Source organism: Anser anser (assembly GCF_964211835.1).
Source record: "Anser anser genome assembly, chromosome: 1".
Taxonomy (NCBI): domain Eukaryota; kingdom Metazoa; phylum Chordata; class Aves; order Anseriformes; family Anatidae; genus Anser; species Anser anser.
In genome coordinates this window covers 180,588,968-180,661,056 of record NC_139720.1, presented here as the reverse complement: position 1 = coordinate 180,661,056, position 72,089 = coordinate 180,588,968, and the positions used below count along the sequence as shown (strand labels likewise).

At 41.3% G+C, this 72,089-nt stretch overlaps 1 protein-coding gene across 1 annotated transcript; it reads right to left on the bottom strand.

Annotated features, from left to right (window-relative positions):
• Nucleotides 1-24,586: 24,586 nt before the first annotated feature.
• Nucleotides 24,587-45,952, bottom strand: TNFSF11 (TNF superfamily member 11). The gene is made up of 5 exons (XM_083847882.1): nt 44,887-45,952; nt 38,800-38,967; nt 32,374-32,419; nt 32,194-32,292; nt 24,587-27,747 (listed from the first exon to the last, which is right to left on the bottom strand). The coding sequence occupies exons 1-5, from the start codon at nt 45,118-45,120 to the stop codon at nt 27,326-27,328; spliced, it is 969 nt and encodes a 322-aa protein (XP_083704008.1). The 5' UTR covers nt 45,121-45,952; the 3' UTR covers nt 24,587-27,325.
• Nucleotides 45,953-72,089: the final 26,137 nt, after the last annotated feature.

Sequence of the window (72,089 nt, the reverse complement as noted above, 5' to 3'; positions counted from 1 at the left end):
CAGCCATACAGTATGGCTTAGCTACACAGTCACTGATCTGTATTTTGACAGTTCAGATAAATATGACAAGGTGTTTTGCCTTCCATCTGAAGCATCTCATTTCTCATCTAATAAGCAATTTGCTGCCAAATTTTTAACTAGGACTCCATCAGAAGACATTCTCCTTTGTCAGCAAATCATGCAACATCTGCTCGGTAATATACTTTCCCCTGCTCCCTGATCCAGATCAACAAATGAAACAAATTTAAAAAAATAAAAATAAAGTCAATTTCCTGCCTACTCAGATAAATAAATATATGAAACCCTCCTTCAATCCTACTGCTCTGTCCCCCAGACGCATCGGTCCTTCCACTGCCATCTCCCTCTTGGGTATGGAGGTAAGCAGAGCTGCCCCTGACTGGTGTGTGGCCTGAGAGGAATTTTTTTTTTTCTTTTGCTTGGAAGAGCAAAGAGAGCTAAAGTAGGCTGGAGAAGGGTGTCTCTTGCTTCTGCTGGCACCCACCATCCCCAGAGGACAGCAGCCCACCCAGCTGTGATACCTCCCCCTGTGCCCTGAAGAGCTAGGCACATCGTTGTTCATATGACCCGCATAGGTCCCATCATGGGGAAAGAAGATGCCAAAAGTGCTCTTGCCCTCTTGTATGTGCTTGAAGCAGCTGGTCTAGCAGGGGGATTCAGGGATTCTGCAATAGTCTCATTTTGTCTTTGTAAAAAATGCTGTTGGGAATAAAACTATGGAAATTCCCGCACATGAGCCCTTGTTGGTATGTATGGAGAACACAGTGTATCCACAGATGGATTTACACATGTTAAAAAGATTCACAGCAGCTTCTAAAAATGTAATCCTTTCCTGTCTGTGACTGTGAGATCTCAGAGAGAAAAAGACTGCCTGGGCTATCAGGCCACCCTGCTATAAGAAGCAGCTATGCTTTAGTACTGACCAAAGGTCCATGGGAGTGAAAAGTTTACCAAGAGGAATCTCACATCTTAAGCTTTGCTGATTTATATTGCATGAAAAGTGTGGGTGTTTGGAGGAATCCTCTGGTCCCTTCTTGTCCCTGCCTGCAGAAATGGAGCACAGCTGTGCATCCATCTTAATTACAGCATTTGCCTTGCAGTGGTTTACATTTCCAGCGCTGTCTTCCCAAGACAAAGGTGATTGGCTTCTCTGTGCTCTTCTCTCTTCTATTTTCTTTCAAGAGTTGAGTCACTCCCTTACAAAGCCCATAGGCTAGATTTGTTACTAATGCCATTGCCCAAGTCCTACAGGTTCACCAAAACAGTGCAGATCCAGTTTTGGAAAACAGCTGTGACTCCTGGATGTCTCTATTTAAATTAACTTGAAAATCTTAAACATAACACCGAAAGAAGCTAATTCGTTTTATTTCTTCATCACTTTCCTTGTTGCTGCAATGTCCAATGTCACTTCCCTGTGACTTCAGTGTATTTTTATTGACCCTAGGAATTGGGCTGCTGGAGTCATATTCAGACAGCTTCCTTATACTTGCCTACTTGAGGTGTTGCAGACTTTTATCCCCTTGAGATGGCCCTTGGAAACAGGCAAGCATTACTCCCTTGTTTCAGATGTCACATTGCTTGTGATGCATGATTTGCATGTGCAGACATGTAGGTTCAGATCCTCAGTAATATGCAGGGGATTAGGGAGAATTAATTCCTACAGACCTTCAAAAAACTGAATTTCCACTCCTGAAAAGTGGTATTTGCAAGTGAATTCAACATTGCAAAATTATTGTTGTTAAGTCAGTCGTATTCGGTAAAAGCATTGACTTCAGTGGAAACACAGGTAGAGCCAGAAAATGCCCATTTGAAAACTGAACCCAAATACCCAAACAGTTATTGTTCACTCCCTCAGAGAATCTTGCCTTCCAACTTTGCCTGAAAAATAGGCTGAGACAGGGAAAAATATCTGAATTTCTTTTTATTACATCAATAATTTTCATTTGGGTATTTCTCTTCCCTAGCATCAATCCCAAACACTACTTAAAAGCAATCTACTCCTTGTCCTGATTTCAGAAAAAGCTGCTTTACTACTGTTTATATAGCAGTGAAATGAAGTTTATATCCCAACGCTATGAGTGTTTCTTTTATATCACACATGTACGTAGAACAAACTTCCTAGCGAACTGCCATTTCTAAAAGGTTCATTACTGAAATTTCACTCTCAAGTGTTGCTTACCCTCAAACTCACCAGGTCCATACCACTTGGGTAGCATTAATCAGCTACATAGACAGAGGCAAGATGGTTCCATTATTCGCTAAGATAACTAGTTCCTCAATTTCTGCTGACAAGGTTGTTTTTCAGCTACTCCAACCCAAAAAGCTGACAAGAGTTTATTAGGAACATAAAGACACAACGCTCAGGATTAGTCACTGCATCTATGCAAAATGTTAATTCTTTTTTATTTCTGTTCCTCTAGTCCTGGGAACATGGTAGATGGTGAAAATGCAGCTCCTATATTTTATACTGGATATAATAAAGTAGTAATGTCTTAATTTGTGCAGGATCAGTTTTCTCCCGCAGGTTGCATGTTGCAAACTAACAGAGCCCAACCAGCTTTTTGCCTAGGGAATACGTGCTTTGTACCAAATTTTCTGGCAGTTTTAAGATAGTCTCTATAATTAGTGGTCTAATTTTGTCATGCACAAATGGTTTTACCCACCCAAGTAGGAACACAAAACTCATATTTGTGAACTCAAATTGGCTGAATGTGTGTCCTCAAACAAATGCACTGTGAGTCTGCTGCACACGTAATATTAAGTATGGCAGGAGCTGAAACTACAGTCAACAAACTAATAGGAAACACTGGGACATTACTTTGGGGCAAAACAGGTGAGGCAAGGAAACAGACCAGAAGGAAAACTTTGACTTTCCTAAGCTGGCTCCCACTCAGATCCCCTGAATTTGAGCAAGTTCTCCCTAGAGATTTGGGAGCAGTCAGAAGATTTTGCAAAGTCAATGCATTGTCCTGTAAGGCTGTTAACATTTGGTGTCATGATCTCAACATTATCTGAGCCTAGTAGGATCTAGGATGCTGTCACTGGACCTTCAGGAGCACCTTGAGGCCATACATGAAGGAAGTCTATAAAGCCCTTTGAACCAGAGACTCTACAAAGCAACAGACAGAAGAGACTACTGATAATTCCATTCATGATCACCAAATATACTCACACCCTGCAAGTTCAGGACTGGCATTTATAGTCTTTCATAATGTGTCAGCATTGGGACAGGCTGCTCAGGGAAGTGGAGTCCCCATCCCTGGAGGTATTTTAGAGACGTGCAGATATGACACTGAGGGACATGGTTTGGTGATGGGGTTTGGTAGGTCTGATTGATGGTTGGACTTAATGATCTTGTTGGTACTTTCCAAAGCAGATGTTTCTATCATCCCATAATTCTACGATTCTATGCTTCTAGCAATATTCCATAGTGAAGCATTGTGCAGTAGGAACAATTAATCTTATTCACCTACTGAATGTGGGGGGTTGTACACCATTTTGAGTAAATATCTTGGTTTATTCTTGACTACATCCCTTAATGCTATTTTCTATATATACATAAGTAGAAGTTGTAATAAAAGCAATTACTGTTATCATAACTAATAGCATATTTCTTAAATTGAGGCTATTTTGAGTTGTAGGAACACATAAAGCTTGAAACAGGTGGAATTTACTTTAAAAATCACAAAACAAAACAAATTAGTCTTCTTTCTTAAAAAGGTTACTTCTGAGCTAAAAGCATTGTCAAGCTTCACTCAGAGCAAATTTCTATGGATGAGTTATAAATCTCTAAATAATTATGTTTTTAATGAAAACAAGGCTAACTCAGTGTGAAGTGTGGCAGAGCAAATTGTGTCACTATAACTTAATGGAAAACTACAGAATATTGAAAATCTTTTCTGATCATTGCTTAATTTATCAAAATCGTATCATTTACAGCATGCTCTAAATGAGGCAAAAGCATTTTCAAGGGTGTTACAGAGATAATTATAAAAAGTGCCAAGCAGCCAAGTAATGAGTAGGTAGAAGATTAACTCATGAGAGGAGAAAGTATTATTAGGCTCACTGTAAATCTGGGATTTCAGTGGTTGTATCAGTTTTACGCATGGGAGATGGAGGGGAGAAGTGAGGATGGAGGTGGCTAGGTGGAGAGAGGGATACAGAACATGGCTTTGTGATGGGTGGGTGAGTAATGTAATCTGCATTATTTTCTTCCTGGGTCATGGTACAATTAATGTGTTTATAGGCATTTTTCATTGGAAGCTTGATAGGCAATTAAGCAAATGAACAGCTAAAAAAAAAGGGTCCCCAAATGAAGGAAAGGTTAACAAATTAGCTCTGAAGTAAATAGCACTCATCATTTGTGCAGTATTTTACATTTTCAAGGCATTGTACAAACATTGGCTAATGAAGTGTGGGGTTTCTCTGTTCTCTCTGGAGTTCATAGGAATTAAGGCATCTACAAACGAGCAGAAACAGGCCCAAAAGGAAGTAGTGCATCTACTAAAGATATCAGAGGAGGGTATACCATGCAATAGTTGACTCCTAAATAGATACATGGAAGATACAAACGTAAAACAGCCATTAATGGTGCAGTGTGGAGCTGCTAGAGGGCCCCAGTTAGCTGGGGTATTACCTGGTGCATTAATGTGCATCCATGCTCCCTCTCAGCCAGGCATAGCACTGGGCTGGCACCATCTCTTGCCCTGTCAGCCACGTCTCCGTGCCTCTGTGCTGCACTTCAGCGCACACGAAAGGTGTGCCCGGAGCATCGCACAGTGCACAGAGAGGATTACAGACCAAGGAATCGCATCCGACAGGAGTTCACACAGGCTGCAGGGAGAGCCCATACCCACTGTGCTGACAGCATTGCTCTTCGTTTCTTGAAACTCTACCACCACCCTGTCAAGAATGGCAGATTCATGGAGTGAAAATTACTCTAAAGCCTAAGGCTGATGGAATTCTCTTGCTAAGGGAACAGCCATGTTCCTGGGTGTTAATTTTATGTTAGAAAGTCTTAAAAATAGTAAACCATTGTGGGAACAGGGAAAGAAACACTTGCTCGTGAATGCCCTTATCATAAGACGATTTTGCAAGGGTTCCCTCCAGTCTCACAAACCTTTTTGTTTCAGCTGTAAAATGATCCAGTTTTCATCCTCCATTTTTCCTCCCAACAAAGAACCTCCCATAGTAGCCTGGATTGTGGGAGAAGAACGTGTACCCCCTTTTCAGCCTTGGACTCTAGAAATTTGATTTTACCACCTTGGTGAATATTCCAGCCACCAACTATTTTACAGAAGGTGGGTGTCTTCTCTTTCTTCTGAACAAAATCAGCTTTGATGGCTCAGCATCCTGTGAGTTCAATAAATGAAAATTTAGCAGAGGTTTTACTCTGCTTCAAACTGAGACCAATGCCCCATGAATTCATGCCCAGCATTAATTAGGTGTGCTAAGAACAAACCTACTAAACCTGACTGCTCATGCTTTTAGGTAGAGAGATGTCTTATGGATCCCACAGGGACATCAGACTAGTCTTACACTGATCTGAGATGGTAGCAGCCCTGAAAATGGACTTTAGCAGGACTTTTATGGCCAGGCAAAAATGCATACACTTAATTCTGCGGAGGGGTTGGGTACATTCCTTGTGCCTTTGTTCCACCTAGGTAGTATCTGAGGTATCCAAGTGCCTATTCAGATCTGAACACTAGTGTTAGAGACTATATTAAAAGCACATGAACAGGAGCTCTACACAGGCTGGATGGTCAAACTCCAAGTCCTTGGCAGCAAATACATTCTGAGCCATAAAGGCTGGATCACAGAAAGAGATGTCGAGAAGATACAAGTCATTCTGTAACTGCGTAGTGGCTGCTGTTGCAAAGCACACATTTTCAAGTGTTTCCAGGACTACAGAAATCTTGCAGCTGGTTCTGAGTCATTCTGAGCACCAGAAAAGGTGATGAACATTATAGGAAATGATCTCCAGTTACTTCTAAATATTATTTTGGAATGGAAACTTCTGTGAGCTATTTGCTCCAGGAGGTATTTTGTGCTTATTAGGCTCATTTCTGTTCTATTTTTACAGAAATGTGCTGCCTACTCCTGCCCAGGACTTTGCAATGACAGACACAGCTGCATCCCATGAAGACCATCCAAAGTATCATCTAAAGGAAGCCAGTAAACAAAACAACTAATGCTCACCCTGCAGATGTTGAAGATAGTGTCTCATGCTGGCACACAGCGGGGTTCTTGCTCCTTATACCACTGAGTATTCATCAAAGCTCTCACAAGTCAGAGACTACGTCACCTAGGAGGATCAGCCCCAGCTATGATCGACTGAGCCAGCAGATCCGATCAGCAGCGTCACCACCATTCTGCTGGCTGCTGTCACTTTTCCTGTCTGTGTCCATGTTTGCAAAAGGATGATGATCTGTTCCTGGGGTGCTTTGTTGTCTCAGCTGTTCGGCTGAGAGACAAGACAATATGAACACAAGAGTTCTTTCTGGTGTTGGGGAAGGCTCTCCGATTAAGCAGCTGAGACACACAGCTGGGACTACCCGCTAATAATTAAATGCACTGAAGGTACACTACACCAATCTTGCAAATTTTCAGAGAAAATTTTCCTACCACTGACTTCTATTCTATTGCAGCTTAGTATCTCAAAGGAAATGGTAGAAGCTTCCTGACTTTAGGCATTTAAGCCTCAATTGCTGAATAAAACGTAACAAAATAGACTGCAGTGAGCAGCTTTTCTTTGGCAAGAAGACAGCCTCATCATAAGGGCTTGCCCTCTCGTGCGTCTGTGATTTCTGACAGATTACAGTTAGCCAAGTAATTAAGGTAAAGAAAGCAGCTTAAATTGGGAACCTAAAATTGTGAGAAAGGAGAATGATTATAAACACTGCAGACTATATTAAGGGATTATAGCAAAAATAGAAAAAAAAATGATTCAGGAGGATTAAAGTGTTAAATATTAGTTAAATAGCTAAGAGTGAGAGAGAACAGTCTAATGCCTCTATTTTTTTTCTTTTTTTCTTTGTAATCCAGATTTAGCAGCAATTTTCAGATGTCTGATGCCCTGGTGTGTGAAAATTGGATGCATTTTCATGAGATTAATTTCCCCAGCAGGGTTGGGGTCTGAGGAGGGAGCTCTGCCATTTTTTACCACCAGACAGCTACTAGGACATTGGTGGAAGTCTTGATGCAGGTCTTATGTCTTGCTCTTCCCTTGGCTGAGAAAGAATGGTTGCAGGAGGAAATGGTTATGCTATCTGGCTTGAGCTCAGCAGCACTGAGTACCACTATTTACTTTGAGGGGGCAGATGTAGCACGAAACAATGAATCCTTTCAGTATCTGGTATCAACAGAAAAGAAAAAAAAAAAATAGCCATGAAAGAAAGAAACAGAGACGACTTGTGTGCAAGCGCAGCATAGATTTAACAGAGGGCACCCTATATGCCTCTGTGGTGTGGTAACCTGAAAAAAAAAAAAAAAGAAAAAAAAAAAGAGTTGGATATCATCAGAAAGCAATTTAGGACCACAGCTGATTTACAAGGTGAGTCACTGAAGCACATACTCTAAAAGAAGGCAATGACCAGTAAAAATTGACAGCATGTGGCAAACCACACACCAGCCCTGCCTCAACTTCATCCGCTGGCCATGCTCCCCTGTCCAGCCTATGTACCAAACCTATCCCAGGGCAAACCAACACTCCTCTCTGGTTTGGCAATGTCTTAGACAAGATTTTAGCATAGATTCAGCTAATATATATCAAGCTGTTTGCACTCTGTGCCTTTATCAGCTGAGTGAGGAAAAGAGACCAAGCTGAGATTCTGTGTTTAAATGTAATTTAGTCTGTCAAGCAAGAGCGCTCCTCAGCTGGGGGTATTTAAACAGGAATCAAAGCGCTTGTTGTGAAACAGCAAGGTCAAAAACTTCCCCCCACCAATGTTCACCCCCTTTCTCCAGCCCTGCTAAAGGCCGAGTGGCAATAACTGAGCCTTGGGGAAGAGAAGGTGGCAGCTGGGAGGGCAGAGGGTGCCCTGCTGCAGGGGTGGGGGCAGACAGATGCCAGCTCCTAGGGCGTGCTTCTTGTTTTTCCTCAGCTGCTACCCATCACCAGTGTGCCTGGCTGCCCGTGCAGGTACATAACTCCAAAATCAGCGACCCCCAGTGGTTTTCCTCACGTTGAGCACCCAGGTTTGCTGCCCCTCGGGAGGGAGATTTACCCCCCTTTGCAGGCATGGGGACGGGAGCAGTGCCAGAGCAGCCGCCAACTCTGCACATCCTGCTCACAGCAACCTAGCTACATTACCCCTTAAACAAAAATAATTCCAAGAAACACAGCTTCTTAAACTGTGGTGATACGGCTGATTTTAAAATGCCACCACACACTTGCTCAGGTCTGCTCTCTGTGGCTGAAGTTTTCGGTACCATCTTTCACTTCCCGTTAGTACTGATTCTTGTGGCTCCAGCTCCGTGTATTACTTTGAAAATTTGCCCGTATGTATCTTCCAAGATCTATCAGCTCGGTTTACTGACACAATCAAATGTTTACTGCTTTCAGCACTGCAGAGCCAATATAGCTGAACAGCAAGTTATATCTACTTCTTGCAGCATCATCAAAAATGCCAGCTAAATTTTGATTTCTGATGCTTTATTATTGCCAATGAAAATGTACAGAGCCAAAAAAGAAAAAATAAAAAGATTTCATTTCCAGATACCCATCTGATTCTTGAAACTGTCATTTTAACAAACAAATCCTACTCCACAACTAAAAAAAAAGCCCACATTTCTTTTTTCCCCAAACAGTAAACAAGCATCTAAGAGCAAGAATAAATTGGATAAGGAACAACCAATAGGCCACTTACTGCTTTAACTCCATGTTGGACTAAATTCTCAGAAAAAAAATGTCAGTATTACAAGCACAAAATTTGGTGTTTCGGGGCTCACTGAGTTATGTGCTGTCAAAGCATGTTCACAGGTCACTAGAGACGGGAGCTAAAAGCCTGGGACTTGAGTGTATAGGAGACATTTCTTCTCAGAAAGAGCAGTCAGGCACTGGGACGGGTTGCACAGGGAGGTGGTGGAGTCACCGTCCCTGGGTGTGTTCAAGGAAAGGTTGGACGTGGTGCTTAGGGACATGGTGTATTGGGTGACATTGATAGCAGGGTGATGGTTGGACCAGATGATCTTGGAGGTGTTTTCCAACCTTAACGATTCTATGATCACCCTGCTTTTCATCAGGCCGGTTGTTTCCCACTCTTTGCCTGGTGGTGAGGACCCTTCTCTGGGAAGGACAGCCTTGCACTTATTCCTGCTGAGTTGGAGCTAGAAGGAAGTTTAGCAGAAAAATTGTAATCCCCATTTGCCTTCTCTCACAGCTGCTAACAGGTACTCACAGTCGGGAGAAAGCTGTTTTTTAAGAGTCACCTCTCTCTGTTGCATGCCTGGCTGGTTGGCTTCTTCATTCTCTCCACCTCCACGCACAGCCTAATGGTCACCACATGCTGAAAAACAAGACCCTTCCCCACAAAGGGATCTTCAAGGCACAACCCAGCCCTGTGATCACACGCTGCTTCCATAGGTGATATGTTTTAAACACCATGGTGGCTTACTCCTGAGCGTTAGAGCTTACTTTCAGATCCACATCTGGAGGTCCCATGTCTGGGTAAGGCTCTGGCGAGGGATAGCAGCAATGGATTTTGTCCCTCCCATCAGAACCCCACTGGTCAGTACCCTCCAAGTCCGTGCGGCAGCCACAAGTAACATAATGTAGAGATAGATAGGGAAAATGTGGAGTCAAAAGCCACCATAGCCATCTGTTGCGTACTCTTATACCTGAATTTTGTTATCTTGGAAATGGCTGGATGTCACTGGTGGGTGAAGCGATTCCTGTGTTCAGACTGCGAAGAGCTTTAATTTAATAAAATAAGACATTATGGTCATTGTTGTTGTCGTTGTTATTGTTGTCATTATTATTGCTTGTCTGGCACACCTTCCCATTTTAAAGGCCTGTAGAAACCTGACAGCTGATATGAGGATTAATGTTGTCATTTGCTATGGTTACCAGCAAACCTTTCATTAAATTCATTGCTGCAAGGTAAACTCTATTTCCACATTCTCACTAGTTCTGTGGCTGCAGCAAGCAGTTAAGTAGGACTTGGGATTTGGCTGTTCAAACAGAAATGTAGGCAACTGATTCATTGCAATTTTGCTGTCATGCTATTTGGAGTATTTTCTTTTTTCAGCACATCATATTAATGCACAAGCAGGGATGTTTGTGCTAACTCTCAGGGACCCTCAAGCCAGAACCCTGGTCCTGATCCATCTCTTGTCAATAATTCCTTCTGATTTTAAGGAATTTAAGCACATTCTTCAATGACCAGATATTAAATGAAATGTATGTGATTGAATCATCTAAGGTGAAAATAAAAGGGATGGAAATAAAAGGGCAACTACAATGCAGTTATAATATTAAGCAGTGTCAATATGCTCATTTCCACTAAAATATTGCACGTTAAAGGTTACAGAAAAGGCCATGCTGCAGCAATGGTTTGATTTGTGCCTCTTTTCTCTGTATGGTACATAAGTCCTGTCTTAATTTTGTCAGACAATATGCCAGCCTAGAAGAGGGTATGCAATTAAGAATGAAAAAGGCACAAATAAACAGTGCCATCTTTTGGGCACCGCTTAAACTCCACATTTATTAAATTCCAGAAACATGTAATGTGTGAATGCTATATAGGAATGCACATACATACTTAACTGTGTGACAAGTGACTTTAGGGTATTACCTTCACTGTCTCTTAAGAGGTACTCATAGGGCCTCAAATCCTGAATGTGTCCGTCCAGGGCTCTGCAGATGGCCACTTTTCCACTGTGGCAACCCAGGCTCCTGTAGCATGGGGTGCAGAGCGATGCCTGTTCCTGAGACTGCCTGTGGCACCTCCCTGGTTGCATGTAAGTCCTGTGAAGAAGTAGGTGACGAGTATCACTTGATATTTTTTGTGTTTTGAACCCACGGAATATGAGAATAATCGAGTGTTTTCATAGCTGTATGGACAGAAGAGCAGCTCTGTTTTAGCAGCATGAATTCCAGATGGATTACATGTAATATCACACTGTTAACCTCAGGAACAGGTTTGCCAGCCAAAGCTGGGTGAGTAACTGTCCCCCTGACAATAGACAGTGGACAGTTACAGTGTACTGTAACAATGGACTAAGCAGTTCTTGAAGCATCTGGTAGCAAACTGGCCAGGAAGAGGCCGTTTAAGAAGATAAGGCACCAATAGATCTGCTTCCATGTAAAAGCAAAACAGTAATTTGTACCTGACTTAGGTAGTGTGTACATCCCTCTCTAATCCAGCTTTGATAAGGGTTGTGTTTAGTCCTGAATAACATAACCTTTCAAAGACTTAATATTCAGTGATTCTGCATAACCTGAGTACAGTATGAAGATCAGAAGGCAGAGAGAGCCTTGGCCCTCCCTTATGTCACTGCCAGGAGACATGGCACTAAACCCTACAGTGATGTACAGGCACTGGTATGCACCAGAGTCCTGTCCCAGGTTCCACCAGGGTAAGTGTAGACAGTAAAGCAGAATATTCAGAGATAGAAGTCTTACACCTGAAAGAGTAAATTATGTGGTTAGGAGCTGAAAAAATACTGACAGGTAGACAAAGTAGAGAAAAACAAAATAAATTATTCTGAAAGATGATTAGACTCCTAAATCTTGAGAAATCAGTCAGGGTTGGGCTATCTCTGACCTTCAGCTGTACAACATCCCATGTTGCTCTTTGTCTGCTGTCTCTGCACTCTCCCTTCTATCTTTTTCTTGTACAGCTCTGTGATGGAAATGCGGTTGTAACTCTGTTACATTTCCAGATAAAGGCACTATTCCATAACATCTCTCTCAGGAAGACAAATACGGAAATAAATATGTTTGGAAAAAGAGAATTATACTATAAAGCCATAAGTTGGTCCAAAACTAACAAGGGTCCCTATGGTTTTGACCAGATTCATGCTGCAATTCTTTATCTGAGCTGTGATCTGAGTGATGCATCGCTTCAAGTTGTGGAGAACACCTTAGCTTTCTCCATCTAACACTGTTCTGCTCTGGATTTTTCTTTTTACAGTCCCTCAAAGCTGAATTTGTTAATGTTTTCCCAAGAACACAGAGAAATTTTAAGTCTGATGTGCTGTCTTTATTTCTGTAAATTGGTATGCTCTGTTCATTTATTCAGAAGACTTTGGCAGAAGTAGCCGCAGGCCAGTTGTATGTGGCACACACTGCACATTGAGGAGAGATCAGCATACAGATATGCCTACTCTGCTTACCAAGCATATCATTTGCTGCTTTGCAAACAGTGAAAGGCTTGATTAAATTCAGGTTCTGTGTGTTTGCCAACCTGGCTTGAGGTCATAGTCAGTGGAATCAAAATCTCATTAGAACTGAAGTGTACACTCAAGAATAAATCATTATCTTTTTTTTTCATCTGCAGACTCTTCACGTCTTACATGCATTGTTTCTGTGTGCAGTATTTTATTTGAATTGGTTCTCCATATTAGAGGCTGTATCCAGTTGCTTTCTGGTGACAAGAAGACATTGTTTGACATTGTATTGTTCAGATGTATTCTGAAGTTTTTCTCTTCTATATTGTTGTTATGCTGAAGGCACAGGATTAGCAAAGGGGGTTGCCACAAGAGAAGGGAGTAGGTGACATCCCTGATCTCAGGCCCTTGTTCTCAAGGGGGTTTTACCCACCCCATAATCTGCTGGAAGAGCAGCATGGTGGGACTCAGGCAAGCCAAGAGATTTCTGGGGTGTGTTGAGGACAATTTTTTACACAGTTGCTGGACAGGCCTACTGAGGAGGTGCTCTGCCAATTCAGCTACCCCAGGCAATGAAGAACTGATCAAGGATGTGATGGCTGATGGCAGCCTTGGTGACCACGATATGGTAGATCTTAAGATCCTGAGGGAAGTGAGGAAAGGAACTACTCCTGAATTTCAGGAGAGTAAACTTCAACTTTTTCAAGGCAGTGGAAGGCAGGATCCCATGGGAGGCTGCCCAGAAGAGAAGGTTGAGCAACCAGCACATTGTGCAAGAATAGTCCACTCCCACATGCAAGGGAGTGTACATGGCATAGGTAGGAGCAGGAGGAGGAGGAGGAGGAGGAGGAGGAGTGGAGGAGGAGGAGGAAGAGCAGGGGGAGGAGAAGGAGGAGGAGGCCTGTCCAGTTGAATAGTAAAATCCTGACTGAAATGCCAAATGGGTTTGTACTGAAGGAGGGGGCAGAGACAGAAGGGCATATAAAGACATTGCCAGAGCACACTGGAGGGAAGTGTAATTGGAAATGGTGATGGATGTGAAAAGCAAAATGGAGCAAACCAGCTTGGACAGTCACGACTCTCCAGAATTCTACATCTTTGAGAGATTCAGCCCAAATGGAGTTGTTGCTTCAGTTGATTATGTCAACCTTGCACCAATAACACAAAGATAGCTGGAATTATTTTAGTGGGAAAACAACTCTGTTGTCACAAAAAGGCAATTTTCTACAAGAAAATTTTCATTTTTTTTCAAAATCCTTTTGATTTTCTGTCAAGCAAATTGAGCAGACAGCAGCCCAGCTGCTGACTTGGAAAGCTCTTTCAGCTGTGTTTCATAGTGGCAAAAAGTCAAATTCACCAAAAGCCTGCCAACAGGGAAGCTGAAGGCCACGTGCAGCCTCTTTGGCTTTCAGCCTGCTTATCTCCCTTGGTTATGAGTGTCCAGCAGGAAAGGGGAACTCCTCAGCCCTCTGCCTTGCTGGATCCTGCTCAGCACATCTCCAAAGAGCAGGATGGGAGGAGAAGGTGGGCAACCCTGACTACTGCTGCTGGAGCTGTGGGGACCAAACCCTCGCACCCTCCTACAGCCAAGCCCAGTGGGAACCACCAACTGATTTCACCTGGTACCCCCACCAAGAGCCTTCAGGTGACCAGCCATAAACCTTCCTACTGAGGTTGCTTTTGTTCTTGGCATCGCTTTTACAGTTTTCACCACTACTTAACATGTTTTGTGTGTGTGTTCTGTGTTTTGTTGTTGTTTGTTTTATATTATTTTGTTTTGTTGTTGTTGTTTTGTTTTGTTTTGATTTGATTTAATGTACAAGCTTTTATTCTAAGGAACCACCACTCCCCAGGCCAAAATGACCACGTGTTGCTTCTACCGAGTCCATCAAGCGTACCTACATTGCTACCTAAAAGGGGTCTATGGGCAAGTACGAGGCCAAGCCCACAGATGGATTCCTGGCCATCCTGCTGAGAGCTATGCCTGGTGCAGAGTAGGAAGCAGCTGCAGCAGCACAATCCAGGGAGTTTCTTTCCACGTTTCCCACCTCCTCTTTTACAGTGGGTTTGGTACCACCTAAGGCATCTGCTGTCTCTATTGACCATTTGAAGAGACTGGATGGATACTTAGATTTTCAGGCCTCATTTAGATGACTGAAGCTGAGGTGGTTTCAATACTAAGCTGGCATCTTGTAACACTCTTCACTCTGATATGTGTTAAATTGCACCTCATTTTATAGGGACAGCCCGGGGCCTCTTCAGTCTCATCCACACCTCCTCTTACATCTTCTGGTCTTGTTTATGCCCTTACACAGGATTCAAACAAAGTTTCAGAAATCTAAGCCTCATGAGGCTGGCACTTGAAAGGCCAAGGACTGTTTTTCCCTGCTGATGGAAGTCCATTTTTTCTAACCAGTTAATGGTAGCATTTTTCTGACATCTATAGTGTTTAAGCATTTATTAAGAGATGTCTTTTATCAGACAGCTCAAGAACCTTCTTTGACCCTTTGTACTGTTGTGGTTCCAGCGAACCAGAAGGAACATTTAGTTCAGAAGTGAAATTTTTCATTTGTGAGTATATATCTGGAAAATGTGTAAAGGAAGACATATATATGTATGTATATTTCATCATAAACCTACTCCTTAATTTACATTAATACCTGTGGTTTTTTCATCTCTTATCTGAAAGCCGAAAGTGATATTTTTGAGAAATAACGCACAGATAATGACGTGGATATCTACTCGGAGAATTAAAATGTATAACAGTTCATCACAATTCAGCTGATTTAAGGACTGGAAGGCAGATGATGAATTGTAGCATGCTCTGAGGTTATACCAGATAACAACACCATTTGAAATTTTACCAGATAACCCGTTTCCTGCTTCAGATTTTTATTATGTATTTCAAAAGAAGAGGAAATTCCGGGTAGTGCAGCTGCCTTGCTGTGTTATACAGCTCCAACCTGCCAATGGCTGATTTCTAGTGCAGTTTAGCCCTGTTTATGTTGGCTCAGAGCAAGATAAGCAGCATAGGTCCTGGTTAATGCAGGTACTTCCTTTGGTTCAGCAACTGTGGCCAGCTCAGATACTGCAAATATCTCATAATCTACCCCTTGCTTGATGAGAAGCAGCTACAAATGCACTAAGCAAGGAAAGGTCCCTAAATCTGGGCCCTTTATAGCACAGCAAGTTTGTGGAATATTGTGTGCTTTGAGGTGGGGAAGAGATCAGTAGGAAACATGAGTCTGTGGGGATCTTGGAGGTGTTCAGAACCTGTACCCAAAATGAATGTTAGTGGGGGCAAGTAGGACACATGGCAGATGCAAAACAAGTCATTGAGGCAAAGACCGTGTCAGTGCCAAATGGACACACGGCTTCTGCAGGATGGGAAAGGGGTTGCTGTGGGACAGGCGAGCTAAGAACCTTGTGGGAAAGGGCCAGAGAATGGAGGGGAGGATGAACTGAGCCGAGCAGAGGTGAAACAATGGGGCAGCAGAGATGCTGCAAGGAGCAGGATGTAAGCAAACAGGCTGTCAGAGCAGAGAAAGAAAATGAAGGCAGCTGAAGTCCCTGGTGTGCTTTCTCAAGCCTGCCCATCACAGGGTTGCCCAGGACCCTGAACGGAGGCAGGAGGTCTGTTGCCATGCCAGTCAGAGGGGATTTCAAGTCAGGAGGGGGAAGCCCACACCAGGTCAAGAGGGAAGGTACCACTTCAGGAAAACTTGTCCCTGTTTCCTCCCTCCCCATCAGCCATCCCGGTGTTGTTTGTCCTCCCTTACAGACAGCACTCTGCATGCCTCTCTTTTCACAGAGCAGGCAGGCAGATTTGGTGGAGAAAAGTTTAGTCTAGGTTTTTCTGAGCCAGTGAAGGAATTCTGAGTGTTCAACTCTCAGCAAAATTAGCAGCTAAACCCTTGAGTTCAGCTTCAAAAATCTCAGCTAGATTATTCATTGCCAGTGATATTCTGTATTTGGATACATTTGGCCAGGTGTCTTATTTATGATCCTAAGGAATTAATGTCCCAATTATTGTTTACTATGACACCGAGGCAGGACACAATGGGAATGTTAAGAAGAACCCGCAGATAACAATCCTTTCTTGCACAGAAATCTGTGCTCACAGGAATTAGCACAGAGGTGTCATAGTGCCAGAAGTAGTAGTTTTGGTCAATTGATTCCATGGATGTGTTGGGCATCTCAGGCTACTTTTCTCATTTGTAAGTCCAAAGAACATTCTGAGTATTCTAGTTTTTGAAGTATAGTTTTCAAGAGCTACCTACTTCTGTTGGTATTGAGAGGGTTATTTGGACTGAGATGATTTGTTGATGATTTTAGAAAATAATGTTCTAAGTTTCTTCTTGGACCTCTGAAAACCCAAGTGACTTCCAAGTTTGCAGAGCAAACCTCCCCCATATTTACGCAATTTATAGGAATGGACCCAGAAAAGTTCGTTTCCAATGTTCCTGCTCACAAAACTTTAAATGACTCAGTAGCAGCTTAAGCCACAAGCAGCATCAATGTTTGCACCATCAATTATTTTGAAAGGGAAATACATTTCCATTTTCATGAGGCGGAGGAAGATAAAGTAATGTTTTATGAACTTCCTCTTATGTGTCAAGCTGGTTCAGTTGATTTTTTGGATAGCACTTAATCATGTTGGGGCTTTTCCAGGAAATGATAATTTACCAGCTTTTGAAACCCGTACTCCCCCTCTTCACCAGTCAGAAAGTATGACCTAGTTTAAGCTAGAGCTCGAAGATGTGACCTAGTTTTACAGGTAGCCTGCACCCATTGTGCTCAGCGCAGCATTGTAAAATTTGGAAATCGCTTCATGAAAAGTGAGCTGGACTGTCACTTTGAATCATTACTCCTTTTTGTCTGGACCCTGAAAAGTTAACAGTATCACCTAATTTAGAAAGCCCAGGACAAAATATATATATATATAATCTTATATATATATAAAAGATATATATATATAAATATATATATATATATAAATATATATATATATCTTTAGGAGCACTCAATCTCCTAGATTCAAGTCCTCATCAATACTTTGCAGCCTAGCCCCAGTGAATTAAAAAATAAATAAATAAATAAAGGCCTGAGGGCTCTTCTGTAAAGCCCTGCAAACGGTAGTCGAAAGGAACGATGGGGAGAGCACAGCTGCCTTTTTTTCCTTCTCACGCAAACAGTGGACAGTTACAGAGGAAAATGGTCCTTGCTTGTCTGTTCTCCTACTTCATGACACTCCTAAGCATTGAGTAAATGCAATGTGTTAGAAAGAGCCTGGACTTGTGCGTGGATTTGGTATTACAGTAATTACAACAGGCTTATAACCTCTGGAGCACAGAGCACCAGCATGCTTTCTTTCCATGTCTCTACCCAAATTCAGCAGGATTTTCTCCAGTCAGTCTGGTTCTGACTATGGTCAAAATCAGAAAAATTTGCATCCCTAAAAGCAAAGACAGACTGTGATTGTCCTTCTGCATAGAAATGTTCTGCTGGGTTTTCTGGGTACAGTTTTCTTCTCAAATGCTTTGATTCTAGTGAAGTACGTGCCAGTGCTAGCAAAGGTATCAAACCCTTAATGAATATGTCCTGTAGCAATGGCCATTTGCAGAGATCTCCATGGGATCACTTACTAACTTTCCAAACATTTCAGTACATTAAATAAGGTTCTGCCTTAAACAGTGCAAATAACAGAGAGCACTGTTTGTCGTCACACCCAAACTGACGAACAAGTAAAGAAATAGAGTTGGATCAGAAAGGTTTTTATTGCTTAACCAAGGAAACAAATAAAATGGAGGTTTCTCTATGTGGAAAGGTGTACGTGATCACGTCCATGGCTTTGCAGCCAGGCATCTAATGAATGGCTCACTTCTATGGCAGAAGACACACCAAGTGTGCATCACTGAAATAAAGGAGTGATGCAGAACTTGAGCCTTCAGAGGCAAGTGCTGAGTTAATTTTCCTCTTAACAAAAAATAATTGACCTACAAATGTGACTGCTGGGGGGATTCGTGGTGATGGTTGTACATCATCTCTTTTGCACACAAGTAGGAACAGGTTAGGTGAACAGGGTGTTGCAAGGGTTACTTGCATCACTTAAATCTAGGTCACATGAAGAAATGCAAAGAAAACTTCTGAGTTTACCGATACATTTTTAGCAAGTACCACATTTCCGAGTACGCGGGAGTCAAGATAATATGTGAAGTATCAGAATTTCGTTCAGCCTGGCCTTTTCTCACTTTAAAATTAGTGCTGTGGTAAACTTTTGGCTAAAGGTTATGTTATGTGAAACAAACACGTAGGAAGGGCTTTGGTGGAGCCCGAACCCGGCTGCCTGTTTCCATCGCTTGAAGCAGCACAATGCTCACTGTCACCTTTGGTCCTATTTTACTCTCTGTGAGACTCCGGCTGGTGTGTGCTAGGCTTGATGTTCAATCCAAACTACTGACTCCAAACAAAAGACCACGATGAAAGATAGTTCATTGGTAACCATTGGGCAACATCAGCTATAATTACTTCGAGGGGAGGAGCTGGTATTAAACCCATGGTACATTCTTGGTGTGGGTCCTTATTTTAGTGGCTCTTATAGTCTGTTATTTTTTCCTCCCTCTAATGGCCAAGAGGGAGAGGAGATCCTGCCCTGGCAGCGGGAACTTGCTCCAGCAGACTCTTTGGTAACTGGCCCGTTCCCATTGTTGATTCAGACTGTCTCGTGTTGGGAGCAAACCCACATTCATATACTTTTTCTTTTTTTTTCCTTCTCTGTAAGAACTTAAATTACTTCTCATTGAATGTGTCTCCAGCCCATAACAGTCATAAAGGCCATCTGTGTTCCTGGGCATTTGGCTTGCAAGTGGAGGGCAGCAGATGCCGACTGGAGCTTCCTCTGCTCTCTGCCTTTCATTTTCTCAAGTGTCATTGATACCTGGGCAAAACTGACAAAATAAAAAAAAAAAAAAGCCCCCCTACCCTTAAAACAGAATTTCTGCTTGGGTCATATTTTACAAAGATTGCGCAAGCACATATGATAATGCAACGTGAAATCCACTGGAAAGTCAGCTGTGTCGCATCTCTGGTCCCTCTAAGTTAGGATGGAGCAACCATGTGCTCCTGGTCCTGGCCTGGTCCTGGCTGCCAGTCAGGGATGCTGACAAGAGACGCATCATTTGCGACATTCGGAAAGCAAATACAGCATCACCTATCCATTTGTTGTTGATATTGCCAAAGTCATTTGGAACCATCCTTTTAACACAGGCACAGAAATACCAAAAAGAGTTATAAACTTCCTTTGTGGCAGATCTCCCACGAGGAACAAAGACAAAATATGTCACCACTGAGCAAACACTGCAGGGCAATATTATTCCCAATTACACGTAGGCTATATATACTGTACTTGAAATAGATCTAGCTAGCAAACCTTTAGTAGAAGAAACATCACTTGCATCGTTGCTTTGTGTAAAAGAAGTTTACACTGCACAGTGACAAACACCAGTATACACTGAAAGAGCCACCTCCTAAAAAAGGCTTAAAAAGAAATTGTCTTATAAAAAACTATTTATAATACTAATCTTATTGCTGTCAGCAGGAAAATGTCCTCTGATTTCAAAGTGAGAAGCTAAGCCCTTTCTTACCAGTACAATATTAACCGAGATTAATAAAACTGAATGAATTGTAACAAGCAATTTATGTATTTGGGGGAAAATTTTCGCATTCAGCAAGTCTCACAGCACAGCTGGGCCAATAGAGTTCTCAATTATCTTTTTTTATTGAGCTGCTTTGTTTCACAACCTCACACATCAGCAAAATTCTGCAAATGTACAGATGGCATATTCCAGAGAACAAGAGCAAACTTGAGGAAATTTGTTTGGTTGTTTTCAAATAAATCATGGGAGCATTTCTACTTGGCTTGTATATTTGAAAAAAAAAATAAATAAAAAAAAAATGTAAATTTCAACCAAACTGGAAAAATAAAAATAGCAAGATAGCAAAGCAGAAACAGAATAAAGTGCTACTAATCCATAGGCAGCAAAACACTGGATTGCAATCCAAGGCATTCAATAGTAATTTAGTACGTTACTTTTTATGTTTATAATAAGGCTAATTAGGTTTAAATAACGTGACCTTTTCTTATTCGTAGTGTTGTGATAGAACTGTTAGAGTTGAGATAGAAAGTTTACCTAAGTAGTAATTCAAAAATGCATTAATAGGTGACAATAGATGGTAAATCAGACAGCTGTTCCAGGGATTAGTAAACAAATTAAAAAGGTTTTCTGCTGCCAGATTACTCCCAAATTTAGCTTCTCTATCAAGAGTGATGAATTGAAAGAAGAAGGCAGAAGCTCAGGCCTGGACCTCCATTGCCCACCCAGGTTTATTTCAGCTCTCTCTCCAGCTTTGTTTTCACCTGCTCGGAGGAGCTCTCACCATCGAGCCCCAGGGCACGCAGCACGTACTCTCAATTTCATGTGATAAAAACATAACTTAGTGGGCTGCAGTACTGCCCTCGCATTATTTCAAGTAGTTTCAACTCAGAAACAGAAAAAAGGAGCCTTATGGGACACCTTATAGGGTCTAGAAAAAGACGTGGTAGTATCTTCTGCTTGAGAGAGAGGCAGGCCTAAGCCACAAGGCTGTTTGCCACTCAGTGCCTCCTAACTCCAGCCCTCTTCCAGTTAGCAGGACAGAAATAACCTAACTATCCAATTTCAGTTGTTTTTCCACAGCAAAGATTTGGAGCAGTGATGGATGATAAAGCATTAAACGAGAACGACCTTGTTTTAAGTTGTATTCTTGCATGTGATATTGCACAGCAGAGAAATTTAGTGACAGTGATGTAGCAAAATGCTACAGGCAACCAGGGAGCTGATCAAACTTCTGTATAACCCAGAAAGCAGATTATTTGGGAGTTTATACAAAAAAAAAATAATCTACAAATGGCTGATAACTGGTCTTATTAGTTATAAGTTCTCCAAAGGCAAAATAAGTACAGAAAGATTATACCATTTGCTGCACATTGGTTCTTTTGGACATCAGCAAGGTGCAGAGCCTACGCTGGAGTCAGAGCAGGAACATGAATCTGTACCAGGCCAGCATAAGCCAGGGCCCAGGAAAAAAAACCTGCTCTACTGCATGCATTCATAGTCAACATCTGGAGTGGACTGATTTTATCTGTGTCCATGGAAAGCTGAGATTCTAGGGTCCTTTTTATTTTTTTTTTTGTGACATGGTTAAAAAGATTAAAATAAATAAAATAAAATAAAATAAAATAAAATAAAATAAAATAAAATAAAATAAAATAAAATAAAATAAATAAAATAATCATTCCAAGCACTGTACTCAACCAGACCAATAAATATTAAAGATTTAATTAAAATCTTTCAAACTGATAGGATATGAGGTTAACACATCGTGAAGACAAGAGTATCTGAACTTTCCAAATAATCACCTTCTATGCAGGCTCTGTTTGGTTCTCTAGGGCTCCAAGATCCATCACTTGGTGGAAAGGTGATGGGGGAAGGAGATGTTGTGTGTGAATCCTTCCCTCATGGAGCAGGTGTCCCCCAGGCTGCACCCCAGGCAGCCTTACTCACACCTGGTAGTACAGACTTAGGGGTTAAGGGAACTTGGTACCTACAGGATGAGACAGCAGCTATAAATATGTAAGAGCACCTAAAATGTGAGCCCAGCTGCCAAAAGAGGATTCTGGCATCCTCTGCTCAATGAGCAACCAGGGACCTCTCACATGGCAAATGAATCGAGAACCAGAAGGTTAGAAAAATGAAAGGAATCCATCATTTTGTGACTTGCAGCATGTAAGGAGCGGAAAGTAATTGGTGTTCGTGCTTGTCTTCTGTCGTAGCCAAACATAAATGGATTGGAGTTCGGCGATGCGCAGTCTGGGGAAAAGCAATGTGTCTCACAAGAGCGCAGACGGTAGAAGGCACGTGGCTCAAATGCTGAACAAATGGTGTGCAAATATGCCCTGCCTGCGCTTAGTAAAATGGATTGCGAACAGAGAGCAGTAAATCAAGGATACCCAGCCCCTCACCTCCACCCCCGCCTGAATACTTCCTTGGAAACACAGCTAGAAACACCAGCAGGTCCACACTTAAAGCTAAAGCTGGAGGGAAAAAAAAAAAAAGCATACAAAGAATAAAGGAAGAAAAATAGAAAAAAAAATAAAAGTAACATCCCATGTTGCCCAGAAACTTGTGAAATCTGATTCAAACAACCTCAAGCTGACACAGATTTCTGAGCTTTTCATGACCACGCTGTGCTTCAGAGCTAGTCATGAATGATTACATTAAGCAAAGGTAGGGGCTTTACAGGATCAGATCCCAGTAAGTTTAAAAAAAAATAACAAACAGTCAGCAAAGTCCACAGGCTGAGATCCTAGATACCAGCAACCAGGAAATATTGGACAAGAAAATGTTAGGGAGAAGGAGAAAGAACAAGAAATCATCTGCATGTGCCTGCGGATATGTGTGAGAACACTTCCTGGTCAAGACCTGAGTTTTCTCGAATCACTGCAGCAAAATGCTGCATGTGGTCACGTTCATGAAGTTTTGCTGGAGACTAATTTTGTAATGGCAAAATTATAAGCACGTGGTAATTGTTTGGAGCCCTCCAAGGCAGATACATCAGAGTGCAGTATGGACTGCTCTGTGTCCAATCTGTTGGCTCCTTATTCCCCAAGTACTTTCCTTTGCTCATATGCGGCTCAGCCTTTGCATCAGTGCCTCATAAACCCTGTTGACAAACATCATGCTTGTCTGCTATCTGAAGGCAAAGCCACCTGAAAGTGGGTGAGAAAGGAGGATGTCTAGCTCTAACCCACGGCTGTTGCTACCACCAGGAAAAAGAGCTGTAAGTCTGTGAGAGGGGGGTGAGCAGGAGACACTGGCAGCTGGAAGGAGCCGGAGAAAAGGAAGTGGGATAGACAGAAAAAGAAACACTCACTGGCTGGAGAGAGCTTGGGAAGGCGGGGGGGAGGAGTACCCAGGTGCCAAAATATGCAATTGTAACCCCATGTATGAAAATCTACTTTTTTAGCAAGAACACAGAAAAAATATACGAATGCTTACATACATGCAAATACACAAAATTCCAAATAAACTATTTCCAAGTCAGATTTTTCTAACTTCAGATTTCAGCAAATAATCAACCTTTATACACAAACCAAAATTGTCTTTTGGAGATTATAAACTGTCACATTTACCTTTCTTAGCCAAGAAAACATTACCCTTTTCTCAAGTTAGCTCTCTTCATTGATTTATGAGTCTACTCCGGTCATTAACTGCATCCCAATGAAGCAATTATTATAAAGGAAGCAGACAAAAGAACTGACACTTCTGGAGAAGACTTGGTTTAAGAAGGTCAGTGCTAGAGAGGTGGCTTTACGTTATCATCTCGGCATATATGCCCAGGCTGCCTTAAGTGACCCTACCGAAGCTTTCCAAACCAGGGCTGCTGTGGTACAAAAAGCTAAATCAAGCTGTCCTAATAGCAGTACATAGAATTTCCTGCTTCCTTTTAAATGCATGTAGGAGTGAGAAGGGAGAAGGACCAAGCAAGACAAGGCAGAGCAGGACCTCCGTATTCTCTTACTGTTTTGTAGAGAGTACAGCCAGAGCAAGACCCCTAATTATAACACCCAGAGTAGTCTATGTAGCCCCATTAGGACTACTTCATCACATCCTTCCTCCCTGGTTCATGACATAGCTTGTCAATTTGCACCCAGATGACGCTTAGTCCAAAAATAATTAAATATATAAAAATGATTTAGGTCCCAAAGTCATCATACAACGGAAATTTAAAGCCAATTATTGCATTGTAAAATTCAGGTGCCTGCTGCATTGGTAACGAGGACAGATGTGTTACAGAGCTGAGCCTCAGAAGCTTTCTTCTAACCTCTGGTGATGTAAGATGCACAGGGTAACCCACAAGTGAACCCACAGGGGCTCAAGACATACCACAGCTACCATGAACTCATCTACAGCAGACAGCTCACAGTCAGCATCATTCAGATGACATTTAGTCTTGATGGTTCCACTCCTTTGTGTAATACTGTAAGCAGTCAGAACATTTGATAAGCATTAACTCAACTTCCAATTCATTTGAAAACCCTGAGGAGCTAGAGATGGGCACTTAACCCCCAGATAACAAGACACACACAGTGGATGTTTTTCTCCCAGCCTATCAATGGACACCTATCCAGTCCAGGAAAAAAAAAAAAAAAAAAACAAGATTCATAGAATGGCTCAGGTTTGAAGGGACCTTAAAGATTATCAAACTCCAACCCCCCTGCCACAGGCAGGGATGCCACCCACTAGATCAGGTTGGCCAAGGCCCCATGCTGCCTGGCCTCAAACACCTCCAGGGATGGGGCATCCACAGCTTCTCCAGGCACCCTGTTCCAGCACCTCACCATGCTCTGAGAGAAGAATTTCCTCCTAAGGTCTAGTCTAAGTCTACCCTCTTTCCTCTTTTAGTTTAAGACTGTTCCCCCTTGTCCTATTGTTATCTACCTGAGTCCTTCTCCATCCTTTTATTAGACCCCTTTAAATATGTATTCTTGTAGTACAACATCTAGTTCTTGAGATGTTGAAGGAAGAGACCCAGATTCTGAAATGTTGAAAGAAGAGACACAGAATCTGGTATGTTGATGAAATGTTGAAAGAAGAGACCCAGATTGCTCAGTAATTTCTGATTTTGAACTGAAAACTAGTCCGTGTGACACAAAATGGAGATCCCCACTTCCAGCTAAATTTACAACACCTAATACTAACTACGCTGCTTGAAAGTGGTGGATGCACGTGCCAAAGTCTGGAGCCAAATCAAGACTCCTTAAAATTCAGTTCCATTCTCATGACAGTTGATTCATGCCTCAGTTTTCTTGAGCTATAACTTACGCACCCACTTGAGCTATAATATACCCACCCTGCGTATTTTGAAATATGAACAGTGTTTGAAGCAGCACAAGAAATACAGGGACACAGGAAAATAAAGAAACCACAAAGGTATTTTTTCTTAGAAATATATTTTGTAAGAAAACAATATTAACATTAAAAAGAAATGTTTATTATACAGTATAAAATAATTGCTTGAATTCAACTCAGTTTACTATAACAAAAGTCTGAGGATTTGTATGAAGCTTCATTTCTTACACATTTGAGCATTCTGCCTTCTGATTCCTACTGCATTAAAGAGGTTTTTTCCCCACATCACCCTTAGAGCACCCAAACATCCCTAAAACCTCCGTGATCCCCACCCTAAAGTTGTTCCTTGCCCAGATGTGCTCTAAACATCACCTACAATATTTGCAGCTCCCTCCCATGTTCCCCATACCCACCCTCAGATTCCTTCCACCTACCTTTTCGGCCAAGCAACTATAGAAGAGACAACACGTGTAGCGGCTAACTAGGAGTTTCCCAATATTAATTCGTTGGCTAATATGAACAGTGGCCAGCCACTGATTAATAATGGAAAATGGCTGAGTTGTTCTCAGCTGTCAGTTCTCATAAAACCTGTAAGAATCTCTCTCAATACTGCTATTCACCTGCCAGATCTGGCAGGAAGGTGCAGAGTTCTAGAAGCTAGAAGGGGAGAAAAGGACAGGCAATGCAATGACAAAAGCTTCGTTTTCTCAGGAAACTAGGCTAAAAAAGTCATTGCTCTATTGCAGAATTTACAACTCGTGGAATTCATTGTAGGAAAATATGCCTGTTCAATAACTATAAATACCCCCAATACATCTCTGTGGCTTATTATGTTGTTTTTTTTCCTTTCTCCCCTTCAGGTAATACCAGCTTTGTAACATTAATTACCCTCCAGGTTTGAAAGGCACCCAGTGACCAGCATTCTGGTGTAATTATTCATGACTTTGGTGTGAATTTCCCTCCTCCCCCAAGTAATACTGACAAGTTTAACAGAAATCTATTAAGTTAAAAAGTACAAAGGTATATATTACATTTGCTAATTGCAAACAACCTCTTTTAGCTGCAATTTTTCCCATTGGGATTAAAAAGTGCACTAGTTTAACATGTCTGTACATTAAAAACAGTTTAAAACATTAAATATACAAACAGCAAGAGAATTTAAATATTTTGTATCAAATACTATAGGACAATATAATTTACATTTTTTTACACAAAACATTACACCTAAAATATAACTTTAGATATTACAGAATATAAAAATACATACTTTTTGTCTAAAAAATGTCTTTGCAGGTTCTGGCACAATTTAATACTTTAAAGGCACTCCATATTTTGGCAATCTCTATTTGCAATTAGCTGTGCAACAATAATAATGACCTGTAATTAACCTTTTAGAACTGTAAGGCCAGATCTCCCTTCTTCCTAGAAATAGCCCTTTTTAATCAGGTAAAAATGTGATTTCAACTGTTTAGGTGTTCCACAACTCATTTCTGCCACGGCTTGAGCTTTCCAACCCTAGTCCAGCAAAGCATGAACATGCTTAACTAAGCACGTGAAAAGCCACATCAAATGCAATGGAATTAGTTATACATTCACTATCTTTGCTGTCTCAGGGTCAGAATGCTCAGCCCCAAGCATGATTAAGCCCCAAATGCAATCTGGGAGCCAAATTCTGTCCTGCCCTACGTTTGTGCCAAACAGTCAGGCCAGAATATGGAAATAATTCAGTAATACCAATTGCTCTGATTTCAACTATACCAATGTAGAAGTCATAACGACTCTACTGAAGCCAGTGGAGACGTACGAAGTAAAACTGGTGTAAGACTGAATCAGAACCACAAAATTTTATCCTTGATGCATTTATGGAACTCTTGCCAGAGTCAGCACAGGGCAAAACATGTCTTTAGAGCTATATGCCTTATACAGATGCAACTGGGATGCAAAAAATTTTCAGTTCTGTCTTCAGGTTGTTTCTGGACCACTAACCCCTTCCTTCCCCCCCCGCTCAATTTCAGCGCACTAAATATTCAGTCTAAATCCCTTACTTTAAATGCCCCAAAGTAAGTTGCTTCTTGTGATGAATCCAGTAGCAATGGGTTAGATACCTGGATACTTATCATTTCACCAGATTTTAATTTAAAAAACCCTCCTACATTTACAGAATAAAAATGGAATTCTGAATTCCCTGACCAGTATTTGGTGCTTCCTCCCTTCATCAACACATCAGAGCGCCTTATTTTAAGGTTTGTCTTAGTCATATACACCATCAGCTGAAGCCCTCTTTTAGTCAGGTTTCCTGAAGTTTCATGATGTCTAAAACAGATGTTGGCATAAAGGTAGTAAAATCCATCTTGATTAACAATTAGTTTCCCATCATTAAACGTCATATTTGATAAGTTTGCCTGGCCTTTGTCATGATGCCAGGATGTAAGGTTCACTTTACGAGTTCCTGAAGAGAGGGGAGGAAAAAAATAATTATTTCATTTATAAGCATTTCACAAAACACAACATTTAAAAAACAATACCCAGATTTTTAAAATCAATAGCAAGTACCTTCACATAGGCTAAAGTGAAGTTTAAAGCTTCAGGATATTAAACAGTTATGATAAAAGACATAAGAAATTTCCTTTTTCATCATGTGCTGCCCTCCCACAGAATGTCTGCTGGAACATGGTACAAAACACTTGTTTGGCCAATAGTTTGATGGCACTCAGTCACATAACAAGCTCTATACAGTAACTGCATTCCACCTAAAACTTTATTCAGGTAACAAACAATTGGGAGAATTTGAAATGAAAAATTGCTAACAGAAAAAAAAAAAAGGCAAATCTTGCTATGAGTTAACCTGTGTTTGCAAAGAATAACTAAACAGCATCTGAAAAGAACTGATATTTCCTCAGATAGAAAGTTTATGAAACCTTCGTGTAGTTTATGCTCTTGTGACTGCAGCAGTACAAAGACAAACACATTCTTATTTGAGAACACACCAAAAAAAAGGAAGAAAGTCAATACAATCCTGTATCTTTAGTACTACATAAAGTATCTATACTTTAGATAACAGTCACAGAAGAACCAGACAAGACCCACAGGCAGAGAAAACAGCAGCCTCCTGAGAAAGTCACACTGGTCCCTACCCTTCTAAGACGCACCATGGCACAGAAGAGCCACTACAACCTACCATTTATTCAGCACAATACACAGGGCAGAGCACAAGAGATGAAAGTTGGCCAACTTGTCCTCCTAACCACTAGCAACTCCCACACAAACCCAGCTCTGTTTGCTCCCTCAGAGGCACCCACAGTAGCAGGCCTGCACAGGTGCCAGAAGACCTTGGACTCTCAGTGCATCTACAGGCCTGCGTGGAATATTCAGTACCTTATCCTCTCCCCACACCAAACTAAAAACAATCTACTCCCACCACGCCCAGCGCTCACAAACATGCTGGGGAACAGCCCCAAGCACCTCTGATTAAAGCTGCCTCCTGGATTTGTTCGTGTTGAAGTGAGGGAAGGTAAGTAGGACAGGAACAGGGGAAATTGAGAGCTATGAGTCTTCCCCAGCTGCAAAGGGCAACTTTTGCATGTGAGAGGAATACTCTAATGGTAGTCCAGAACAAAAATAAAAATCTTCTGGCATTCTTCCACAGAGACTTGAGCAAAGCACAGGTTATCAAAAGCAGACCTTAAATAGCTGCTGTCTTATGGCTCCAGTGTAGCTAAGTAGAAATTACACAAGCCACCTTGTACAGCAAAGCCTTCTTCTGTGCAGTACCTCCAAAAAACTCTGAAAGCCATCAACGAATTGGAAGTCACACTAAGATCTTAAGTCTCTTATCCTGGAATAACTCATCTGCAAGAGAATGCTGAAATACCAGAGAACATCTCTGAAGCTGAAGAACAGCAGAAGTTGTAGGACTTCTTGTACACAGTGTTAAGTCCACCAGAAACACCACCCTGGGAAGCTATGCTACCTTCAAAATGAGGAGGATAGGTGAGAAATTAGAGCCAATATCACTGCTTGGACTGACAAAGGACAGAGGCACAGAAATATTAGGCAGAAATGTATACATATGACCAAGCAGAAAGGCTTGCTGACATACTGTGACTGACTGGTGGCCCACCAGGGCGATGCTAGGCAGGATTTATTTACCTGTAAAGTAAATTCTTTAGTTGCTAGCCTCAAAAATCAAGAGGCAATTTTGAAGAAATCCTAAGTGAAAATATATGATTCTTTGCTGAAGGGGGAAGATGGAAAATTGGTGCCACAGTGACTTGTAATTGTGATACTGAGAGCAGGTACAGGTGAAGCTTGTTCACACAGTTTGGTGTTGAGAGCAATATGTACCATTCATTCATGGTCAAGTGGAGGGACAAGCCAAGAGCTGATGGAGAATGATCCTATCTAAAGATCTAATTAGACCTGTTTTGAGCAGGGGATTAGCCTAGACGACTTCTGGAAGTGCCTTTCAACCTAGATTATAATGCTATGACTTCATTAACCAAGGCAGCCGGACGTTTTGCCACAATTCAGAGGTTTAGACAAGGCATGTCAGAGCCAGGAGCACAGCACAAATGCACGTTGGTGGAAATTTTGTCATGCAACGCTTAATGGAAGGAGTAAACAGGATCTCAGTACTGCAGATGGCAATACACCCAATTGATCAATATGCAGAAACACAGGCAGAGGAAAAAAAATGGAGCATCTAAGTGCCAACTCAGTTGTCCATATATGAAACTCCAAAAACATAATCCAAATTATAAGACAGTCGGAAGTGCTGTAATACAGTATCTTTTGAGACAAAAATTTATAATTGAGCCCTGGAAGAAATAACACAGAGTAAGCCCTGTTGACAGAAGGAAGAAAAGTCAGAGATAATGACTAAGGTAATCTTCCAAATATGGTAACAAGCAGAAAAAAAAAAAAAGGTAATTCTCAGTCTTTCTGGTAACTCAATACAAATCAAAACAACGTTTTAAATGTTTGCAGGCATGGACTAAGACTAACGCAACTGAGTTCCAACAGAATTAGTAGGAAAGAAGATGATGGAAAGATAAAGTAAACCAATATTTATTACTCATTTGCACTATAGTAGCTTTCAGGTATAAATAAAGCCTGAGGAAAGGGCCAAAGTTCTGCCCGCTCTGAAAAACCACTTCTGGAGGCAAAGGGCAGCTAAGCTGAACCTGTAGCTGTAAATAGCTCAAAAATACTAGTGTTTCTTTAGGTACTAGCTAAAGGTACCAATTCACATTCCAAATGATATATTTAACATCTGCATTTATTTCTGTTTGTGCTCTTCTCCTTTAAACTGTGACTAATTTCTATAATCAATTTATAAACCAAAATTCACTATTTTCATTTAAAACCTAGGTAGTGTTTGAAGTGAGCTCTGGTAAAAAGCAAACAGCAAGCATCCAGCTTTAACCTAATGCAACAAATCTAAACCACTATGGCTTCTGCAGCTAAATGATGGGTGGGACGCCAAGATGTAGGAGGGGTTATTTTTCCCCCTCCCTGTCACTCCACAACTGCAGAAGTCCATTTGAGGCATGGTATTATTGTGAACGAGGTGAAAGTGTTCAATGCCTATTCATGATAGGTGTTCCCTTGCAAATTACTTGAACAAAATAAAATCCTGTTTGATAATGATAGACTGACTTTTTTTTCCCTGACATTGCTTATTTTGGGTCAGAGTGATGACAGTAGGGAATTTAAAATACTAAGAACCAATCTGCCCAGACTCATGGATAGCAAAGAGCTATTTAGAAGGATTTCAGACATGTAGAGTAAAGAAACACTGCAAGAAAATAGAAATTTGCAGTCAGAGAAAACAGGAAGAACTCCTGGTGATCCGCAAGCAAATTTTTCATCCTTTATGCCTGTCACTGATCTCTATGCCACCCAGTCAAGTGGGTAGAGCCACACGCCAGTGATAAGATAGTAGAGCACCTCACAATCAGTAGGTTCAGGGTTCTAGCTACCCAAAAGGATGCAGTCCCTTAATGCCACAATGCTCAAAATAACAGCAGAAGCTGTCCTCATGATTAATGTCCCAGTAATTCTCTTCCAAAGAAGGCATAAGCTATTTGCCAGATCTGGAGGGAATAAGCCCAACTCATTGCATTGGTAAGAGGTTGATCTCCTCAAAAGGAGAAACAAAAGTTTGTTACTACAAGGACTGTATTTCTGAGAGTTCCTACAAGACTGTAATGATCAAAAAAAAAGCAATGTTTCTGTTGCCATTACCCACAAATGTGCTAATTCACTCCCTAGAAAATTAATACAGCGATGCACATCAGTAAAAAAAAAAAGTATCAAGTATTAGTCCTGGTAAAAATACATTTTTTACCTAGTAACATCTAGATAGACAGCAAAAAAAAAGTCCCATGGGTGAATTTCTCAAAGTGTGACAGACTCCAGTTCCGTAGATGTAAATGACCATGTATATAACTAGAAAATTCAATCTTCCAAAGACAAAGTGCTAAGACAAGCTTACTGATACTGCATCCTCTACTGTTGACCTATGTCAAAAGAGAAAATCTGACTCAAAGAAAAGGTTGTCAGAAGGCGTCTGAACTAGTAAGAAAGCCTGTAGAAGTTCTGATTGCCATTTTACAAGTTGCTTAAAGCTCTTTGTTTATAAAGCTCAACATTTGGACAATGCCAATGCAGTTGGAGGGGGAAAGAATACTACCCTCTGGCAAGAATCTAACCCCTCATGTGCAGATGACTTATCTCTAAACAGAACAGGCTGGCAAAAATCTCAGATTTCAGGCCTGAGAGAATTCCCCTTTGGTTTAGTTATATAAAGCAGAAAAGTAATGCATACAGCTTAAGTAATGAGTTAAGCACATTCATAGTAGCATTAGAAGAATCCACTTAAAACGGAACTTACCTGATGGAATATTCTTATCATCAATAATGAGATGGGCAAAAGGCTGCTTCTCAGGTTTATTTCTTTTGTACAGGTCCATTCCTAACGCCTCCATTGCCGCTGAAGATAAAAGAACTCCATTATCTCAGAAAAAAAATTTAATAGAACTAAAATATTTCTTATTCATAAGTCAGCATCTACCTTTTTCTGGTCTTGGTGTTTCTCTCCCCAGGATACGCTGGACTTCCTAAAATGAGAAAAAGACACTGCTTTGATATTGCCTTGCTTGCGTCTGTATCACAGATCATTTGCACAATTACAACACAGTATCTTCTCTGTATACATGCATACGTTGGGGTGGTTCTACCTACAGTATAGCCAGATGCCTGGAATACATATCCTGATATTTACAGGATGTATAATGTGAACACACAGTTTAAATGCCATATCAAATTACTTCCTTTGTCCAATACTTCTGATAAAGGTGGATAGGAACACTAGCCTGTGTGATCACTGCACCGTTTATCGAAGTAGTGATTACAGACATTTACAATCATTTCTACTTACTGCACTTGGAACGTTTCTAAGTATAATGGAACAATGACTGCTAAAAATGCATCACATAAAACCATGAAGTTTATGAATTGACTTGGGGTCAAAAGGTAACGAAGGAGGCAGTTCTACATAGACACCAGTATGTAATAACACTAACTGTGGAAAATTAAGCCCCACATTTCCTTTATGATGAGCTAAATTAAAACCTCCACCCCTAATGCTTTACCACTAACAGGAGAGGTTGCAAGACTATAAGGCTTTGCAACCAAGCCTCCCTCATATCGAGGTATGCAGACACTGAAGGATTAAGCATTTTCCACATCTGTACTGGTCCAAATTAAACAGGTGCCAGAGTTTGGAAGTACATGTTCTCCAAAACTGCAGACTGCAGATTAATTTTAATATGAGCAAAGCTCATGTTACCCCAAACCAAGAACAGTGCAAATAAACAACAGGTACCACAAAGCTTTGTTTTTAAACAATCCTCTCTTGTTTTCTTCTTATGAAGATGTATAAACAGCAGTTTTCAAAAGTCCAAGCAACATGTTGTCGTTACAAGCCTGGACAGTCTTTATAGAATTAGGTTCACTCCTCAGTTCTGCTCCCGGTTCCACACCATGACTCTCCTCATCTGTTTCCTAAAAAAAACAAGGATAACAACTCCTTCCTCCTGAGATTACCTCACACTATGGAACTATCAAGATGTTTAGTAGAAGGAAACATTTTGCTGCAGATAGCAAGTTGTATTCTTATCTTTGAAATGTAAGTGGGATCCTGTGTTTTCTCTTTACATTTCACATACTGCTGCTTGTCTAATTAAACGCCATGTATATAAAACCGACCTCAGATTTGGCCAGATCAGCAAAGTTCCACCATGTTCTCTATCACTGCAGTGTTTTAGAACTTGAAATCTTGCTTTGAAAACACTTAGCTCCTCTTTTATGTAATTCTGCAGCCACAGTGAAATCTGTAACACCTTCTCTCTCTTTCTCCTTTCAGTAGGTGTCTAAATGTTAAACCAAAATGAAAAGCCACAGCAGCATGGAAGTTGTTGTATGACTATCAAAGCATGATAGTTCAGCAGAGATATGCTGATTGTGTAGATATGAATCATTACGATGCTTTCTGCTGTAGAGACGAGAAGAAAAGCAGAAGAATCGCAACTTCAGAAGAAGCAAAACCCATGTCCACCTCCCCCCCATTTACATTCACTTCCCCTCTCTGATCTTCATTTTCATGCTGCTAGAACTGATGCTGAAGTAAGAAGCTCAGTTCTAGGAGCTGCACATCAGCCTCTAGCCACACCTGATCTATAACTTCATCAGAAGTACTAAGAAGAAAAATTGCAAGTATTTGGTACTGCCAAAGGTGGTAAAAGCATCTGAAGAGAACAGGACATCGAGGTAAAGGAGACTGGAAGATGGACTAGATTCTCAGATGTCACTGCATTACAACTGCTCCCAAACCTTTCCCTAGAAAGGGAAGACTCCTTTTTCTTTTTTCCTTTCTTAATTGAAATCTTTTAGGTTTGGAGTCTTTTTTAGGATCCTTTCTTTCTGGGGAATGCTTGCCTAGAGAGGCTACTGGACATACCCAAAAAGATATTTACATTTTAATCTTCTATTATCCAAAACAGTACTAAAAAAAAAAAAAAGACAAGCTTGATAAGTCCCTGAACTGGCCGATTGCTATCCTCCTTATAATCTGTTTTTTTCATTAGTAGCCTAGAGTTCTGCTTCTCTAGGTTTCCAAAGATGCTCTGACTTGAGCAGCTGGTTACCTCGCTTTTTGAGCTCTAGTAGTCTGACTCAGCATATCTTCCATGAAGAAAGGCTGTGGTCCTCGTGAGATGCATTCTGAGCCACTTTCTTTCTAACTGATGGTGGTGCTATTCATCTACATCACTACTGGGTGAGCAAAACAGCTACCCAGGAAGATCTGGGTCCACTTGTCTCAATGATCTTGAACCTACCACTCCCCTGCTTCCTAGGAGCACCTTGGTCACCAAGCTGTAGCCTGGACTTGACAGGAGCAATTTGGTGCTCCTCTTGAAGCTAGGCTACTATGTCATGAAGATTGCAAGCACCATTACAACAAAAAGGGAGATAAGAGTGAGCTCAACACTAATACACTTAGAAGAACTGCAGTCTGGCTCATGCTGAATCTTCTATGTGCTCATCACAAAGGCTATCCTGTGGCCAGAAAACAGAAATCCTCCACCAGCTGAGTTCCCAAACAATGGACTAGTGTCAAATTTTTACTAGACACTGACCAGCCCCCCAAAAATTTAAGTCTTGCTGCTCCATTGCCCATACTTCCAGGAAAAAACTGGGAGAAATACATGAACTAGTCCTTAGAGAACAGGTATGGAGCTGTGGATTTCCTCTTGAAGGATATGTACTCCAAAACATTTCTTTTTATTTTCCACTTCATCTGTTTCTACAGTTCCAAGACACTGATACACAACCTACCTTAGAAGAACACTACCGCTAAGAATGCAGAAACAGATCAACAGAACCTGTCACTAAGACACAGCCACAGAAGCATGAGAACTGCTGACAAACATTGCCAGTGACTTCTCTTAAGATTTGCAGCCACAAAACCAAGTGAGCTCCCAAGCTGTTGAGTTATTTTTAGAAAAAAACTGTACACAAAAAGTTACACCACACTGTTAGTTTTAAAATAAGCTGCTTCTGTACATCTTCGTGTCATTTGCTCACTGCACACTGTGTCAACTCTACTGGCCTGTTCCCATATTCTAAACTTTTCCATACAGTCACTGTTCAAAAAAACAAGCAGCCAGTCAGAAAAATGAATGTCTTCCTTCCTCCAAAAAAATAAAATAAGAGGCCATGGGGAAGCTGCAAAACTTCCAAATTTTAAAAGCTAAAACCATGCTTTAAGTGGCTAGAATGTGGGGAAATGCTCTTTCCTCATCCACAGCAGGCTTCGGGTTTTAACCCTTAGACAACTATCACACCTATTACTACATTAGCATGTCATCAGCATCCTTAAAACACAAGTCCTGCCCTTCAAGTTACGTCTGATGTTGAGTACACACAAACAAGGTTACATAGGAACATGTAACATCTGTGAATGTTTTTTCCTCCTCTTTGTTTTTACAGTATCTCATTGTCTCCTTTGAGTAGCTACAAGTAGCCTTTTAAAACCAGGCAAGAGACCCACCCTCAGGACATTCATGTACTGCTTCAATCATGACCCTAAGGCTCCCTTACACAAATGTTTCTACTACTACCCCCACGGTGCTTTAAGGCCAGTTGATATCAAGAAGTAGTATCTGATTATCTTGCCGGAAATTCAGCAGTTTGAAGAATGCTAATCAGGAAGGAAGCGAAATAGAAAGTGCATAAACCAATATTCTTCAGAAGGTTGAGATGAGCACTGCAACCTCTTATTCAAATGAGTAGTCTATTGCCTGCAGGAAAAAAAAAGGGCATGTAAAGTTGTAGTGTGGAAACTGAAATTTTAACAGCTTACAACAGTCACCCATGAAACCTTCACTTTGTCCATAACCACATGCACTTAAAATGTCTGCTAAGTATATAGATCTCTTTATAAGTGCTGCCCTGGAGGTCTAGCTACAAAGTGTGTTGTTGCTGTGTAGGAGACTAGTTTACGCCTGAACTCCCCAAGCTGCTAGAAGCTGGGAGTATTGCCAAGAAAGATACTTATGAATTGACCAAGATATGTTTGTATTCCTTTCTACTTCAGACTCATAACAGACTTCATAAGAACTGTGGTTAGTGCATCTGGGCTGCCAGAGGGTTTTTAGGGTTACATGCAAAAAAATTAAGCAAACAGACAGACTAGGAAAGTATATTATTTGTCTGCTTTAAAGTTTATTTGCAATAGTATTGAAAATGTGTTTTCTACTGAGTAAGCTGCTACCTAAGCAGTATTTTTATTCCAGAATATGTTGAGGAGGTCACCATTAGATTTTTTTTTTTAATTTTATTTTTATTTTTAAGTCAGGAGACAAACATTTCCACACCTGACCTTACAGCACTACTACACTGGTTTTCAGAAGAGCACTTGCAATGTCAGTCCCTGCTTTAGATTTAAACACTGGTCTACAGGTGTGCAAAGAAAACAGATGAGAACTAACACAGTAAGCTAAAAGCTGTAACCAGACTATAAAACTTAACAAAAAAAAGGTTGTCTGTTTTCATTTCCTGAATAGCTTGAATTGCTAAAGACAAACAACTGAAAAAACTGAGAACTTCAACTGTATTTTAAAGTGTTCCATTTCAGTCACCTAATGCACTGTCAGTGCAAATACGGATACCAGCTCTTGAAACACACACACACACTTCAGGAAACTGAATAAAGCAGAGAAAATAGGAAACATCTTTCCAGTCACATGAACTGCATTCCCACACAAGGGCCTAGTCCAATTGTAGATAAGATTCAGATGCATCTCTGCCTTTTGGTACGGCAGAACCAATGAAGGGCTCAGCTCACACAGCTTAAGGCAAGCTTAATTTGCCTTAACACCGTTTCTTTCATTTCCATGATATGAATAGAAAAGATGCAAATGTACCCTAAGCAAACATTTACCTATTTTTCTGTGTCATCAACGTATGATGACAAAGCACCCAGAACACTGACCCTGCTGCTTAATATGTTCTGTTGCATTCAAAAATTTTGGAGTCTGATTACTTTGGCAGGGAAAGCATCATTGTTCTCAAACTAACGGTCATCAACCAAAAAAAAATTATCCTACTCACTACTTATCTTGGCCACTGCCTTTGCAGCATTTAACCTCTATGCTGAATGGCAGAATATGCAGCCTCCGCTAAAGTTAATGCTTTTGTTGAGTAACCAGCAGCAAACAACCAAAATGCAGAACTTCCCATTCACTTACTGTAACAAGCTCCTTCCTCTGTCAAGGGTGCTGCATGAAAGAGCACTCTAGTACCAGCATGCAGAACACACAAGTAGAAGTAGTGTCAGCCTAAAGAAAATGCTGGAAGAAAGAACTAGTCCTATTGAGTTAACCCATTTTCCTAAGTTTTTGAAGGAGGTGGCAAGTAAAGAAAACTAGGCTCCCAGCTTTAAGCTTTGTTCTGAAAAAGATCCATCACCAAGAGTACTCTATTAAAAATGAACATCAGCACAATTAATGCACTGTATAGTTAAGTCAAGTACAAGTCACTCCGTAAAGTGTATTTGAGTTCAGCTCAAATCTAATGGAGTATCCTTTATGAAAAAACTGACAGTCATATGCAGATGTGAAGAGATAATGGACTTCAAAAGCCAGGAAAACCAAATACCATAGCACACGTTCAATAGCCCATAATTAGTACTGAACACTATCAGGAACATGCAAAGAGATCAAACACAGTAACTGGTAAGGGACAATTGTGACATATATTCAGCTTGCCTAGGTTTCTTCATTAGGGCTAATTTAGGTGTCTGCTTTTGTTATTTGAGTTTGGAAAAAAGCTGTCATTCTCAACTGCTGGGCAAAGAACACCTACTTATCATGATGGCAAAGCAGATCTTCCACCACTGTGGCAAAATGAGCAAAAAAATGATACTATCCTTCATTCTGGGTAATCAAAACTACTGTACTGCAGAAAGAGTAAGAAACAAGAACAGATGAGAACAAATACTATGCCTTCTATCTTTCACACAGCATTTTGCTTGTCAATGACCTTGCCTTGGAGAATCCTGTCAGAAAGTCAAGAAGATCAGTTTGGAAAAAAAGAAGTGGAGCTGTCCTTCCACATCCAAAGTGTTGGCAAACCTGTACAAGTATTAGGATAGATGACTGCCATCCGACCCACCCAAATGTCAGAACTGCCTATCAACTAACTGCAGTTAGTTTTCTGTGTGACTTCAAGCCTCCCTTTAACAAAACTAAAAAATGTATTTGAATGCAGAATTGGTTAACCACTACCAAGGTTCATAAGCATATGCAGTAGGATCTCAGATCCAACACCATATTTTTCAAACACCAAAAAAATACTTTCTAGAACTTACCTCTGAACAAAGATATTGGAAAAATTACTAAGTTAAACAAAAATAAGAGAAACCACTGCTACTTACCTTTTGCACAGCTCTTTGGAGAGCCTGTTTCATCCTTCTACATGATTCCGGCATTAACTTCATATCTTGATTTTCAAATGGTGTATCTTGCAAACCTATACTTTCTGGAGATCTGAAAAGCATTCTGACACAGTGTGCATCTTCTTTTGAAATTCTACTAGGGTCCATCTGAAACAAAAATATAAGCACAGCCACAGTTTTAAGAGTCTGTCCAACACACAAGAACATTTAAATCAGGGCAAATTTTCAACTGTCTAAAAGTTTGGCAACTAGCTAAGTTTATCATCTAAATTTTTATTCTAAACAATGAAAAAAATGTTCTCCTCACGAACGTTTACTTCGGCCAACAAGCACATAAGATAGGAGAATAAATGTGTCTTCTGGAGTTGCCTAGTTTGTTAGCTTAGACTGAATATTGACTTTCAAAAGTTAAAGATTAGTTAAAGATTAATCCCGCCTTTACTGTAAAAATCAATAAACCTGAATTCCATTTTTAGATGCAATATCACAACTATTTTAGCAGGCAACATACGCAGCCATCCTACCTATTAAAAATATGGATTGCAAGATGACACACAAGTGTCAAGAGCAGCAATTTGGGGAATGCATGTACGACATCCAGCACATCCTTTTCAAGGGGAGAAACAGAAGCAACAAAAAACAGCTATCACAAAGTATGTTGCAGGCAAGACGCATTGCTTCATGAAACAGTCACCAGGTAAGATCATTCAAATTCAGAAAGACCAAGGGACAATAAAACTGTACTACAAAACACCTCCTCTTTATTGGACAAAGTCTAGTAAATCCAAAATATCTGCAAGATATTTTTAGCAATTAATCTCTCCGATTGAATCAAATATAATTTTTAATTGTAAGCAGAGAATGCTCCTAAATTCTACCAATCTTAATTCTAAGATGACTTAGAAGGATATTGCAAGAATCAAGATCGTGCCTCAGCAGAATTCAATTGCACAAGCATTCAAATAATTTCACTCTTTAACCCCCCTCCATACACCTCACACTCAACAGATATTAACCGCTTTCTTTTATATACAGCCTGAGACTCACAGCAATTGATCTCAACATGTATTTACACTGCTTTTACATCAGAAGGGTTTCTGCACTCAAAACTTTCTTTAAGTTCTCTAACTGCATTAGCTGGTCTAATATGAACATTTACTTCTACTGTTTTCCATAAACACCAAAGCACCAATTTGTATCTGAGAATTACATAATATAACACGTTACGAATAATCATGATGAGGAAATACCAATCCATTACAGATAATACCAAACTAGTGGTCATTTTCCTTTAAAATAGCATTGAACAAAATGTCAAAGGAGGTTTTGCAGAATACGCAACAGCCAAACTGAATCAAATTTATGTAAATTGTACACACGAGCATGAATTCAATCCCCTAACCCCAAAAAAGAACCAAACTAACTGAAGAACATAAGGTTAGGATCACAGAGGTAAGCTCAAGCCTACAGCAGGCAGCCAGCCATCCAACAGCACACACTGGAAGAAAACATTTGATGCACGGACGGCCATGTCAACAGCAAGTTGTCTCCTCCATCACCATCCTTCTGCTGAAGGCTCCAGATGAGAGCTGTTTGCCCCATTTATTCACACCAATGTCAGCCCCCATGAGCTGGTTTAGCTGTCTGAGTTATCCCTGCAGATTTGGAACTGAACTGGTCAGAAAAGTTTCACCTGAGGATCAGAAGACACCACAGCTTTGAGCAGAGGGGCAGAGATGAGTTACAGGCTGGCTTGGAGGCAGTAAGAGCTTCTGGGGTGGCCTGACATGGGATCCAAAGGAAAATCTGTTTATAGCTATTACAACTCTACTAAGCACTAACAACTACATTAATAACTTCTAAATGCAGCCCCATTACCTGTCTAAACTGACCTCTGTGCCCTCACCTTCTTCGCCATGAAATCCCACTCCTGGCACTCAACCTCCTCTTTAAACCAGTATCGTGGAGCACTACCCTGAGGTAATTTTTTGTTGATGCAGCTTCCCAAAGGATTAGCATCCTGAAGCCAGCTCATTACAGGTGTCAGGCAAGCATCGGAGCTAATACAAGGCCATGAAGGAGCAGGAAGGCAGCGCTAGCTTTAACAGCTGTAAAACTTCATCCCAGTAGATTCCACCAGTACAGAGAAGCTCAGAGAATCAACAGTAAGTGGAGATGAAGAAACAAATGGTTACCAACAGCTGTTAAGAGGCAGTTCATGGAGAAAAACCTAGGTCTGGAAGGTGCCTGGTCCAGCCCCTTGCTGGAAGCAAGGCCAACTTGTAACTTCGGGCTGATTGCTCTAGGCCTTGTCTAGCCAAGCTTGATGGAAACTCCATCCATGGAGGCCTGCAACCTCTCCAGTTTGTTGATATGCCTCTGGCACTGAGGGGCCCAAAACAGGACCTGTTACTCCAGATGTAGCCTCTTATGTTGGTATTGTCAGGAACCAGAGGGAATTAGGGCCTTTGACAGGATCTGCATATCTAAGTCCTCTCCCCTCCACACACACACACTACTGAAGAGAGAACAGGGAGTCACAGCAAATGACTGCCAGTAGGTACTCACTTTTATCAGCAATACTTCTAGTGAGAAACTGTTACCCCAGTTTGGGATTTATTTAAACACAACTTCTGAAAAGCAGACAAGAAAACTAGGTTTTAAAACACAAAAATCATGAAAGATTTTCATGTTTCTAGGACCTGAGCATTCAGCATGACAAATCACACCCATCAGAGACTTACAGCTATTGCCCATCAGCAATGAGTCAAACGTGTCACACAACACTGTGCCAGAACTATAGCAGCAGCATGTACAGAAGCACTTATTCAGATTATAGCTGATCTGTTGAAGGCTCAAGACAAAAAAACACCGTTTCTGCACCTACAATTAAAAGACTGGGGACTTAATGGAAACACTGATTGCTCCAGCAACTTAAATTGAAGCTGTACAATCCATCCTGACAAGTCAGAAGTCTCTAGAGATTTATTGTTTGATAAGGTGAAGCTCTGATCTCGGGACTAATAACCTACCTGGTTGCCCTCACCGTTTTCAAAGAATACCCAGCCAGCACCACTTCTCAACCACGGAAATGAGCTCACCTGTCTGAGCAGCCCTTCTCAGAAATCCTGCAACTGACATTTTATAAAAAATGCATACTGAGCTGCCATAGCTGCAAACAGACAATACTGAGCACCGACACCCTAACTGCGGGCAACAAGCGACGAACAAAAAAGCTTTCAAGGATGCGTTCTGAGAAGAGCTTCTGAAGAGCCAAAACGAAATACCAGAGTGGTCTACAGAAAGCAGCGTGCTACCTTGCAAGGCACAGAAGGTTAGCCTTTGAATAAATAAAGACCTTCAGCATGAAGTCCTAAAGATTTAATACCTGAAAAAAAAAAATCATCAAGATGCAATGGACAATATTGGAGAAAGCTTTACAACATGTTAAAGAAGTAAATACCCTAGAGCTATCAGCCCATTTAAAGAGGAAATCTAGCTATTATTTTACTATACTTTATACACGTTACTATTGTGCATACACATCTACCGTCTCCAACCCTGGAATCTGATCACACCTTCCAGCGCCCCTTGTTATCACCGTTTCATCATCTGTAACCACTTTGGTTGCACCCCTGAACTCCCTTCAAGTAATTCAGGGCATGCAAAATGAACTCCAATACGATGGGTGACACCAGATGAATTTACAGAATTAAGAGCCAATTTTATAAAGATAAAAAGATTTGTTTTGATTTTAAAAGATCGTATATTCCAGTGAACTTTACTTACTAAGTATTGCCTTAATTTTGCAATATTACAGTATCACATTCTGCACTTTCTCACTAAAATAAACGTTAATCATTTATACTTGTTTTCGAACCTAAACCAACTTCAAGTTTAATCCAATATCACTTTACACTCTGTGATCTTTCCTAACCACCAAGAAAGGGTTCTTCCGGGCTTCCAGAAAGTGCTAGTGACCCCTAGCAAGCGGTTTGCTGTTAGCCACTGCTCCAGCACGCTCTCAAGATTTCAGATCAGTTCTGAAAGGATGTTTAAAACATTGAAGCGAAAAGTCAAACTTCCACAGATGCATGAAATGGCAATAAAAATCTGTCTTCCAGGTCCCCATTTATCTAAATGTGAACTCTTTGGTATGGTAGAATACTTCACATTTGAACAGACTTTTTTCAAATAGGAAAAAAGCAAGTAAGCTTAGAGTTGCAGGTTAAACTGGGGGAGTTTGACATCCAGACTCTACATCTGGCTTTGAGCCCTCCCAGCTTGTTCTACTGCCCTCCAGTTCGCTCAGCATTAGACCAAATCCCTACTCTTTTCTGATCTAAGTACAGGAAGGAAATGGACCAGAATGAAAAATGTAAAAGCACAGTTTTTGAAAACTATACTTTAGCACCTCCCAATTAAAGAGAAATAGAATACTTAGCACTCTCACTTGGTGCTGTGCATGTATCTCTATTATCTCCATCTGCTCACAGTACCCAAATTTGCGATGAATTTTCATTGACCATGAGCAAATATTTCTCATGAAGCATAATCAGCATAAATACTTAGGAGCAATACATGTTATTAGTGTTTAGTTTCATGGATTCAGTACTTTGCACAAGATGGTCCAAAAAGAAGAGCCAGAACTCCTTAATCTTTTTACAGGTCAGAATGGCAGCATTCTGGAATACTAGTAACATTCAATTCTTAGCTTTTTCTTCCTTTTTAAATATACCAGCTCCTTGTCTCATTTGCATTGTGCTACGTTATTTCTTGGCCACAAACATGTGTTTACCCATGAAAATCTGGTGTCAGTCTTAGTTTTGTGTCTTGTGAAATTCCAAATGCTCAAGCCACAAAACAAACAAAACTGAGGAAAAACCAAAACCTCGGTTATTGTCTCAGCTCGCATTGTGTCATGATCTAGCCCAAATGATTTTATGCAAATGAAAATAAGAAGTGTATGGTAAAACTGAGTCAGAGTTTACTCAGCCTCTTTGGGTTTTGAAGAGCTTGTAAAACAGTCCTGTTAAATCAAGTAATTTCTTAATACGAGCCTATAAAGTCAAGTCTTGCTAATTCACATTTGGTTAGTCCACCAACCAACACGGCCCCTACTAATAACTTCTCATTATTTTAACAGAATATACTACAAAACCTAAGTTCTATTATAAAAAAAAAAGTCTAACTTTAGATAGATTAACACAATTCAATTTGACAGCAGATTGATACAACCAAATTTGAAAGGATAACTTTAGATAGATTAATACAATTAAATTTGTCAGCAATCCTTTCAAAACATGCCCCATATAAATAAAACTATCTGCAAAGCAATTAATACGTAACTTCTACAAGACCTACTGTATTTTCTCCATCTGCGTTATTCGCACAATAAGAAATTGGTGAGCAATGGTGGACTACCATATCTTATTATTGTGAATTACGTACTTACTTTGAAAGCGTATTTTTCAGTGATAGCAAAGATGACATTTTTGACATTAGGAAGTTTTCAGGGAGTATTTTAGTCAAGTCTACACCTATGTACATTGCATTTTTGAGCCCTCTCAAAAGTTCAAGTTTGCAAAGTCCATCCAACAGCATTGCTCCAAATCTACAACTAGAAACCAGCAAGAGAGCCAAGCTGCCAAAGGCAGAATTACACTCACACTATGTAATTTTTTTTTTAAATAAAGGAAGCAGAAGAAAAGTAGTCTTTATCGTAAGAAAACTCATTATCCTTTCTTGGGCGTGTGTGCAGCACTGACACGAACCTATCAGTCATGGACCTGAAGGAGGGGAGGGGTAGAGGGTAAAAAGAGTGGGAACACGGGGTTTTAAAAAATATAGATGCTGTGATAAGTTGTTTTGATTGCAATGGCTGTCTAGCACAGCAACTAACGTGCACTTGTGCACTTCCACGAGCGATATGTTTTGACAGAGCTGCCGTGCAGCTCCGGAGTTAAAAACACGAAGCGCCACGGGGGGCTCCCAAGACGCCTGCTCCCCTTTCCGCCCGCAGCCTAAACACCTCGGCGGCCCCTCTCCCCCCCGGCAGCCGCTTACCTGAGCTCGGAAGTAGAGGAAGAGGGCCACGCTGCACACCACCTGCCCCAGCCCCAGCAGGACGAGGGCGGCCAGGAGCGAGCGGGAGGCGGGCGGCGGGTGCGGGTGTGCCGCCAGCGGCGGGGCGGCCTGCGGCGGGGCCGGCGGCGGCGGGGCGCTGTCGTGGGCGTTGCCGCCGCCCAGCTCCTCGGAGCCCCGCAAGTACTTGCTGTAGTCTCGGCTGGCTCGCCGCATGGCTCCGCAAAGCGGCTCACACGGAGCTTACTTATTTTTTTTTTTTTCCCCCCACCCCCCAACCCCGGCCTCGCTGCAAACAACCCCCGGCGCCCCGGGCAGGGCAGCTCTTATAAAGTGTGGCGGCCAATCAGCCCCGGGCGGTGTGACTCGTCCTCCCTCCGCCCGCCGCCACCACACGCACGCACATGGCCACCACTCCCCTCTTATGGCGTCTCTTCCCTTCCCTCCCCGAGTGGGGACCGGCCCCCGGCGGCGGGAGGGTCGGCTTAGGTCGGGCCCTCCCCTGCCCTCAGAGCCCTCCTCAGGGAGTCGAGCTGCTCGTCGTCCCCTCAGGCCTCGGTGTGAAGAGGAATAAAGTCCCCAAAGCCACGTTGTGTACCCCTATCACAAAGGGCTTTCTCCCCTCACAGAAGCTCCGGCTCCTGGGGCTGTAGCTGGAGGTGCCCTCGTGGTTGTCCCTGTCCCGTTGGGTATGGGGAATGCAGGGCTGTCAGCCCCGCTGGGTGTCTAAACTCGCTCTTTGTTCAGACCAGGTTAAAATAAACGTGCTTGTGCTGTCCAAAGCAAGGTGAGACAGTGCTAAGTGTTGTCAGAGGACTGGAGTAACGAAATTGGAGAAAGCTGAGCTGCCTGCCAGTGACAAACCAGAGATGGGGCTCCCCATCTTCCTCCACACAACCAGTCTGCTGCAGAGGCATTTCTGAAGGCTTGGTGAGGAACTGCATCTTCCTGCGCTCCCCATGTCTCAGCCTGAGTCATGCTGCCTTTTGTAGGCACTTACTTTAGCATGATCCCCTTCAGATCAATTATCCCCTTCATATACCTGCTCGTTTAGAGCTTGTCTAAATTTATCTTTCCTGCCTCCATATAGTCTTTCTTCCCTCAGCTCTTTTGCTCATCACTTTATCTATGCATTTGGAGATGTAACTATCTTATCAGTAGGACCAACTTCAGCACCTAACTAGTCCACTTTGTGGAAAGCGTTCTCCTGAATCCTATGGAAGTGCATGTTGTAAAGACAGTTCAGATGTATTAGATCTGCAGTCCTGTAAAATTCAGTGGGGAAATGGTATGGACGTAAAAGCAACTGAGTTGAAGTCTAGACTGGCCTTTGAAGAACATGGGAGAATAACACAGATCCATGTAAGTCATTTGGACTGTAAAAACACAGTTTAGTTTTCGGCTCTTACAACATGACAGAATATCCTGTTTAGGTCTGCCCAAGCTAAAAAACTGAGAAACTTCACCTCCTAAAGAGGCTGACTGCACAAGACATGATTACATGCTCCAAGAAATTAAAGAAAACTGTCCGAAATATACCAAACCACTGTGCGACAAATTACTATCAAAATAAGCTGACATCATTTAACACTGGACCCACATAGTGCAATAACAATTACTTCACCAACAGTGAGACACATCTGAGAAATGATGGTTTCACAGCACCTGTTTCTCAACATCACCCATCAGGAAGTCATGGAGCAATACTCAACCTCGAATGGCTGCCCCTCTCCTTCCCAAATGCTTACAATTATGCTCAGAAATATTGGTAGCATTGTGGTCTGTAGCGAATTGGAGGAAGTGTTTTTCTACATGTGTCTCAAAGAACTTTTCTGAAAACGAAAGGAAGGTAAGCTAGCCACCATCCCTTGCATAATAACTTTGAAAATAGTCTGACATACTCAGCTAGACAGCCCATAGTAAATGAAATTTACCTTGGTTTACAGTAACATTTTACTTTCAGGAGAGGAATAATAGTGAAATATTTTTTAGAAAGATGCAACTTTTATTTTTCTTTAAAGAGTCTGTATAGTTTTTAAGATTCAGTTGCCAATTAGTTATTAAACAGTTGATAAAGGAGAAATCAGAATAATATCAGTGATGTTAACAGATGATTTTTTATTCTTTCATATGAGAAAGAACTCTAGAAAAGCCTTTGCTCTTTTCACCTTGGAGCTCAAAACTCTTCCTAATGAGGAAGGAAAAAACTGTGAATTGGCATCTTTTACCACCTTAAGACTTTTACTTGCTCTTCTAAATTCTTACAGAAGGAAACTCAAGGAGACTTTTGCTGACGAGCTACAAGGATCTGCAGATATCCTCCTTAAACATGTTGTTATATATGAAAGCTTCTTTCTCCACAAACACTTCTCCTGGATCAGTTCATCATAAACTATCTTCTTACTGGCACTGTCTTCTGTATTATCATCACTAACTATGCTACACCAAGAAAGTATTATGGTTAACCCGTATAAGTGATACTAGCCTTTTAACTCTCATATGAATTCAGGCTGAGAGAACTGGGCCTGTTTAGCCTGGAAAAGAGAAGACTGAGGGGAAACCTCATCAATGTGCATAAATATCTGAGGAGAGGGTGTCAAGAGGATGGAACCAGTCTCTTTTCAGTTGTGCCCAGCAACAGGAAGAGAAGCAGCAGGCACAAACTGAACCACAGGAGGTTCTGGCTCAATATGAGGGAGCACTTCTTTACTGTGAGGGTGACAGAGCACTGGGACAGATTGCCGAGAGAGGTTGTGGAGTCTCCTTCTCTGGAGCTATTCAAAACCTGGTGGATGCCATCCTGTGCAATGTGCTCTAGGTGATCCTCCTTGGCAGGGGGTTGGACTAGATGATCTTCGGAGGTCCTTTCCAACCTCAACCATTTTATGATTCTGGGATTAACCTCATCTATTTCTTCTTCATCCACAGTGATTTCACCCTCGGCAAACTACAGATGCAAATACAAGCAATCAGGTGCTTGTATCCAAGCACAAACATATTAGGCTATTCATGAGTCACCTCAAAAAAAGATTTTAAATAACCATCCCACCAAAACAGCATGGGTTCCTAGGATACACTAGGATACATAGATGACATCTGAACTGAAAACTTGGATTCCCTCATTGATTTCTACCACAAATTCAGCAGCCAGAATTGTCCATCAAACTATCTCTGGAAAACTCTTACATCAGCATCAACTTTCTAGACACCACGGTCAACATAAAAAATAGCAACGTACAAACTACCATATGCAGAAAATCCACAGACCAACACACCTCCTTCCACAAACCATCAGCTATCCAAAACACAGTAGAAAAACTGTGATATAGTACCAGCCCACAGACATCACCTCATTTGCTCTGAGGACAACATTCATAGCACGCCCTCAGAAAGCTAGGGATGATGTTCATCCAATAGTGACACTGCTCTAGGATTGCATATTTGAAGAAGCCACCTAAACCTTCTACAAGCTTACTACCATACAGAGAGAAAATCCCTCACTGGTTATCACGTACCACAATGTGCAATACTGGAAAATATTAACAAGCTGCAACTTAGGTTTGAAGAGAATCATACCTTGAAATGATTTTTCCTAGAACCACCCTTCCTTCCCTTCAAGCAGCACTCAGCACCATTATTGGAAGCAAATTTCTGGCAGACCAGCATACACTGGTTAGAACCGGATGACTCTGGAAAATCAGATCCAAATCTTGCCACAACCCGCATGATAAATGCCTGCTATGCCCGAACCACCAAAATCCATAGGTCCTGCACATGCACATCCTGAAAGTCATTATGTGATGCATTCAGTGCTCTCCGGGAATTCTGTGGGTGAAACCAAACAACCGCTGTGTACTGCCTAATTAGTGACACCCGGTTACCAGCTGGGAACTGATCTTCCTAATACAACTACTCTCTCTCTAACCTTGCAGGTCTGACCCTGCAAGATCAAAGGTGGGCCAGAGAACTGAAGTTTCTAACTCTACCAGACAGCAGATACCGTGTCACATGGATTCAAGAAAGACCTGTAAATTTTTCCGCATCTCAAGTCTTGGTGATCTTTAATGGTAATTTTCTACCACTTCCTCTGATTATTTAGCTTCTGTCACCTCTTCAACTCTTAGCAGAGCCAGGATCATCACCCTCTGCTCACTCTTTCCTCTAAATGTCCAAATGATTAACACAGTTAAGTGCAGTTCCGAGCAACCAACTACAAATACCCTCACATTCACTGTTTCAAAGCCAACGAGTAGTTCATCCACCTGAAAGTGTGTATGCTTAACCTAACATCTGCTTTACCTAACTGTATCCGTTGGCCTAATAAAAGATATACTCTTCATAAAATTTTTTGCTTTCCTTGGATTTTTAAGGACTAATGACATAAGGAACCAAGCCCTAGTTCTCTAATGTGAACTCTTGGCCCCTGCTATTGTCTGCAAAACACTTGTGTTGCAGGAGGCTTGATCATAAATATAGTACCTGTTATGATAAGACTGCGTAACTGCTAGGATTTCTTTATCATTTTGCTTTGAAGCAAAACAGGAAGTAAAGTGTTTACATAAAAGGCTGTGCTGAAAGTAGGTTCTCATCGCAGAGTTAAAACTCTTGAAAAATCAAAATGTCAAAGAGCAGCAAGACCTCAGGTTGAAGAAAAACATTGGGAAAAAAAAAATCCTTGTTTTATTTTAGTTTGTTCTCCTCCAAAATAAGGAGAATCACTAAAAATTATCTCCCGACCTACACTGCCAATGAGACAGCATTTATTAACTCGAGAGACTCCACAGCTGAAATATTCCATGTCAGTAAATCAGTAAGTGCATCCCTCCAACAGCATAATTTTTTAGCAGGCATTGTTAAACAGGTGCCATATTCTCTCACCAACAAGATTGTATTCTGTGCAAAGAAGTTCATAACTTCCTTCTCTGCTATTACCAGTCGTTGGAATATTGCTGGCAAAATGCTTCATCAGCAAAAAGTTGTTTCAGACATGGCATGAATGTTTCATTGAGATGTGTCAGCTTTGAGCATGCTTTGGATAGTAAGGTTTCCAAGAAACAGGACAGGCTTTGGGGGGGATATAAGGGAAATGTACTGAAAATATAATCTACTGACTGTGAACATGGACGTTTGGATGCAGTTGGTTTGAGTGTCTGGAGAGGTGTTTTCCCTGCATGTTAGGAGGAAGTGAAAGTCTACAACCTCAGAAACTGTCATGAAAAGAAGTTACCGATTTTATTTTCACTTCTCTACATCCTATACAGTGATGAGTATAAGTAAAGGTGTAAGTGTAAAAAGAAGGCTGGCAAAATAAGGCCAATAACACAGAATGCCTCACTGAAAACTTGTGCTTGTATTTAAAATACTCTTCTAGAAAAGGCTGGGAAACAGCAATTGATATAACAGGAAATAATTGTTATATTTGAAAACAGTGGAAAAATGCATTAAAATGTCACTTAAATTTCCCAGTGAATTGCCGTTGTGTTTCTTTCTAGTCTAGTGGATTTGACAAGGTCATAACAATGAAGCTGATTTTGAAATCTCAACAGAAATAGTTAGTATATTAAAGTCTCCTATGATTGTGTAAAAATTCTTAAATTAATGTAGCAATGAAGTAGCTTGTTTTCCCTGTTCAGGAAAAATCACTTGAAATAAATTTAGAGGAATGTTCTTACATTGTTTAAGAAATGAAATCAGCAACAGGGTGATGTGGAAAATACTGGGCAATAAGTAAGAGAATAGTTGACATCTGTCTACATTAGGTAAAAACAAAACAAAACAAAACAAACAAAAAACACTGTGATTGTCTGTAGTTGGAGTCCACAGAGGCTGTTAAAAAGCTCAGAGAAATTGGTGAATATATTTTCAGTTCTTTCATGGGTTTTGGAGCAAGTTTCTCTGGTCCGCAGGCTCAAAGTCACTTTATTTTGATTTGCACAACTTTTTTCTGCATAGTACAGGCTTCACACATGGGATTATATCACCTCAAGTTCTCTTTTGCAGAAAAGAGACATTCTGGCTATTTTCTCTAAGCCAGATATGCTGAAACATTTCTGAATAGAGTCCTTTTAAGACTGTCATACCACATCTCTCTGTAGAGCCAAAGTTCCAATTATCCTCAGTTAGAAAAGCTCCGTGGCTGAGTTACAGGTGACATGCAGAGCTGTGAGAGTCCTGTGATGCCTCATGAGATGGATATGAGATGTGATGCCTCATGAAATGGAGTTACCAGACAGGTGGAAGTCCATCCTGGGGTTACAGGATGCACATGAAGCACCGTGGTCAGAAGAGTTCAATGTTGGACAAAGTCACCCTGGTTCAAACGATGAATTCTAAGTGTTTTGATTTTATTTTTCCAAATAAAACAAAACAAAACAAAATAAGTAGATTAAAGCATTGCAGAAATAGTATTTTTAATTAAATCATGCTGTCAGAATTAGATGAGCATTCCCTATCTCGTTCCACACAGCAACCTTTCCTCCTCCATTGCTTTATGATGAAACACATGTGGCTCTAAGCTTTTATTAAGACCATCTGCCTAACCTTTATGATTCCAATTAACAATCCAGTTAGGAGCGGTATAACTTTTAACTTCTTGTGGCCATCTTCCGAGCAGCTACTACACATCTACTGCTTTCAGCACTGCCCAGAAATGTTGGAATTGCTTTGATGCCAAGAGAAAACCTGTTGCTGGTATTACTGTAATCAGTTAGCTTTAGTTAAGATACATGCAATTGAAAACAAATCGTTTGTTGATAGCGTTTATGCAGAAGGACGCTTTTCTCGCAAAGGAGGATAAGAGCAGCAGGACTGAGTCAGACTAGCTCACAGTTGTCTGTGTGGGTGGCAGCTGCTGCAGAATAGGATTTGCAGTGTCCAGCTGTGGAAAGCAGTGTGGCTAGCCCAAGCCCTGCTCTTTGGAAACCAGGCTACAGTTCCCTGGGGACCGTGCTTCACAGGGACAGCTTTGTTAATTGGATGGAGACTGGAGCTCCAGCCACCACGTTGGAATTTCTGGGACCGAGACTCTTGAACTGGCTGGAAAAGTCATTCCAGCCAAAACAAAAACAAAAACAAAAACAAACAAACAAAAAAAACACAATACCCAGAATCATGCCCTTAGCACCTGCAGTTCACCATCCATGGTGACAGGGAGGAGAATACTTGCGTGCTCATTCAATATCCAGGCTCTCTTGCTGCCCAAGAAACCAATAGCCGCAAAATCAATAGTGAGTAAACCCAACTAAGAAAAGAGAATAATGTTCTGATTTCAGAAGTAACAGTGGCCAATAGTCTATGCCCAGGAAAAAAAAAAAAAAGAAAAGCACAGGGCAAGCATGTAATTAGACTTCCCAGTACACTCGAGCAACTTGTGGCTCAGAGCTGTCCTAAGCCAGTGGTGGTATTTTTTGTGTTTAAGGCTGTGCTTGAAGATGTCTGAGGATTATGATGGTGTGTGTACATGTGATGGAGCCTTGGTGGGAGCTGTCTTGGATAGGGCACAGGCGAGTGGATGTGACACAAAAAGAAATGAAAAGACACAACACAGCAGCGATTACAACAGGGAATATGAGTCAGAAGCTGTCAGAGACCTAGCAGTGCTTGTGGCTCACAAGAGGGGACACGGAGTACCAGATGATGTAGCAAAGATCCCTTACAGACCATACTGAACAGGAAAGACCTGGAGACATTAAGGAGTGGCTGAAGACCCACGGGACCAGAGCAAGACTGAAGCACTGGAGGTCAACACAATAGGGAGGCTGTTTCTTAAAAAGTAATGTGCCATTGCCAGTATTAAGTATAAAATGGGATTTGGAAGGAAGCTGATTGAAATAAATTAGCTGTCCACTCGATGTAGACAAATCTATCTTACAAAGAGGAGGTGGCATTCCTAGGGCACATGGGAGGAGGAAAGATGATCTCCTTTTGGAAGAGAAAAGGCTCTGCCTCTGCTCTTCCCACTTAAATTTTGACAGTGCTCTCATTTAATCCCATCAGATTTCACAAACTAGTTTTTTTCTGCCCATCTCACTGGCACCAGCCACGACAGTAGGTGCTCTCAGAGCGTTGGACTGGGCTTGGCAAAGAACAGTGTTTGGGAAGAGATGCTGGGCACTCCCACAGGCACTTAGTTTTATCTCCTGGGTCATGGACCAGAGCACTGCACAGGATGTGGGAGATTTGTCTTCACATTCCTCTTTTGCCAGCGGGATTCAAGCCCACACGTATTCCAGGATCCCCAAGAAGAAATTCTAACCACATGTCTGTGTGCTGGCTGAGGGATGGGCTGTCCCAGTTTGCATGGCAGTATTAAGGATTTGAAAGAGGAAGGGAAAAGGAATAAAGAGAACATGTGTTTGTGTGTGTATGGATCTAAGTGTTCCCATACAAAACATAATCTGCCTCACAGATAACATCTGTCTTTCTGGAACATCTGTCTTCATCTCTCACTCCCTCCTTTATCCACATATTTCAGTGGTTAAAGCATGGGACAGGAGCATCTGGATGCAATTCTGCCTCTGTGAAGAAAGGCACAGCAGCATGTCCCGGTTCCCTGGAGAGTGGCATGATCATCGTGCCCTTCTGACGTGGGAGCAAGGACATTTACCTGAGCCCTTCCGCATTGCTTGGAATAATTAGGACATCAAATTGGGGTCTTCCAACTTAGTAGGATATTCAGCGCAAAAAGGAGACAACATAGTTTGAAGAAGGTTTTAATATAAGTTGAGATGTGCTATTGAATGTATATCCAGGAAACATTCATTGGTGCAGGGGTGAGGTGTCTCTCTTTACAAATACCTGCCCTAATTATCAAAGAAGCCCTCTCTCTTCTTCTATTTTCCCCCACAACAGAGGGGACTTGCTGCTCAGCTCCAGTCCTTGACAGTTTCATTCCAAGTACCTGCTCCGGAGAACATGGACTACAGACCCAGGACAGTGTCCTTTGGTGCCTTGGTAAGGATCACACGAGGTTTGGTGTCACACTGCTCAACATGGCAACAACACACCGTGGATGACCAAAGCCTAAGCCATGGCCAGAGTAACCTGCTGAAACACACAACCACTGTTTTTCCCTCGTTTATCACCTCATTGGATCTTGCAGACAGTGCCACTTAACAGCTCAAATAAAGCCTGTGCTAAAAGCTGCCCAGGAGCATTACAAAGCAGAAGCAGAGTTTGTAGAATGGGACCACAAGACAATGTAGCGTGGTCAATAGCAAAGAAAGGCATCTGTACTTGTTGCCTTTTGTTTGTAATAATCAGTTATTGGTAGGTCAGTGGTGCTAAAACTTGTATAACCTCTTCAACAAGTGTAGCAGGAGAGCCCACAGTCAGCAATGGTTTCAGGTGCAAAGGAATTAGAAGCCAAACCTTCAGCACCTTTTATTTAGCTTGGGGCCTGAAAAAATAGGATAGTTCCTTCACCAATAACCACCTGCAAAAGATTACACCCTATTCATTTCATCATACAGCAAAAGAACTGAAACAGAGAATCGTGCTGTTAATTCTGTCACACTTTTGAAGATATGGATCCTAATTGCATATTGTAAAATACGTTGATGCCTCAAATATAACAATGTGAAAAAAAATCTTTGCTAGCTGGGAACTTCCTATTAATTATAGTTTGAAACGTTTGCATTTGCTTTAGTTACTCAAAGGTGATTATCACCAAGCCAGTAAAGTTGGGTAGGACTCCAAATGCAAGGCTCTTATTCCAGTTCTGTTTCCACAGGGGCACAGCTAAGGCTCCAGTGAGATCTCACACTGTCCCAGTCTCGCAGCCACATTCAAGAAATCTAGTTTCAAACTAGAAGCAGAATAGAGAAAGGCTAAGAGAGTATCAGAGGAGTGGAGGGCTTTCTGTCCAAAAGTAGCCTGTAAAGTCATGGCATATGTGGCCTTTTGGAGCCAAGGCTGGAGAGGTATAATTGCTGGCCATAAATACATTTGGGAAGCCAGAAGAGTTCATTTAAACTAAAGGGCAACAGATAAACAGATGAATATAAGCTTGCAAGGAATATATTTAAGTAGGAAATCAGAAGAAGGCTTTTAAGGAGTGATGTTCTGGAATAACCTACCAGCTGGAGTAAAGGGGGCAGGGAACCACTCTAGATACCTCATTGGATATACTTTACTCTGTTTGTGAAAGGGATTATTTAAGAATTTTGTTTCAAAACTGCAGTCTTAGAATAGCAGGGGTCTATCTCAGGATGTCTTTTCCAGTCCTTCTGCTGTGTTGACTTCTGCTTATGGATGTCAAAGACTTTCTAATACTAAGGGGGAGAGATTAAGATATTGCTCTGCTTGTGCAAGGTGCACGTACCTTGAAGCAGAGTGGATTTACATGATTTCTAGCTCAGGGGAACAGAGTATGTGGATCTACACAATAAGGCTGTGCTTTATGCAATTTTTTCATGTATAGTAGGAAAGAGTTTGCATTGGACAAAGGCTCAACATCAAAGCATTGTTGTCAACATGAATGGAGAGGTTTAAAGACAGAAATTGCAACACGAGATTGCAACTATGCAGCTTTCATCCCACAGAGACCAACCCATATTCTGCCTGTAAGTGGCACAGAACTGAATCCCACAAAGAAAAGGAGAGGTTACAAACTGCTGCATTAAGAGAGACAATGCCGGTGGCAAGACCTCCAGGTTAATCATTTTGCAAATTAGGAAGTGCGTCTGGGAAGGAGGACAGGCAGAATTCTGCTCCATGCAAATAGGCTGGCATTGGAGATGAGATGTGCTGCAAGTCCTTGGGCTGTGCATGCAGGTGATGGTTTTATGCCCTCTTTTACAGAACAATGTCTTTCCCTGAAAAAAAGGCAACAGCTTAGCCATCCTACTAGCTCTTTTACTTATTTCTGCTCTCCAGACATCTTTTGATGAAAAAAAACACTTTGCTCCAAGGCTTGCTTCTAGTTACAAGACTTACCATTAATTAAATGGCAGTTTTTCAATCCCATCACCACATTTATGGACAGCAGAGTTCAAGAAGTTCATGAACTGGTTCCCCACAGTTATCTTGAACATGAACTCACTGTTTAGTCAATAGCTTAGAAAAACAAGGCTGGACAGCTGGTCTCTGTGCTACTTACCACAGTCTCAGGGCAGGGACAGAGGAAATTTAGAGAATATTTCCAAACACTGTCTGCCAGATTATTCAAATCTACAACACATCCGCATAGATGTTTGGTACTATTTGCTCTAGAATTTAGCACACACTGTAATATGCTCCCTGTTTTATGAGGTGTGAAAGCTGACATCTAAAGTCAGTGCTATGTCATAGCCTGACATCCAGTTGCTACATCTGGCTGTGTCTTGTAGTCTGGGGAAGTGCCCTACCGCAAGGACTTGAGCCACAGAGGATGGTGAGACAGATGAAGCTAGATAATCTTTTTTATGTCCACGAGGGTCAGTCTTTCAACACCAAGAACTAAGACAAATAAACAGAAATGGGACACGCTGTAATTAATGGCTCCAGAACACAATAAATCCGAACAGCTTCTTATTTTCAAACTGTGGCTCACTTCAGACTAATACAAAAGTTTAGGCAGGGAAAAAAAAAAAAAAAAAAAAAGGAGAAAAAAAAAACACAACACATAACGTAGTTATTCCTTTCCTTTTAACTATTGAATTGGATCTTTCTCACAGTACGGCTTTCAAATTAAATATGCATGTAGACAGAGCAGTCCCTGCACATAAGGTCTGTATACGTATGTATGCATGTCTATGCCAGGATGTCATTCAATAGGCTTCTTCCTCTCCCGGTGCTTCCTCATCCTAAGAAAATACTGTCTCCTCACGCTATAACTGGAGAGCAGCATTTCCAAGATGTTGCCACGTGGACTCAGATATCCAATACCATTTGATCCTGCTCATTTTTTTTGTTTATTTGTTTGTTTTTCTATGATCTGGATATCCAATCTGATTTTCATTTTCAAGTCCTTAAACATTATCCTTCAGGAAGAGATGGAACAAATGGCTGCAAAGATATTTTTCAGTGCAAGTTACCAGATTCACACCCATGCCCACTGCAGGTCTGTAATATGACAAGATTTGTCTTATGAGAAAATAACGATGAGTTCAAAAGGTTGATATTTCTGACTGATTAGCACTATCCCCAGCCCCTAAACACATGCACACACACACATCAAAATTTTAGACCAGAGTCAACGATCACTTTCATCTTCCTTATCATACGTCTCTAAACCTCACTTTTATTGCATGCAGTTTGCTTTTAAGGTTGTTGGGTATGATGGGCCTGATTCAAAACGCACTGAGGCCAATGAAATATTTTGATTTAGAGACAGAGGCTGCTTCCTCCTCTTTCACACCTCACCTCCGGCACCCCAAGGCATCATCTCTGCTCCTCCTCCACGGATTTGGCTCTGGAGAGAGGACGGAGGAAAATCAGGGAAGGGGGAAGAGGGCCAGAATGAAATCCCTGGGGAAGGCTGTGCCTCATGGACAAGCTTCATGCGCCGATGTCTGTTCAGATCAAACCTGCGATTCGGCACTCTCACTGCTAAATATATACTCCGTGATTTGAAGGAAAGCTTCCAGTTACACATTACATCTTGAGACTGGCTCCGCAGTACTGCATTTTTAACAACTGATTTTGAAGTAGTCAATCTCTTTTTATTATGAAAGTTCAGGCAAGACCTCTCTGTGAGACGCGTTAAATCCCCCTCATCGTGTTTTTTTTTTTCCTTTTTCTTTATTTTGAAGTGCGCTACGCATGTGGATTGTCAGCGTGCCAGCCCTTGTTGCAAATAGCACACTGTCCTTCTGTGCCCCGGGCCTCCTGGTTGGTCTGGGAAATGCAGTGTGCTAGGAGTTTCTGGCCTCCTTTGGGGTTAGGTATGATGGTCTCCGTTGTGCGTAAGCAAGTGGTTTCAATCTTTAATTGCAATGGGGAAGTGGTCAGACAACATACAGCCCTGGCAGGATAATGGTAAAATGTCTTGGAGGAAAACCAGAAAATAACAAATATGTTACATACAAAATGAATGTGTATTTCTAACGTAACCTGGAAAATGTGTAACATATAGGAAAGCAAAATACACATTTATTTTTTGTTGGTTCTTACTTGAAGCTGGAGCACTGTCTCATGCTATTCCCTTATTCCTCTTTACAGAAATTAAATAAGTGGTATAAACATTTTATTCTTACATCATAATTACACAACTCCAAACAATTATTATATTATGAAGAAATGGATGTGGGTCTTGACTATAATTATGAATTTGAAGCAAGCTACATCAGTCATCAGTAGTGAAGCACCAAATTACAGGATTTTGTCCTGTTTTATGCAGGAAAGCAAATTGTTTCATCACAGCAAAACACAAATACCTTGAACTAGACAACTCACCTCTTCTAAAGAGACAAAAAATCTTTCTCAATATCATTTTGGTAACTCACTACATCCTTCTGAGGTATGTTTTACTTTACTCACTTTACAGAGGATTAAGCAGAGACACAGAAAACTTAGCAACTCTGAGTCTCTCTATAATTCAACATGACAGCTGGGAATTACTTCCAGGAATCTTGTTTCCAGTGCTTTCTTACACTCACTTCAGTGATTCTCTTGAAGACATGCTGGCTAGGATACATCCAGGTCGTGCTCCCAATCTTGTTTGTGAAGCTGATCATCTGAATAAACAGCAACCACCAGGCACATCCCCAAAGGAAAAAGGCTTGATCTCTGATTTTTACAGGTGTGGTTTGACCTCACTTTGTATCCATAATCTCTTTACACTACAGTCATCAGGGTGCCAGGACATTATAAGTTAAGAGAGATAATAGCATGTTGGTGATCATTTCTCATGTACCTTTCTCCCCCATGCACTTCCAAGCACATTTCAAAGCGCATAAATGTCATTGTACTCATTTAACAGACCACAGAATTAAGGCATAGTCACTTGAGGGCAGTCAGGAGACCATCACAAATATACCAAGAAGCTGGGGAATGAAATAAAAGAAGGTCTTTGCTGCTAAATCCCATACACACTGAGGAGCACTGTCTGCTCTTAGCCCACATAAGGGTTTGAGAGCTAAGCCAATGCTACCTCCATGCAATACATCAAGAATGTGTATGCAAATATTAATAGAGCATCAAGACACTAATTCATCATCTGAAGTGAAACACAGCAGCCTTTTCCTCATCCCACTCCTCTCATCTGTTTTTTTTTTTTTTTTTTCTTCTCTGTAACAGAGTGGAACTCATAAACACACATGAAAAATTGTATGTCTATGAGAAGCATCACTGGTTTTAGATCACAGGCTTTCCTAGCTAAGTAATAAATCCTCTGGCTTGTTCAGTAAAAGCCAAAGCCTGTCACTGGTTTTACGTGAGAAATGCACAAATAACGGTAACTCCTACTTGCTTCCGATCCAAAATAAAATATCACTTGGAAGATAATCCTTTCAGATTCTTTTCAACAGTAGAAATTATTCCTTTATTTTCTTAGAATGTATGCGCAGAAAAGGGCACTAGGGTTGTAGTCTAATTCAGCAAGAAATGCATTAGCTTGCATCACCTGGGAAGTAATAACAGTAATTCTTAGAGAGCTGGTCAAGGTCTCCTCCTAAATCATTTCTGCCATCAGAAAAAAGCTAGCTGGTATCTGATGCGGGTGGGACTGTGGGGTCATCTTGCTGTAAGAGACGCGTGTCTCTTGGACATGTGTTATTCTAAATCTAGCTTAATTCTAGTGGAAATCTACCTTAATTCTAGTAGGCATGTGTGGTTCTCTATAGCTGGAAAAATACTTGCAGTACCTTGTGTTGATACCGGTTGCCTATTTAACTATGACAACAAGCATAGCGTGTCCTGATACACACATCAGTGCTCCTGATCTACTGCAACAGAAGCCAAAACCCCAAACCAGCTTTCCTTAGTCAGTCTGGCACTGGGAAAAGAATTCTTCCACACTTCCTACAAGGCAACACCCATAAGATATTATAAAACCTCACATATGTGGAAACTGCTACTCCAGGGCAGGGCTGGAGCTATTGCACAGTCTCTGTATGTGCTTAAAGTTTACCATTCACCTGAAATGCACGTGCTTATTTGCAACTCAGTCACCACCATGTGGGGAGAGAGGAAATATCCTTTAGAAAAGTTATTAGACTCTTTACCTGCCAGTCGAAATGCCTTTGCGGAGAGGAGAGGAGAGGAGAGGAGAGGAGAGGAGAGGAGAGGAGAGGAGAGGAGAGGAGAGGAGAGGAGAGGAGAGGAGAGGAGAGGAGAGGAGAGGAGAGGAGAGGAGAGGAGAGGAGAGGAGAGGAGAGGAGAGGAGAGGAGAGGAGAACATTGTATTACTTCAAGGTTATATTGCTGAATTAAATATACAGCATTTTTATGAAGTTGAGGGTTCTTCCAGAAAAACTATATATTGGGGAAAAAAAGAAAATTTATATTGAAGACACAGTTTCAGTTGTTTATAATCAAAGCTCTTTTTTTCTCTTCTCACATAGGTTTGACCAATTACTGCACATACAAATATCTCGGGGAAATGTCACTGCCATTTTTCAGTATACTAGAATGGTTTCAGATGGCTAGAGAAAACTGCTAAGACATTTTCCACCCAAGATGACATTCAGAGCTCTGAAGCATAAGTGAAAACAGCAAATTGGTTTGTGCAGTTTCCATTTGCTCTTCTCGCTTGCTTGCAATACACCATTTTCAGTATTAGACCTCAGTACCTGGGGAGTTAGTTATCACAAAACAAGTGTAGCTCTCCATTCTGGTAAAAGTTTCCCAAAGGTCGATTGTTGTTCACCCTGAAATTGTGTTAAAATTTAAGTTTTGGATATGTTTTTTAGAGGTTGTATCGTATGGCCTGTATGGTTGTCACTAACAGTTGATTTTTTTTCTTTTTGAGGAAAGAAATGGATTAGTTCTGATATTAACCTGAAAGTACCTCTGCAAAGTACAGTCAAAGTATAAAAAATAAAAATTAAAAAGAGAGTGGGCAATTCATATTCTGTGATTTATTAATAATCACCAAAGTGCAGGTAAGTGATAGTCCCCAGCAGACATTTTAGAACTTTTCAAGCCAACCATGGTTGAAAGTTAAAAAAGAAAATACATTTGCTGCATGATTTACCTCCCAATATTTGTTATCTTGCTATTCGTTATTCATTGATAATTTATAGTGTCAAATGAATGTGTGCTGTCCACCTTTTTATTGGTCTTGAAGCTATTGCTGGTGCAGCTAAAGGCCAAACTTAGTTCAAAAACAAACAAACAAACAAAAAGTCAATCTGGCTAAGAATATATAAGACTAGATGTTTGCTTTAAAAAAAAAAAAGTTTATTTTACCATGTTAAAGATCAATGGATGGCACGTATCATAGAAAAGAGCCAAGTGTTTTCACTAGTGTAAAATATCTATCCGCCCACATATGTTAAGAAAGATTACTTTCCCAACACCAGGTGGTATCCAAATCCACATTGCTTAACAGGTGAAAATGTGTCGTAATCACATTTTCACTGACAGAGAAATAGATTTACAGTTTTAGTCCCCCTCTAAAGAAAATGGGAGAAAGAGAAAAGAGCAAGGGTAAAACAATAGAAGGCGTATATTCTCTTACAGAATAACACCATAAGGGATGAGCTGGAGAAACGTCCAAGAAAGGCCTTTGGCTGACCATTTTCACTAGAAGAAAATGTGAATGACTCCTGAGTACTCCTGAGTTGAAAGCCTTCCCATTCTCAAGTAGGACAGATAAAGGGCCCACAGATAAAGCTGCTCACTTCGTAAGGGTCTCAGTCAGGGTAATGGCGGGGTATGTTTTAGTTGGTTGCCCAGCCATTTGATCAGGAGAGTATATGAGGACAATACTGAAAGAAAAACTTAGAGGAACAACTCCAAGTAAAGACATTGGCATCATGTTTTATTGTTTTAGTTCTTTGTAACTCAATTTCTGGTTCTGTAGTCGATTCCTTAGCCTTTTTCTATATTAACCTGATTCTCATTGCTAGCCATGTCTAGCAGAAGCAAAATCAATGTTATAGAAGCACGTAACCACAGAAACAGCTAATCTACTTACAGGGTAACCGGCAAGGTATTGATGAGACTACAACCCAGCATGTCTTGCAATACAACTTTAACCCTTCTATGTTAGTTTATGCCAGGGAGGAATTGTGTGGAGGAAAACTCCTATTTTCCAAGCACAAACCAGCACCCCGTGGGCAAAGAGGGGTGGTAGGGAGACATCTGATTGACTAAAATCCTCGTACATAGCTTTTCTTCTCAATCACACCATGACCTTTCTGGCTTATAAGGCAGCAAGGAGAAATCAGTTTTGTCTACAGTAGACCATGCAAGCACAGCCAAAGACCTGAAAATTAATACATGAAACTACTACCCAGGCTGCAACTTTCTGGCTCTGTATATGGAGTCAATGCCAGGTTAGGTATCACCAACAGGGGTCTGTGCATCATTAACACCTTCTCAATCATATCTCATTCTTTTCAACTCATAAACTATGGTAGCTGCAACACCTAAGTAAGACAGCTCTAAAGAATTTAAAAAAAAAAAAAAAAAAGAAGTGAGAAAGCTCAAGAGAGAAAAAAATAAACTGGTTCATTGAGATTTTGCACAGAGCAACATTCTTGTGACTTAATCCCAATTTTGGAAATATATTTGGTTTGGTTTTCTGACCTAGGTGTATACTGAAGGTAGTTCTGCCCATCTGTAGTCTTGCTCAACAGGATTTGTTATATCATTCTGATTTAGCTTCTTATCACTCAATAGCTCTTTACCTCTCCAGGTTGAAACTGTTGATGAGTGGATACTCATCACCTTAAGGGTGACTTTTAAAAAATTAATCTACACAAAAACATTTAGTTTGGACGTGCTCATTGACGTATTGGAAGCTAACAGCCAAGAAATCGTTTTGCACTACAGATGTTTCAGTATCTGTCTTTAACGGGATTTTCCCTGAAATTATGTTAAATTAACCACAAACTCAGTTTCTCCCTTAGTTCAAATTGCTGAAGCCCATGTACTTGGTCAAAATGTTCTAGTCCCTCAAATTCACATCGCACAATGCTGATGAGCACTGGAACTTCCATCCTTTCAATTTCCTTTGTTAAAAATCTAAGAAGGAGACACATAAACATGTTAAGAATATAAAAAAGATGGCAAAAGAAGTTAGGAAACATACAATATTTGTGTATATATTGTAATACTTTCTGTAATTACCAGAATCATGTACTATTTTCATTCTAAGAGCATTTTTTATTATTTATTTTCTGGCAAGCCTTATTTGGAGACATAAATGTTTTTTGGGAAGGCATCAAAAGATCAAGCATTGTGCAGAACTGGCCAAACTATCTCTGAAGCCTCAAGCAATTCAAGAAGGGCTTCCACAATGAAAGTACGTTGTGCGACCCCATGGAAGTGGGCAGAAATATGCATCCACAAGTCTTTTAATCTCCAAAATACTGGGATCCTCCAGGACACAGCTGTGCACCCAAACCAACGCATAGTGAGATGGAAGATCTCTGAGTATCTCCTGGCTGTCCTACAGGTCCTAGAGGTCTCATTCTTGCTGTCTTTCTAAGGTCTGTGGTGAACATCTTGTGGCTATTATAGAATCATAGAATCATAGAAAAATTAAGGTTAGAAAAGACCTTCAAGATCATCTGGTCCAACCATCACCCTACTGCCAGTGTGATCCGCTAAACCATGTACCTAAGCACCACGTCCAAACTTTCCTTGAACACCCCCAGGGACGGTGACACCACCACCTTCCTGGGCAACCCATTCTAATGCCTGACTGCTCTTTCTGAGAAGAAATGTCTCCTATTTGTTTTAATTGTTGAAGGGTAGTGCTCTTTGTTCAATTCTTTGTTTTAATTGTTGAAGAGTAGGGGCAGGACGTTTCCATTTTCCCACTCACCAGGGACATCACCCGAATGACAGAACTCTTCAACTATGATGGAGAGAGGCTAGACAACTACATCAGCCAGTTCCCTCAGGACCCTGGGATTCATGTCATCAGGTCCCATAGACCTGTACCTGTTTAGATTCATCAGGTGGTCTCAAACCTGCTCTTCACTTACAGTGGGGGGAACTTTGATCACCCAGCCTCCATCTGTGGGTTCAGGGAAATGAAATTCTTGGGAAGCCCATCTACCCGTGCAGACGCAGGCAAAGAAGTTGCTGAGTACCTCAGCATTCTCCATGTCTGTCATTACCAATTACTCAGATATAGAAACTCACTCCTAATATAAGAAATTAGCCACCTATAATCGCTTACACACTACTATTTTCATCCCTCAGTCTTTTCACAAATGTTAAATGCACATGGTGGCCCTCGGGGACTCCTCCTGTCACCCCAGCGCAGCAGCCCAAAGGGAGCTGGGTCCTCTCTTGTGCTCTTCCTCGAAACTCTGTGCAGAAGGGATGCCACCTCTTGCACAAGGGCTGGAGGATGGGAAAGAAGCACTCACACAACCCCTGAGAATTGGCAACAGAGTTCTTTATTGCCGGGACATCTTGCAGGTGAGCCTGTGGGACGTCCATGTTGTCCGGTGGCTCCAAGCTAATGCTTGGGGTGGAGCCTGAGTGACGTAGCGAGCTCCCCTGGCGCTCCTGCAATGCTGTTGGTGCATTTGGATGTCAGGTAGCAAAGACATGCCGGGGTAGTCCCAGCTCTGATGTGGCCAAGGTGGATCCACTTCCATCGGTTCCTCCACATCTGGTGGATCCAGCTGCATGGGCTCCACGGTGTTAGGCAGAAGGATAAGCCAGTCCTTGCCCAGGACTGCCCAAACAGGATGTCTTCCATCCGGAATGTTTTCAGGCCAGGGTGCAGAACCAGGGGCTCGTCCAGTTCCACCCCTAGGTCCCATGCCACTGTCCAGTTCATTTCCATGAGCTGGTCCGACGCTGCCATCTGTTCTACTGCCATGGCTGGGTCCCACACTGTGTTCCGGACTCTGGGCAGGCCTGTGCTCCACACGGCTGTCTGCCTGATGCTCCTGCCTTCGCCCCATGCCGCCATTGTGGCACTGGGAAGGCCCAGGCACCCTGTCACCGTATGGCTGAGGGGGTGGCCTGTTCCCCGTGTCATTGCGGTGCCAGTGGTGCCACCTGTAAGTGTCTGTGGGCTGCGCGCCAGAGGTCCCCTGAGCACTGGTGTCAGTTGTGCTGCAGGCGCGATCCCTCTGCCCACGACACTTCTCATTAGGTGCACTCCTTCTTGGTGCTTCCTTGGACTGCATTGCAGTCCTCACACCGAGGAGCCCTGCCGCTCGCCTCGCTGCTTCGGCTCTTCTTCCTGCCGCACAAGCCGGCTGAGGCAAAACTGCAGGACCTTGCAAATTGCAGCCTTATCTACCTTGTTCCACATGTTCCACATGACGTTTTCCAGCTCAGGCTCTAGTCTCTCATCAGTGTAACACAGAATCATAGAATCATTCAGGTTGGAAAAGACCTCCAAGGTCATCCAGTCCAACCATCCCCCTACCATCAGTGTGACCCACTAGACCATGTCCCTGAGCACCACGTCCAACCTTTCCTTGAACACCCCCAGTGACTGTGTCTACCATGATCCCCAATACCTTTTCTGCAAACATCACTTCCAGACATCTGGCTTCCAGCATCTACTAGTACATGAGATTTCTCCTCCCCAGGTACAGGTCTCAGCATTTGCTTTTGTTGAACTGCACAATGTTCCTGTCAGCTCATTTCTCCAGCCTGCCATACTGAGATTATTTAATTTCCATAATGTTTAAAATTTATTATTGCTGAAAAGACACTGCAAAACACACGAATTGCTTGACATGCTTTAAAGCTCTCTCTTAAGTACAAGAAGATGTCTTAAATGGGCTTCTAACATTTTACTATTATTATTTAAAGTACATGAACATGAAGGCAGGTATCATCAGTCTTAAAGACTTATTTTGAAGAATTAATTTAAGAAGTCTTTAAGAATTTGATCTCCAGAATTACAAAATATTCTCTCCTCCAAAAATGGTAATAAGGATAGCTAATTCCTTGCTAGATAAGGCTAGAGCTAGCTTTGTGACTCAAGGTCACACAGGCTATGCACATTTGGAAGCCCTGTGGCATAATGGAAATGTATCTACAGAGTGAAAAAGTTTATACAGATGATCCATTGTTCACACTACTTGCATTTTGGAGGACTTTCCTTCAGACGAGGTCAAGTCCCACAGATCCCATGCCCACTAGTGGCTGGAGAAAAACTGATGTAATCTTAAAATGCAACGTTCAGTTTAGATTCGTCTGTAAGGAAGTGAACTTGTGAACTGCAGCTGCAACTGCTCTGTGATGTGAACCGAAGTAGAGTCTGTGAGGACAACATGGAGAATCACTTTTTAAAAGACTTCTCTCAATCCAACCTGAAACATTAATGTAAATGCACCCACACAAGGCCACAGAGCAGACTTTCTCATTTCTCCTGTCCTCTATTCCATCAGCCTGATGAAGGTTTTAGTGTGTGGCTCTGCACGGTGTCAGGAATGTTAGCAATCCCCGCTGTAATGCTTGTGTGGCTAGAGCAGCAGAGCAGTCAAGGACAACTTGCTGCCCCCACTTTGTGACACGGGTGGTTACAATAGAAACTTTCACGCTTCTGTGCTGTTGCCCCAGTGTTGTTTTTGTAGATGGCAAGCTTGTCAGCTTGCAGATGAGGTTAAGGAGGCATATCATACTGTGCACAGAACCAAGGAAACTGGCCAGAATTTCTGACTATCTGCTCTACTCCATGATCTCCATATGCACAGGAGCCACAAGTTATGAACTGTAAATGGCTGCAGGAGCCCTAGATGTCCTTCACAAGCAGGAGATAAAATGACTTCCCAGTTATACCACTGGAGGATGAGGCAGGCTGGGGCTTCACCCTTGTAACAGGATGCCCATCAATCAATACTGGCCTCTTCCAGCTCACTTTTCCCCCATAGGTGGGGATTTGGATTACCAGCAGCCACCACAACAGAACATGCTGATCTCATGGCCAAAAAACAAACAAACAACAACAACAAAAAAAATCAGCACAAGACTCATGATCCTTCCCTGACAAAGGTCATTAAAAAACAGATCTGTATAGTCCCCATACTGTATGCATATGTGTGAAGGACTGTAGAATGGCTTCTGGTACTAATAGCAGTGTCTTAGCTCACCTGTGTGGGGCTGAAGACACTGATCACCTGCTGCGTGAGGTATGTTAGCAAAAATAAAATTTTATAACATGTTTTTTGTAATTTTCAACATTATTTTTGAAATCTAATCCCCCATTTTTTTCCTTTCTTTGCCTTTGGTATCATAAAGGAGTTGACAGTCAAATGTGAATTTGCTGGCAAATTCAGGAGTTTGCAGTGATCAGTTTAAATATTTTCTTTGTTATCAGTGGCTTTCTTCTTTAGTTAAATGGCTGTAAGTCTCTCTCTTTTTATGTTTTCTACTTTATTTTACTTAAAATCAAATATAAAGATAGGTTTCAGTTGTTTCAATTTTCCTAACATGTGATTTTTGTCTCAGCATATATTGTCCCCAAATGGTATATGATCCCAGAAGAAGAGAAATGAACACCAAAGGAGAACACGTATTCTCGTGGCCAGAGGGACAGGGCTAAAGTTTAAGTGGGGAAAGGAAGAGAAGAGTGGAGAATGAGAGAGAGTGATGACATTTGTTTTCTCAGATGAAAAGCTATTGTCCCTTGAGACTGCTTAATGTATTTATCTTTTAGGGGAAGAAAAAAATTCCCACTAGATAGACTGAAAATCCGAAAAAGGTCTGAGAAATAGGATCTTCTCAGGCTTTGTCTGTAGGTGGGTAAAGTCATAATAGCTCTGTTTTTCTTGGTTTTCTTTACATGAGAAAAACTGAGTAAGAATGCCTTACTATGCATAATTGTAAGGATATTCATTTCTCTGAGCCTTTTTACACTGCATCTCAGTCAACTGAAAGGTCAATTTAGTTATTTTTCCCTCCCTCACATCCTATACTGAAGAAAAAAAAAAAAAAGGAAAAAAAAAAAAGAACAACACACACACCAAAACATGTAGACAGGTCTTTCAGATTTCAATGAAAATAACAGATGTTACCCATCAAAACAGCTTTCAACCAGAGCAAGGATGACATAGCCACAGAGTGACTGAGATTTTCCTTCCAGCAGACAGAGCTTTATCTCAGACAGAGGTAGGCAGAAACAACTGTCTTAATTTCACTGTAAAACATCCTCTGCTTTGGGACCGAAAGGAAACCTTTGATCTAATTACATCTACCGAGTTACCATATCGATGATGGAGCATATTGACTGTAAAAATCACTAGACTCAGCATTTGTTTGTTTGGCACGGAGCATGCAGAAACTTAAGTTACATATTGTTTTGGTCAGAAGCAGGTTTTGAATTCCCTTCATGTTGCCTGATCTGTGAGCTGGGAAGACCACCAATCTTTTGGGTGGGCTCCGGAACAGTCTTTATTTCCCAATATATTTAAATTTGGGGCACAAAATTGTTGTAACAAAACCACAAAAGCCATGGAGTTTACAGACTAGAACCTCTTCTCCAGTGGCTTACACGTAGTTACAGTGTAATACCAAGTAAGCAAATATGGTTTAACAGAGATTTATTTTCTGCCCTAAACCAGGGAGTAGCTAGAAAGACTGACACTTCACATGTGTGCCACACTGCAGGTCAAGCACAGATCCAGTGTAATACTGATCTCAAGTTCAGTAAATGTTCAATCTGACTTGGTTTAATCTCCTGCTCAAAGAAAGTCAGAGGACAACAAAGAGAGTTTGAACTCTGTCTTCCCCTGTGTGTACAGCAGATCAGATAAACTGGTAACAACCACAGACTTTCATACTAACCTTAGTCCATTAACATACATTCCATAAGGCGGATGTCAAAATCATAAAACAATACGGGGCAGAGAAGCTGTGGGCTCATCCACAGCATGGGGCTGTGAGATAGGTGGGATATCTGATCTCAGCTGGGTGTGCCCCCACAGAGAACAGGTCAGTCACAGTGCCTGGGGTGCTATGACTGCTCCTATGCCCCAATACCCAAACCATACGCAGTGGAAAATATATTTGATAAGAACCCTTCAGCTAGAGGTTTTGAAGGACACATACGGTGTTTCCCAATGACATTCCATCCGACTGTCTCTAGGTCAGAAGAGAGATGACACAAGAGCCACAAGAGATATTCAGTTTTAATAACTTAACAGGACTTGAGCACCCTAGAAAAAAATCTAGCTCTAATTGGACATGCACAGCATGCTTGAAATTGGGTGTAATACTATCAAGACCAAAGTGTTGCTATTTCAGGCAGTTGTAGTAATAATAAAAAATAAAATAATAATAATAAAAAAAGCCAGTCATGAGAAAGGTCTTTTGCTTGTGGTAAGGCACCATCACCATTAACTTTTTCTCCAGCTGACAGCTTCCAACAGCTTTTACTGCAGCCTTCTGCAATCTCCTTGCCTTGCAGTGCACCTTCGAGTCCTGGAGGGCAGCACAGTGCTGGTGCTCCTGGGCAGGGCATCTCCCAGCAGAACTGACATTGCAGTCGCTGAACAGCTTTCCCTAATGGAGCTCTGCGCACAAGTGTTTGGTTTTCAGGGATAATGCTGTGGCTTTTTATATTGTCTACAAGTATGCAGAGCTGCTGTGCATTACCAGTGCTTCTCAAGAGACCTGTTAACTTCCTTTTAATATTTCAACCTCTGACCTGTGTGTTAATGTGTTGTTAAAATTGGAAAAGTCGCTCTCCCTTACTCAGCAGTTTAGCTCCATGTGTGTGTTCCAAGTTGTGCTTGCTGACTTTATTGACACACATAATAAATTTAATACTTCTCCTCTTGCTGGATACTATTATTGCCAAGTCCTAGGCATGCAATCCTCAGTCTTAATGGGGATGTGAAAGCCAGAAGGACACAGTCTGTTTATTTTTGTTTGTTTGTTTGTTTGTTTGTTTGTTTTTATCCAGGGCTGATATTGCAAAGTCATCAGGTAACAAAATGAGGGATAAGAATGAATCCTTTCAACAGGAAAAATGTTGATCGGGTCCAGCTGTACTGTCAATACAGCTTGGCAGAGTGCTTGTTCTCAGTTTATCACTGGCAATGGAGAATATTCAATCCCCATCAACATAATACCTGCCCATCCCTTGGTTATTTAAAACTGTATTTAAATGTCTGTTTCTTTATGCTTTCCAACTTCGTCCACAAAAGCCAGAACCGGAGATATTCCTTGGCCTGGAGTTAGACCATATTAAGTTCTGCTGAAGTGTGGCCAAAGGGAGCAAACTGTTTTAGAGCTTTTGATTTTAACCTTAGGTTTAGGTTAAGCATTGTCTTGAAAAAAAAAAAATGGAAAGAACAGAATGATTGTAAAAAGTTAGGACTTTTTCATCAACGGGAAAAGTAAAGATTTCCTACACCATAAAGAGGATAATAACTTGAAAAGAATGGGTTTAGTAAGAAGAAACTCATTTAATATAAAATGTTAGCCCATCCCTATGTAGAAAGTTAGCCCATCCCTTTACGAACAACTTAATACTCTTTCACATCTTCACATTAATTATCTTTATTTTCTTCCTTTTCAACTTATATTTTTAGGATCACCACAAATTTGCTTCAACCTCAGCAGAAGTCTCTCAACAGAGCAGAGACAATTGAGTTTGGGGAGTTGGGAGCTGATGGTAAGGTTAAAACTGGGATCACGTTAAAGTTGTGACAGTCCTGCCACAAGGGCAAGGAGGACTGGTACTAAAGGGGCAGAGGTGGGGGAAGTCTTGCATGGGCATATTATCACCTCCCTGAACTGACTTGCCATATGTTCACACTCATTTCTACCAGCACAGGAAATGGATGGGAAGGGACATTCAGGAATGGGGGAAGGAGAGCTGGACCACATCACCTTCAACTTACATCAGCTTCAGCTGTCACAGAACCACAGTGTGAGAGCTATGGCTACAGAAGAAATCTTTGAGCAACACACACACCTGCATCACTATCTCCAAGTACATTATCTCGCTGTGGATCTAATCTGATGAATGTTGTGCCTGCATAGTGATTATTACAGCAAGGCACTTTTTTTTTTTTTTTTTTTTTTTTTAGCAATTAATTTCATGCCAAGCTCAGCTACAGTGGTAAGAACCTCAAATAATTCTCTGGGTTTCATTTCCTCCGTGTGGTCATGGATTTTCCAGATGAGCTCAGCACCTTTGTATGCAGCCCATTCAAGCAGTCCTACTGCATGAAAATCCCACAGCAGTGATTGCCATTGTGAGCTCCCTCAAACTCAACTTCCATTTGTACAAACATTGATTTGATGTTGTTTGTAAACAGTACTCGAGTACTCCAGCTCACTGTGTCCTTGCAAAAGCGAGCAGCACGATCCCACACTACAGACGAGTACTGCAAACTGAGTCATCGTAGTACAGCTTCTCCTGTAAAAACGTTGCAAACGTAGCTGAATAGCCTGTGGGAGACAGCCATATTACCTTCTGACTGTACAGTTCTGACAATAATGAAAGAAAAATATTCTGATGTCCTGTGGGAATGTGGATGTCTGGTCTCAGATATGAATGAGTGAAGTATTAATCAGTCATTGCATTCCCTTAATGAGGAATTGCATTAACTGTGTCATTTGCTGTTATTGCTTGAAGCGTTAGAAAGCTATGTTGTACTCATTCAGCTCAGTCCTGTGCATAGTAATTTTTCTGTGCAAGTACATACCTTAGCACAAAGAACAAATCTGTTGGAAAATGCTCTTATTGATTACAAGTACGCTTGTTAACTAGAGACATTCCCAAATGGCAATCTCTGCTTCTGCAAACCATGAGAAATGGCACTATTAGCAAAAACAATAGTACCAAACTCAAAGCAGCAGGTGCTGGCTTTGAAACTGTTGTCTTTTCATTCTGAGAATATGTTAATACTTTGCAAATATTCTGTAGGTATGCCAGGTGACTCAATTCTTTCCTTTTTTTTTTTTTTTTTTGGTAATGTTAAATAACATGATATTTCTGAATGCAGATTAACAGAACAAGAAATATCTATATTTAATGTGTGGAGAGTGTTCTTAAAACTTAAGAACAAATTAAAGATCTGCTTGTTTTTGGAGGATTTTAGACAATATATTTTTGTTACAAGAGCTATTTTTATTTTAACCATTTTAGTTAGCATAGCAAA

Bases quoted from the DNA above. Each gene is read 5' to 3' on its own strand.
- TNFSF11 (XM_083847882.1), bottom strand. From the start codon at position 45,120: ATGCGGCGAGCCAGCCGAGACTACAGCAAGTACTTGCGGGGCTCCGAG. The intron at 32,420-38,799 runs GTAAGTAGCAGT...TTCTCATTTTAG, and splicing joins TCCAAAGAGCTGTGCAAAAG to GAAGTCCAGCGTATCCTGGG. The intron at 32,293-32,373 runs GTAGATGCTGAC...TTTTATCTTCAG, and splicing joins AACACCAAGACCAGAAAAAG to CGGCAATGGAGGCGTTAGGA.